General features: G+C 35.1%; 2 protein-coding genes and 1 long non-coding RNA gene across 6 annotated transcripts in view; 2 read left to right on the forward strand and 1 right to left on the reverse strand.

Annotated features, from left to right (window-relative positions):
* The first annotated feature begins 6,027 nt into the window (after positions 1–6,027).
* LOC133172651 (uncharacterized) lies at positions 6,028–7,350 on the forward strand. The gene is made up of 3 exons (XR_009718953.1): positions 6,028–6,096; positions 6,813–7,025; positions 7,125–7,350. It is a non-coding gene; the product is annotated as an uncharacterized LOC133172651 (long non-coding RNA).
* An 18,902-nt stretch (positions 7,351–26,252) lies between these two features.
* Positions 26,253–37,733, reverse strand: LOC133205034 (uncharacterized). The gene is made up of 3 exons (XM_061340777.1): positions 37,639–37,733; positions 27,242–27,543; positions 26,253–26,980 (listed from the first exon to the last, which is right to left on the reverse strand). The coding sequence occupies exons 1-3, from the start codon at positions 37,731–37,733 to the stop codon at positions 26,328–26,330; spliced, it is 1,050 nt and encodes a 349-aa protein (XP_061196761.1). The 3' UTR covers positions 26,253–26,327.
* Positions 37,734–40,275: 2,542 nt separating this feature from the next.
* The window catches only part of LOC133171947 (tripartite motif-containing protein 3-like), a 26,253-nt gene continuing 2,117 nt past the window's right edge, over positions 40,276–64,411 (forward strand). Inside the window, exons 1-5 of one of the 4 annotated variants that reach the window (XM_061306739.1) lie at positions 40,276–40,371; positions 41,827–41,933; positions 45,876–45,928; positions 57,147–57,254; positions 62,355–64,404. In XM_061306739.1, the coding sequence (XP_061162723.1) occupies positions 62,357–64,387 (2,031 nt within the window). In that variant the 5' untranslated portion in view covers positions 40,276–40,371; positions 41,827–41,933; positions 45,876–45,928; positions 57,147–57,254; positions 62,355–62,356 and the 3' untranslated portion in view covers positions 64,388–64,404. Of the gene's footprint in view, positions 40,372–41,826; positions 41,934–43,270; positions 43,288–44,289; positions 44,319–45,875; positions 45,929–57,146; positions 57,255–58,609; positions 58,676–62,354; positions 64,405–64,411 lie in introns of those variants that run through there. The other 3 variants (XM_061306740.1, XM_061306741.1, XM_061306742.1) reach the window with 3 other exon arrangements.

Consider the following 64,411-nt stretch of genomic DNA (forward strand, 5'->3'; position numbering starts at 1 on the left):
ATTCATTTCATGACTCAAGAGTCATGTTGATTACACTGGATTTAACTTTTCTTGATTCCTCACTTAAAAATGAATTTGCTCAAGTCAGACAAGCTTTTTAGGAAAGCTAATACTTGTATAAATTTTACTTTTGTGATATGACTTTATTGCCTGACGCCACGTGCGTCAGGCAGTATAAGGATCAATTTACTAAGCGATCATACTTCGTGAGATTGATTTTGTGCCAGCTGATTTACATCGGAATTTGTTACCTGCAATTTTAACAAATACGGTTTGCAGAAGAAAGAATCATATTACTGATGCAAAATAATGTTGTGTTTACTTTTGCATGCACCTGTTTATTCTCTTCGATTCTCTATAAGGACAATTGTCCGTATAATATTTTTTCTGCGTTTCTAAATTACTGGATCAGTCCATTTGTTTTCTACGAAAGGGTTGACACAATCATTTCGCGCCAAATGTCACAAGTAAACTTTTTCTTGGATTGTTCTATTGAATGGGTGTGATAACTTCTATGGAAATATATATTGTTTTTTAACATGATTCTTAATCTTCAGATTTTTTATTAACTGCAAATTTTCTCTAATTTTTTAAATAACACATTGTATTTGGGCAGGCAACACTAAAGCAGTGGATTTGCTGATTATTTTTACTATATTGTTTCCCGGTTATCCCATAAGTGGACTAGTCCAATCATAAACAAACTCCCTTCACCTGGTAAATGGGACATCCCTTCTTGATTCAGTCTGTTTTTCACCTTTCTTTCAGTATTATAAAATAGTGTACGTTACAAGATAAGCTTTTTAAAAAAGCTTAGAAAGTCAGCCAATAGCATATTATTCCATGCTTTGTGATGAACAAGGGCTGAAGGATTTCCTTTTAATACAGTGACAAGAGTGTAGGCCAGTACTACAGGCACTTGTTTCTGTAATAATTTTTTTAACTCGTAGTATAATAGTAACACAAGGTATCCAACTCCGAATTACACTGAGTACCTCCCTGCCTCAGAATCGCATTCATTTACAATTTCAGAGGACATGCACAGGCAAACTGTTGATACCTATGTCTTCTACGATAATTTATCTACACAACCATATATGGCATGCACGTCTTTATTTTCTTTTATCTCCGTAAACAACGTCAAAACTCTGCTCGGCGAGTGGAAAAGTCGAATTTAACCATGAAATGGTATGTGCTAATCCCGGGCAAAGATTTTGATTGGCTAAAAATCTGTTTCTAAAATTACATCATAAAAATATTGTAGTGTTTTTATGGAAAATGAGAGGTAAACAAATTTTTATTTATTCACTGCAATATTTAAACACTGGGATTGAATTTTCAAACCCACTCATTTTTTTTTAATTTTGCTCTCTACCTTGTGTTATTATTATTCTATGGATCAAAAATTTATTACAGAAACAAGTGCCTGTGGCCAGTACCCGTAGAGGAATTGGCTTCACTCCCGTAAGGTTCTAAGTAAAGAAGGAAGAAGACATCATGATCTGGACTGGTTTTCATTTCGTAAAAATAAAAAACCCATGGTATTATAGAAGAAATGAGAAAGGTCCTGAAATTGATTGAAAAGTAAAACTGTAAACGATTTTAAAACTGTACATGAAGATGTATTTTAAACTCATTCATAATATATGGTAAGACCATCATCGCAAGTGAGTTTCGTCCCGGAAGGGGGAGGGTATTAGTATCTTGTTTTGCTCTAGCTATAAAGTGTACAGGCCATTTACTTTGCGTCGTAGAGCAGCATTGAAGCATTTTCGTCTCAAACACTTCAAGACAACTTTCCTAGTTAAAACTGTTCGCAATTTACTTCGTCGTCGATAACGAACAGACCAATCTATAAATAGAGGCCGTCTCATCAACCTATCACTGACCAGAGAGTGTGCATGAAGAAGCATGCCCTCTAGTAAGATAGTATGAATTTGTTTAGAACGACTCGTCTAACTATTTTCCCAGAATTCCAATCTACGCAAGTTTCCTCCCAACGTAACTAGTCAGCCCCACTCCTCGGGTGGCTCGTACCTCACACACTAACCTTGGACGTAAACGGTGTTCTACCATTTTGCTGATACAGCCATGTGATCTTATTTGAAATTCCTCCAAATGTCATACCTTTGAAATCTGAGTTACTTTGTGGCACGCCCAACACTGTTTTTACTTCCAAAGACTACTAACATAAGGTTGAAATCAAAACCAATATACAAGGAAAAATTAGACAAGTTAAAAAAAAAACTTTTTGAAGAACTTTATGCAGAGCGAAATATAAAATGAGTTACAAGGCAGTTTCCGGCGGAGAAATGTATTGATTTGATGCATATTCCTCCACCAATCACATCCTAGGTTTGTATGGAGCGTAGCGGAGTAAGCCGAGGATTGCCGATTGAGTCAGCCCGTGGGCCAACTAATAAATGACCAAACAGTAGCATGTCTTAGATATTCTTTAACCTGTAATATTTAGTTATGACATTTGAGAAAGTCAATTGTACATCTTGTGTAATGAAGTATTGCAACTATGTCGCTCCTTGATGGCGGAAACATTTAGCACTTCTCTTGCTTATTCGTTTAATAGATATTTTTGAAAAACTGTTATTTGTCAAATGTATAAATTCCCAGTACCTTAAGAGTTAAATTAATTCCGCTTTCTTATGAGCAGATATGTTAGACAAAAAGCTCTCTGACTTCCCCAAATTTGGTTTTTATATCAACTTTGTTTTCAATAAAGAGAATCCCCAACCAACTGTTTTATATTTTAAAAAATGGCTTAATGATTCCCTTTATTGATAACACACTGAAGGCTATCTTTAAAAAAATTGTTGTCCCCCGCTTTCACTGAAATTGGGGGATATTAATTTGTGTCCGTCCGTCCGTCTGTATTTCTGTCTGTATGTAACACTTTCGTTTCCGCGCGATATCTCGAGAACGCTTTGAGCTTTCGCAATTAAATTTCGCAAAACAACTCCCTGTGGCCTAAGAAAGACCCCTATTGATTTTGAGGTCAAAAGGGCAAAGGTCAAGGTCATAAATTCATAAATTCTGTCTGTTTTAACACTTTTCGCGCGATATCTCGGGAATCCTTTGAACTTTTGCAATTAAATTTTACAAGACAACTTCCTGTGACCTTAGAAAAACCCCTATTGATTTTGAAGTCAAAAGGTAAAAGTTCAAGGTCGTCAACTCAGACATTCTGTCTGTGTGTAACATTTTCGTTTCCGGACGATATCTCAAGAAGCTTTTGAGCTTTTGCAATGAAATTTTATACTGTAACTCCCTATGGCCTCTCTCGCTCCTCTCAAAGTGCCCCGCCCTTTTTTTTAGTTATTGTATAAAAGTCGCTTGGCAATATTTTTAGCACAGGCGCATGTGGATAGTTATTACATATAATACAGGTAATCGGCGGAATTTATATTCTAATTACATCTATTAGAACTGTTTAGTAAAGGCTAAATGAGACATCATATGTATTGTGTAAAATTTTGACAATATCGAAAGTGAATATAAACATTATATGTGACCTAATGTTTGCATTTAATTTGATGTATAAACAAGTGCCTCTGTGGTATAGGGGTATGATTCTTGCTGAGCAAGTGAGAGGTCCCGGGTTCAAATCCGAGACGATCCCTTTTTTGGGGGGTGGGTGGGTTACTAAATGATAGTATTCAACATATGAAATAAAAAAGTTATGACGTCTGGCGTGTACAAACTCATAAAATCATTATTACAGTGTGATAAATATTCTATATAAAAAGAATCTTCTATACACATATTAAAGAATAAGCAATCAAATCTTTATATCCATTTTGGCATTTTTTATTTGCTTCTATATACCTATATACATTTAATAATTCTACAAATCCAGGGGGAGGGAGACCGAACCCCCCCCCCCCCCGAACTGCACATGCTCTTCTTTTTTCCCTAAGCGGGGGACACAAATTCTCTGAATTCGCTTGTTCATCCTGAGTCGGGAGAGAGCAAACGAACATTATTTTAAAATTGGCCTAATATAAAAACTCATTAAGAGATCATTGGCCTAACTTACTGAACAGTGCCAGATAATGAAATCGAAGCAGAATCAGACAGCACGTAAGATTTTATACTGGTATCCGTACTGCATTATCTTTTTTCGACAGTTTTACCATACTGGATCAAAAAGTGAGGGAGGGGGCAACTGATTTTTCAATGAAAATTTTCCATTTTAAATATACAGCAAGACTATTTTCGGAAAAGGGGGGGGGGGGCACTACGTGCCTGCTTAGCCTCTCCAAATTTTTAACCCTGTATATACTATCTTCTAATATGTACGGACCGTTCACGGTAGCTCATTCGGTAGAGCGCTCGCTCCGTGATCGGGAGGTCGTGATTCGAATCTCGGCCGCGACTGACCTAATTCCTTAAAAAATGGGTAGCAACTGTTCCTTCGCAATGCGCTCGGCACTTTGAAGTGAAAGTTGCGGGTCCTTCGGATGAGACCTTAAAAACCGAGGCCCCGTGTGCAGACGTTGGCACGATGAAGATCGCTCACTGCTCAATGACCCTGAGTGCCGAGTAAAGGTCAAAATTTGAAGCCCTTCATCGGTATATGGTGACGTCTCTATATGAGTGAAAAATTCTCGAATGGGACGTAAAACAACAAACAATCAATCTAATAAGTATGTCCGGATAGGGCCATTTGCAACAAAAGCTCAACAGCGCCTTCAGAAAAACACGCCGTCGCGCTAACACACAACACGCCGTCACGCTAACACATCATTGAACAACACGCTGTCACGCTAACACAATTTCGCACAACACGTCGTCGCGCTAACACACAACTCGCCGTCGCGCTATCACAAAGTTGTGTTAGCGAGTTGTGTGATAGCGCGACAGCGTGTTGTGTAAAGTTGCGTTAGCGCGACGGCGTGTTGTGTGACAGCTCGACGGCGTGTTGTGTTAAGTTGTGTTAGCACAACAGCGTGTTGTTTGGAGCGTGTTAGCGCGATGGCGTGTTACGTATAAGCGCGATGACGTTTTTTGTATAAGCGCAATGACGTGTTTTGTATACTTGTGTTAGCGTGATGGCGTGTTGTGTGTTAGCGCGATGGCGTGTTTTTCTGAACGCGCTGTTGAGATTTTGCAAATTGCCCTATCCGGATACCATAAATAAGTAATACATGTAATATGTGACAACATTTAAAATAGCACTGCACATAAATGATATAATAAAGCAGTGATTTGCACTACGGAGATTTAAAAGAAAAAAGAACGAGCTTCACACAGACAATTTTGAACAGCATTTAAAAGACCAAGGCCTAGTTACTTAAATTTACACTGCATTCTATCAACAAAAGACAGGTAAAATGCATCGGAATTTCACAGGTGGGTCGTATTTTTGTTGTATGTACACTTCTATGTTAATGTAAGTGACCATATTATATAACGAGAAAAGAACATATTTACCACGATAATTTTAAAATTAAAACTAAAGTTGTTTTACAAATGCAATGTTGATTTCATGATGATCAGATTAGCTATTATACCATGATAAACCACTACAAAAGAGCTGAGCCATTTTATAATACTGAGTATCTCTGCGATTTTCCTCGGGATGAGTTTTGTTCCCCGCTTCTGTTCGTCCGTCCATGATGTCTCTAAAATCGTTAAGCTTTTGCATTGGAATTTTAGATCATAATCACTATGTTCTTTAAAAAAAAAGAACTCTATACATTATGAGGTCAATAGGATAAAGGCCGGGGTAAGATGTTGATACATGTATTGTTATACGTTTTTCAAGGTTCTGTACACAGCAATGTTTACTTAGCCTTTCGTGTTCCAGATAATGGAGCTGTCATCAATATGACGGAGTACGAAGTGCTGTACGTTGCTGCATTTCACATTCAATCGGACCGAACTAGTTTTGCTTTCTCATCATTGAAAAACGAAAAAACATTCTTCGAGTCATGTCCCTCTTCTCTGGTTTTATACCCAGATACTACTGTACATTCCTTTGGGAAATCAGCAGAAGACTTTGTTGCTACTTCCTTGGACCAAGGAATTAATATCAAGGATTATTACTTCTTTCCAAACTTAAGATGTCTTCAAACATGGGTAATTGAAATATACGTATTTGTTGCTCAACGACTGAAATTCAGCTATACTGATTGAAGTCTGTCCACCATCGTTTTAATTTATCATGCTTCGATATTTTCCAAAAAAAAAAAAACAACAAAAAAACATTGGGTTAACCAAACTTGATAAAGAATCCCTATGTAGTTAACTTTCAAAACTGTTCAAATCATGTTTCCCACAACAAGGGTTCAAAGATATACCAGTATCTATATATGCCTCTGGATTAAGTTGAAGCCACAGTACAGTTTTAAAGTTTTACAGAGTAATATTCAATAAAGATCTCCAAAAGGTAAAAAAGCTTATTTTTATACATTGCTGCAAGATTATTACTTATGAAATATGCAAACATCCCCAGTGAATGCAGGTACATGTATACTGTTGTTCAAATAAAAAAAAAACAAAAAAAAAAAAAAAACAAAAACAAAACCTAATGATAATTAAAATAAAAATAAATGACATTTTCACTAACATTTTGACCTTTTTGCTCTTAAAATCATTGTGTGGGGAGACAAAGGGGAAAATCATTATTAGGGGCCAAGAAAGGACAAACATTGTTTAGGGCCACAAAAAAGGGCGTTACATTAATTTTCATTTGCTTGAAAATCCATTCAAGATATAAATTTTTACATGTCATTTGTAAGATTGTTGGCTATAATTATTCCATAGAAGTATGTTTTCAATTTCATCTTATTTAGGAAGAAGAAATTGCAGACAGCTCAGGAAAACTGGTGGATAAAGAAATGGTTATGTCAAGAATCATACTTAGTTTTCTACAAGAATCTAATAAATTTCGAACGTTTTCACTCCTCCGTCAAGATGTTTTATTCAGCGATGTATTTCTAATTTTCACTTTGGAAGGAACAGATTTTTCCCGGATGACCAATCTTATAAAAAAATCAGTTGCAATGGTATGAATTCAAAATAGATATACACAATGCAATATCATCTCAGTTTCTCTACTCTTACTTTAAAGGAGGATTTTGTTTTACTTGTATTTTTTTTATCAGCTTAACCTCTGCAATGACATGGTGACCTACATCCCAGACTCCGTTGCGACAATGGAGTTTTGTAAAAATGATGCCAAGATAAGATCGCTAAATAATGCTTGGCCAATCGATTCACCAATCAAAGATTGGGTGGATTATGAAGAAGAAAAATTATATTTTGAAAACGCTGATCTCCTTGACCAAAGTGAATCAAAGAATGGAATGGAGAAAATTGCTGTCTTGAAAATAGAAAGTAAGATTTCTGTCTTAAAAATAGAGTGGTGTTTGGGAGTGGAAAGGGATAAAAAAAAAAATAGAGCGATGCTTGGGAGTGGAAAGGGATAGGAAAAAAAATATAGAGAGATGTTTGAGAGTGGAAAGGAATAGAAAAAAAATAGAGAGATGTTTGAGAGTGGAAAGGAATAGAAAAAAATAGAGAGATGTTTGAGAGTGGAAAGGGATAGAAAAAAAATAGAGAGATGTTTGAGAGTGGAAAGTGATAGAAAAAATAGAGAGATGTTTGAGAGTGGAAAGGAATAGAACAAAAAAAAAAAAAAAATAGACAGATGTTTGAGAGTGAAAAGGGATAGAAAAAAAATAGACAGATGTTTGAGAGTGGAAAGGGATAGAAAAAAATAGAGTTGAGAGTGGAAAGGGATAGAAAAAAAAAATAAAGAGATGTTTGAGAGTGGAAAGGGATAGAAAAAAATAGAGAGATGTTTGAGAGTGGAAAGGGATAGAAAAAAATAGAGAAATGTTTGAGATGGAAATGGATAGAACAAAAAAAATTGAAGTGTTTGAGAGTGGAAAGGGATAGAAAAAAAATAGAGAGATGTTTAAGAGTGGAAAGGGATAGAAAAAAAAATAGAGAGATGTTTGAGAGTGGAAAGGAATAGAACAAAAAAATAGAGAGATGATTGAGAGTGGAAAGGGATAGAAAAATTAAGAAAAAGTGAATACTACTCATGCATTGCTCTTATTATTTCACATCTTTAAACAGAGACCTATTCAGAAGTATCCATAGTGCAAGACGGATCCATCGAAGCTTTGAAAAGACGGCCCCATGAAAGTGCATTTGATTCCTTTTTGATATACTTAGCAGCTATTCTTAAAATTGATGATATATCAAAACTTCAGAGACAGGACAACACTGGCTTTCAAAAATTGCGGCGAAGATTTGAACATTGTTGCTTAGAATTCAAATCAAAACAGCCATTCCATATGGAAATTGATCTACCGATGGCATTCCGTGCACCCAGTTTTACAGAAGCTGTACCTCAGAAACAGATGCTTCCACTGTCAACAGAAGTCATTGAGGATATTTACAAATCTACCTTTCAAAGTTCCGTCTCTGTGTTTCTATCAATTGCAAAACTTCTATCAGGAACAGACAAAATAATAATAACAGGAGCGTCTGCGGATGATTTTATAGTCAACAAGCTGCAAGAAACTATTCGAGAAAAGTGTGACTGTGAAATTATTCAGATTGAAAACCCTTCAACGTGTGCATTAAATGGTGCAGTGCTTCGGGGTATAGAATGTTTGAAAACAGGAAATCATGTACATGATGAAGGTTTCTATACTTTTTGCATGAATAAAGTCGATATTCTAAAATAATTCGCCTTTTTTCATTTCACTATCTTTAATTTTTTCCATGTGATTTTTTTTTCAGATTGGGAAATATTTTCATACTCTGTCACAAATTCCAGAAGTAACACTGGTCTCAAACATCTACGCAGGGGACTGAGTGGTAAAGATATTTAATTTTTCCAGGAGTTTTTAAACACTGTTATCCATAGGTTTGATTTACTGTGTTTTCGGTTTTGTGTTTTCATACATATACTGTATTGTCGAAATTTCATTCAGATAGCACTGAAATTATTATGTCTCAGAAGCTAAATACAATGTGTACCTTTGTTTAGAAATGAAACACGAACCATTTACCTCCCTATTGCTTGATTACCTATTTGGAAAGGTCGGAAGGAAAGTACTGACAATGTCTGCAGGTATGTTACCCTTACAAATGAGCCTGTGGTAGTAAACAAGAGTGTTATTTTGATTGCTTCTAATAATCTATACTTATAAATTAATAAATTTTGCAAATAAACTCCGAAACGGGTGCATCAGAGTTCTTACTCACTCCTCTAACAAAACGCTATATACAAGATGATGTCCGTAAACTATATTTAGATTTCACTCGCATAGTAAGTGTCGTACATTAAATTAAAAGTCTACTTTTATTTTTATAAACAGTCATGAAATAGCAAAAACGTGAGTACGGTGGCGTTTCCGGTTGGCGGATCTAAGTTACTGTCAGTTTAATGAAACTGACAACAAGCAATCGTTTATTTATTTCATAAAACGCCATCACTTTATTATTTAATCAAAACTTGATTTAAATGATATAAAAGAAATAAGTTGTGATAACCGATTAAAATGGGAAATGTGCAAATTATTTTCGTCATTCGCCGATCTTAATATTGACGGAAGCTTCTAGAACATCAGATAGCATCGAGTCCGATATTAAAAAGAAAAATGAGGCGATTATAGCTGCACGAAAATAATGAATGGTCATTGAAATAATGTTAATCATTGATAACACTATAAATTGTGAATATATTTATATATCGAAAGACTATTACATATATGTAGTAGGTTTTTCTAATAAATTTATCGGTAAAATTTGTAAATTTATCGGTAAAATTTGTATTTTCCTTACTGAGAGCATCGTGGCAACGAACCCGAAGTACAATTTGTACTTCGTAATAAACTTTCTTACATGAAAAGAGAAAAAAGAGAAAATTAATGAATAAGATATTGTTCAAATATAATTAAAGCTGTAAAATTTTGTGCTTTAATTAATAAATTTCAGTTTTTTTTCTGAATACAGTCTTTTATATCAAATACTCGGCCTATTCTAGGGCGTTAAGCAGCTAATTTTTTACACAGGTACATGTACTTGGGTCTTGGTATAATATAAATATGTGTGTACCGGGTACCTTATTGATATGTAAAAAAGGTAAAGTACATTTTTTGCATATCAATAAGGTACATACATATTTATAAACCAAGACCCAAGTACCTGTGAATTTTTACCCCCCCCCCCCATCAATCTATCAGTAAAATGTGCATACATGTGTATTCGCTCCTTTTATCCTTAGCGGAAATGAAATAAGAGCATCTGAAGTACAATATCCATAACATTATATAACAGGTTTCACAATAAACGTCAATTAAATGAAATTGTTATTTTTCAAGTTTTTACAAAAAGGGGGTGGGGTGGAGACGTACATTTACTTCCTGTGTGATTTTGAACAAAGTATTTCTTCCTTCTATAAGCCTGTAGGCTGTCAGTAGAAACTACAATATATTTTCTGTCGGTTGCGTTATAAATTCAATTCCCTGCGCTTGCGCGGGATTTCATCTAGTACTAAAAATATGAAGCGCAGCGATTTTCTTTCAAACGTTTACCTGATCAATACAGAGGGCTCATGGTTGGTGTGACTGGTAGGCAAGGGACCGGCCAGTCACACAAACCTCTGGCATTTCCAGGGGCCCTTATTTTTTACTGGACTTTTATAATTACAGTTATGCCAAAAAAATGAGATTGATTACTGTTCGTTATCTTTAACTTTTTCAGAGTCTGCTTCATACTATAATCACCTGCATATGGTGTTTTTATCTCCCAACTGATTCGATACTCAGTAGCATGTTCTGAGTACAATCAATCTTTAAACATAGATATGCTACTGACAATTAAGTTGATATTACAGGGTTTCAACTATCTTGTTTAAAGTCAGCATTTGACAAATTATATGGTCGTTATAATGATCTTGTTTGCAAATACAACCTGTCGTTGTTTCGTATTTTGACTTACATGTTCCCCACCAATTGTTAGGTCTTTGTTTTTATATAATTTTAAATACGGATTACTCCGTTTACCTGATCAATACAGAAGGCTCACGGCGAATGTGACCGACAGGGGATGCTCACTCCTAAGCACCTTATCCCATCTCTGGTGATTCCACGGTACGTGTTTTCCCTGTGGGGTGTGTGTGTGAGTATTTGTGTGATGGTGTTTGTATAATGTGTGAATTAAAATTGAAAAGCCCACCCCTTTTACCTAAGTGTAATACGTATTTTTTTTTAGGATTTTCGAAAAAAAAATATAGTATCCCTATCTCTATGTACTTCCCCGTTCACGATTCGTATTTTTACTGGATTTATTAAACTAATCACTGTTCCTTAATGCCTCACATTTTTTTGAATGCATGGATAGCTAGGTGAAAGTCCATTGTCAAGTATCTGTCATTTTTTTGATTAATCTTGCATTGACGATGTTTCTAAAGATGCATACTTCGAAATTTTCAAAATTGCCTCGGTTGCCATAGATACAGACGAATGAATTAACTAGTAACAGTTAGCTCTTTTCTTTCAGGAGTTAGAAAGTTGTTACATGTTTGTGACTGACAGTGTGTTCTTGAGTGTGCTTTGTCCATATTTTCATTGCATTGTTTTCAACTTCAGTACCGCGGCGTTTGGGGCAGTTCGGGGAGACATACGCTATTGCTTGCAATAACAGACGTTCTAGTTATGTCGCCCCGAAAAAAAAGTCGGGGCGACATATTGTTATTGTCCCACCTGTAACTTTGTCCTAGCATTTTCTCGCAGATGGCTTGGCCATTCTTTAGGAAACTTTACCAACTCCAGATGTGCAATCAATACTTTAAATATTCAAAATGGCCAGTGTTGCCATGGAAACATGAACTTTAATGTCACCTGACCAGTTATGTTTGTTATTTTGTCCGACAATGTTCTCGGTCATGGCTAGGTCAATCTTAATGAAACTTTAGTCATGATGATCACCATTTCTGGTTGTGCAGTCACCATTTAGAATATCAAAATGGCCATCGTTAATATGGAAACAGGCGAAGAGTCTTTAATTTCATTTTTCTAAGAACTTTACAGCAATAATTTTGATACTTTAATTCGTCGAGGTGAGCTAAAAAAAAACTGGAGGCGGTTGCACACAGTTCCATAGAAACGAAACGCATATATTTCCAGAGGTTGCTTGAACAATCTTGATGAAACTTTACAGAAATTATTATATGAATCTCTAGCTGTGCAGTCAAAATTCAATATTTTCTTAATACCTACCGTTGTCATGAAAACAGATGATTCGATACGCAAGAGCATGCTCTACGTATGTACAATTTCTAAAACGAGGTAAATTATTGACAAACAAGTTGATGAAACAAGAATATCAGCAGTCTCGTTTAAAGTCATCATTTCGTAAGTTCTATTGTCGATACAATGACCTTGTCAGCAAATACAATTTATCGTTGAGTCAAATGCTGACTGACGTTTTTCATACTAATTGTTAGACTATTATTTACACACTGAATTGTCGACGGATTTTTCCGTTATTTCCCGATCATGACAAGGAGCACATGGCGGGTGTGACCGGTCGGCAGGGGATGCTCACTCCTCCATGGCACCTGATTCCACCTCTGATGTTTTGGAGGTCCGTGTTTGCTCTGCTCATATTTTGTATTGTTTAATAGACTTTTGAGCTTGAATACTGTTCGTTATCTCCATAATTTCATGAAGAAAGAAAATTCTTTAATTTTTATCAGTAACGAATCAAGCAATCTTGAAACTTATAAAGATTCAATCTCTCCACTGTATCAAAATGGTTGTAAAAAATGGAATCTATTGCAGAAGGTCTATCGCTTCAGCCACTGGAACGATGTAATAGCATATTTGTTTTTGTTTCACTTTAGTTTTGTCTTCGAGTGTTCTCTTAGACGGCTCTTCATGAAACTTTAGTTACAGAAGAAAATCATTACCCCTAGTTGTGCAGTCAATAAGACCACGGAACATTAACTGGCAAGATTGGAAATATACAACTTACGTCATTTCCGTCTTTTACGATGATAGACAAAGAAATGGGCGGGAACAATTCGAGACGGACTTCTGAGAAAACATTGGATTGAAATTCTAGTTCAAAATTCATTTTCAATTCACCTGTGCTAATTCCATAAGCAAAGTGTTAATGTATGATCCAAAAGACAAATAATTTCAATTCCCAAATACATACTTTGAAATTAATGTATACTATATTAGAATTTTCTATGCAATATTTTTAAGGACATGCAATAGTTATAGATAGGGAATATATATATATATATAAAAGATCTTTCAGGGGACAGCCATTTGCTTCTGGAGAAAGGGGGGCTGGGGGCTGACATATTTTGTCGAATCAGATTATTTATATTTATGCCTTAACGTAACAGAATGTCTTTTATATTAATTTATTTTTTGCGAAATTTCCGTGGCATCCCCTTCTTCCGTTTTTCCCCTCAGCATATTCTCTTGCTGTTAATTTAGCAAAGCATTATCTATATAGGGACCGTCCCCCTTCTCATTCGTTGTTGTAGTGAGAGGTTCGAATCTCCCATGATACCAGTATCTATACCCCCCCCCCCCCGAAAAGATTTTCTTTTTTAGATTGAACTTTTACTACCGATTGCTTTTTTATTCGGAGATTTCTTATTTTGCTTTCCAGTGATCTCTGCCCCCCCCCCCCCCTTCAAACACACATTTGGACAATCTGATTAAAATCAGATCCTTTGATCCGCTCACATAGATCGCTACACAAGCGATCTATGTGAGCGGATCAAAGGATCTGATTTTAATCAGATTGACATTTGTATATCGACGCTTCACCCTGAGCTGGTCTAACTGCGCATATCGATATGATTAACTATGGATCAAAATTAAAATGGCTAAATACATTTTACATGAAGGTATTTTTTAAGAATGTAGAAGTGTATATGTGCATTGATTTCTCTCTCTCTCTCTCTCTCTCTCTCTCTCTCTCACTCACTGAAAAAAATATACATGCATGTAGAATACTGAATACGAGTCAAATTTAAACATTTGCAAATTGCTCAGAAAACAGATATATACAGTATCTTTAATTAGTCGGAACACTTCTAGTATACCGGTCCCTATAAATATGGCGCTAAAATAGGTGCCGCCGAAGGTGGTGTACAATATAATACGATCGCGTGAGCGATCGACAAAATCGATAAAAAAAGGCCACAAATCGCAAAATTGAGCCAAAAATCGTGATCCTTGTGAAAAATTGGGTTTAAAAAACTGGTTTTTAAACACAGTTTTTTAAATGAGAATTAAAAGGTTTCGCAAAATAACGTACTTGTTGAGTAGATAAAACTCCATTTTGCGTTGTTTAGGAATGTAGTCACATGATCAGTTTTTGACGTAATCTCATAAATATTCATGACGTGCGTCACTTGTGTTTTGACGTAATGAAGACTTGTGAAGAAGTAGCTGATAGGACTCAAAGTGAAATGCTACTAAAATTGCGAGATTTTTGTAAGAAATGCAGGGATTTAACAAGTGATAACTAATTATTAGTAATTGGTTGATTGTATTGTGCATCACCATTGATTTGAAAGAAAAAAATATTCTGAATATGGACATTAGGAGGTTAGGATATCGAGCTTAAGTAAACGGTAAGTCGCTTTTACCAATTACTTGCCAAAACTTAGCGCACAATATCGGGTATGTTTCAACATTAGACCAAGGCTAATTCATCCATGTTTCGCAAAACCTTCCTGTTCTTCCGGTTCTTTGTAAGCAAAAATTGCATATATACATGAATAAACCCAAAGTCGGATATAAGATGCGAACATGGGTGAATATAAAACAGTTACAATATCCGAGCTATATATACTCTAACCCTAATCCGTAGATCGCATACAATGCCATATTAAATTAACGGTTTGTTTAAGTTTTGCATGTTTCATGCTTTACTCCTATAAGATGGTATATCGGCACAGTTCGACATTAGGCTGATTCATGCAAGTTTTTGGTCACAAAAGGCACTTGGCAGTGCCTTTTGTAAGCAAAAATTACATGAATTAGCCCAAAGTCAGGAAGATTTAAGAGTGGATTTATAAAACAGTTCCAATCTTAAGACAAAATACCCTAACCCTAATCACTCGATCGAATGCGTTTTGTTGAAGCGAGGGGAAAATGGCGGTTTGTTTACATTCTGCATAGCAACGGCAAGGGAAATAACTGCTCATGCGCAATTCTGGGGACCGGCATACTAGAAATTTCCCAAAATGCATTAATTCTTTGAAAATCTTCTTCTCTGCTCCTGTGTATTAAATAAACTAACTAAGTGCAAAGTTATGATGAGCATGGTTGCCTCTTCAAGAACTATGAATTTCATGGCCTCTGGGTCGGGGCTCTATTGATTATATAGTGAAAATGCATTAATTCTTTGAAAATCTTCTCTGCTCTTGGGTATGCAATAAACTAACTAAGAACATACCTATGCTGAGCATGGCTGCCTTTTCAGAAATTGTGAATTTTATGGCCCCTGGGTCAAGGGCTCTGGTGTTAGAACGGGGCTCTATTGATTATATAGTGAAAATGCATAAATTCTTTCAAAATCTTCTTTTCTGTTCCTGAGTATTATTCAAACAAAGGAAGTGCATGGATATGATGGAAGAATGCCTCTTCCAAAATTGTGAAATTCATGGCCCCTGGGTAAGGGGTTCTGGTGAAGGGCGGGGGGGGGGGGGCTCTGTTGATTATATAGTGAAAATGCATAATTTCTTTCAAAATATTTTTTCTACTACTGGTTATAAAGCAAAGAAACAAGTGTATAGTTATGATGAGCAAGGGTGCTTCTTCCAGAATTGTGAGTTCATGGCCCCTGGGTCAGATGTTCTGGTGTAAGGTTGGGACTTTATTTATTTAATAACATAGTGAAAATGCGTTTCTTTGAAAATCTTCTATGCTTCTGGGCATATTTGAGGCAAACAGAGTAAAAGTTTTAATATGCAAAGGTATTTTTACCATAATTTTGAACACTTGGACCATTTAGTCAAGAGTTCTGGTCCTGGCCAGGGCTCTATTAACTTATATTCTGCTGAGCAAAGTTATTCCCCTTTACCATTCACCTGTGATAATTAATCACTGTAAACAATGTATTTGAAAGGTTAATAGAATACGAGAATTATGCAAGAATATTTATTGTATAATACAAAAAGTACTTTCGTAGTTTTAATGATCAGGTAGACTTGGATATAATAGATGAATAAAAATGAGACAAAAATAACTTATCTTTTTAAATGTTCTTCAAAGACCAAGAGAGGCCAATGTGAGAAGTAATAATATGGGATTAAAAAAAATAGACATTTTATTAATAGTCTGCATAGTAATAGTGATAAATGGGGGACAGGTTGCTAATAGACCAATTATTTTATTGATGCTAATCATACTATTTTTCTTGGTTGTGGGCTACAAAGCTTCATTTATCAGTTTATGGATCCTCTAAGTTGTTGTATTGTAGTCAGGTGACCGTTAAGGCCCTTGGGCCTCTTGTTTTTTTTTCTTCACTGAAAAATGTTTGACAAGTAAAATCGGGGGAAAAAAGGGGGGTCCAAACGAAAAAAAAACCTCTCTTTTAATTCCAAGATCTTTAATCAACCCCCTCTCCCTAAATAGAAATCAAATAGTCTTTCCCTTTTTATTTCTTTCAAAACACTGGGCAGAAAATTCTGATTTATATAAATTTATATAAATTAAAAAAAACTATTCCGAAGTTGAAATTATTTGTCTTCTGGATCAATCAGTAACACTGTGCTTACGAGCCTAGCTGGTCGCCTGCGTGGCGCAGTGGTTAGAGCGTTCGCTCTAGAGTCGCGGAGTAAGGAGTTGATCCTTACGTCGCGGGTTCGAATCCCACTGGGGACGTGGAGACCAGTCCTTCGGATGAGACCGTATAAACTGAGGTCCCGTGTCGCAGTAGGTGATGGCACGAAAAAGATCCCTCACTGCTCAATGGCCCTAAGTGCCGAGTATAGGTCAAAATTTGTAGCTCTCCACCGGCAAGTGGTCCATATGAGTGAAATTCTCGAGAGGGACGTTAAACAATAAACAAACAAACAAATAATCGAGCCTAGCAGAGGTGGATTGAAAATGAATCTCAATCTAGATATTCAGTCCAATGTTTACTCTGACGCGCTGTCGAATTGTACCCGCCCATTTCGAAGTCTGTCATCAAATGTTTTGATTCTAACAGATGGAAATGACATAAGCTGCATATTTCCAATCTTGGCAGTTAGTATTCCGCGGTCTTGTCTTAAATTTTCAAAATTTCCGATTTTTTGTATGATTTTTGCTTTATTTACACGTGCAATTTTCATTTATATTTAGATTATTAATATGTACAACAAAAATATTCTTAGATGGAACACTTCTGGACATAAAAGAGGGTGTGTGTGGTGTTGAAGTCAGCTGGGATCTTCGACACAAAGATTACACACTAGAGTCCTTAGACTTAGCAGTAAGCCACGATTTCATCGAATGTGCAGTACATATCGAGTTTCAGACATCTACTGACAAGTTGGTTAGCAGTATAACTAGCGAACCTGATGTTGAACTGTCGATGGTGTCATCAAAGATTGAAGATTTTCATCAGAAAGTCAGCTCCGATGTGTGGTATATGTGGATACTTGACAAATGTGATAATACCAGTGATGAAATCGTGAAATTTGCCACTTCAACTTCGAGTGATGCTGTAAAAAGATATGCAGTCAAATTGCTGATTTCAAGGAAGTTTGAACCCAGCTCTGTGACAAAGAGCATTTTAAGCACAAACGATACCACACTGATACACTCTTTCCTTTGGTTAGCTACTGTATCTCTCTTCAAAAAATACGAATCGTCTTATGCAGTGGAAGAAATTTGGCCGGGATACTATTGTGATGAAAGCAGAAAACGTTACTGTATTGTGTTTGTTTATTCCATAGACTTCGACAGAAGCCCACAAACATTTTGGGGAATTCCCATATACTACAGAAACGAAAATGCTGTGAGTATGGAAGCACGAGAAGTCATGATGTATGAGCAAAGACTTGCATCAACTCTGAAACATTTAAAAGACTTCCATATTGCTGATAGAGTACATGATTTATTTAATTGTCATTCAAAATTAATCATGATTTCTTGCTCTCGAATAAAATCTTCAGGGTATGCCAACAAAGCCCTTAAAGTAATCCTTGAACCATGCGTTGTGCTTTACTGCAGAATCAAAGGAATTATTCCAGTAGAGGAGGGATGTTTCCCGACAATCTGGAATGGTTACAAAGTGGATGTTAGAGAGGCTTTTTGTGTCTTTTCTGCGGACAAAAGATCGTTACGTATGGGAGATTCAATTCGAGCCAAAACTATGGAATCTTATGGGACTATCGGGGGATTTGTTGATCTTCCTCTAGGCGGAGTCGGGGTTATTACATGCGCTCACGTAGTTTGTCCCGCATCTGTCCTGTCAAATGCAACAACCACAGACAGTGATTGCATTGCGCATTACACAGAAGATCACTGCATAGAGGTAACTTGTCCTCCACAATCGAAAACATTAGGTACCGTTGAAAAGGTAGCATTTTACGTGAACAATAGTAATAACATCAGTGTGGATGCAGCGTTGATCAAGCTGAAGAGCAGGTACCCAGAAGATGGAAGATTTCGGGAGGTCACGGAAGAAGAGTTATCAAGAATAGGTTAGAGTGTATTTTCTTTTAAAAAATCTTTGTATTCAGAAAATATTGTATTGTTTGTATTTATCTTGATTTTTTTGCTTTCAGGATACAATTGCAATTTCCAACCAACTTTTCACACGGGAGAAATTGCCGCGGTTTCTTCTGAGAGTTGTCATTATACATTGATTAAAGTTGGTGCAGTATCTGGCATTACAAAAGGATTGCTGCAACTGAGTAGAGCTCATGCAAAAATCACTACAAAACTAGTAACAAAAGCACATTCTTCTTTAAGTTTTACAATGAACAACCAGTATGAAGTTCAGCCTGTGTTGGATGATTCGCTAGATATTAATGCACAGCATTTCGCCACCAGTGGAGATTCGGGTTCCCTTGTGTTTATGCAGATGCCCGATACAAGCGGTTTGAAATGCTGCGGGATGGTTGTGGCTACGACTTCACATGGTAGTTGTTTGATGACACCAATAGAGAACGTTCTTACTGACCTTGGATTGTCCGTGCAAAGTTTAAAAAGATTTCATTTACCCGAAGAAAGCTCGCCAAGACCACAGGACTCCAATCTAAGTCAAACAGAAAGAATTCTGATGTCCATAAAAGAAAAAGTAGACGTGATACCAAGCCTAAAGAAGAATGTAGACGCAATACCTAGACTGGAAAATAATGTCGAAAAAATAAATGACGAACTTCAAGATACAAAAGTCAGAGTTGGGGTTATAGAAAAACGTGTTACGGGATATCATTGCAATATCCTTTGATCTTTAATTTGAAAAAAAAAATGACTTACAATACTTTGAGACTGATGTATAATACTGTGTGACATAAACAATTAAAGTATACATGTAATATATGTTAACATTAACCAATAAAACCAATAGTCACATATAAAGCGGGTTTGCATCTAAAAAGAAGGAAAGAAACCATAGATGTTATTTGAAGAAATGTGTTTGTTTGTTTTACATTTCCAAAAGGTCCGTCACGGTAGTTCAGTCGGTAGAGTGCTTGCTCCGTGATCGAAGGTCGTGTGTTCGAGTGAAAATTGCGGGTCCTTCGGATGAGACCTTAAAACCCTGTGGAAATGGCACGATAAAGAACCCTCACTGCTCAATGGCCCTGACTGAGTGCCGAGGGTCTAAATTTGAAGCCCTTCACCGGTATATGGTGACGTCTCCTTATCCATATGAGTGAAAAATTCTCGAAGGGGACGTAAAACAACAACTAATCAAGAAATCAATCCAAATGGGCTCGGCAAATTATCCGAACACATTAGAAAAAAAGAGAATCCAGTAGAAATACCTTCCTCCCCCCCCCCCCCTCCCCCCAGCATTACAAAGTAGAGAAACTACAGAATAGCACAGTTTCAAAATCTCACGTTCACTCATGAAAACAAAGTAATTTAGGCAGATTAAGACACCTGGATTAATTCCGTGCTGTTGATTTTTTTTTAAAATCCAATTAATCCATACACATACAATCTGTCTCTATCTAACATTTATACATGAACATGTGTACGTCAGAAATCTTTTTTTCTGGGAAATATATAAATTAGAATTCAGAATGCAACCAATTTAATAATAATTATTATTTTTGCAATTTGACAAATGAAACAAAGGACAAATTGAAAAATTTTGTGTTCATTATACGATAACTTTTCGGGTTATACATGTACTTTCTTTGGGTGCCAATATCTATTTGAAATTTTATGATCATAAACTCGCGATCAAAGCGAAATTTTTAAAAAGTTTATCAATATAAACAATTCAGATTATTTGGCTCGTACGTTTAAATTTATGAAATTCAATAAATATTAGGTTGAGACTAAGTTCTTCAAGTGCTTAATCAAATATCATCATAGTTCTGTACAGCTATGTCCTTTGTTCCGATTACAATGTTGAGACCTGCAAGTGCCATGTTAACCTAAATCAACCCCCCCCCCCCTTCAAAAAAAAAAAAAAAAAAAAAAGAAAGAAAAAGAAAGGAAGAGAAATTACAAAAAATACATTATTAAATGTGCAGTGGTCTTCATTCTTTCATTCTCTGTATTCTCAGCTATAGGATTTGCCACTAAATAAATCCGAGATACTTAAGAATTCTTCCTCCGAAAGATGTCTGTCTTTTGCCAGGAAAAAATCTACAAAAACGTTAATACTTAATTGCAACTCTTTTATTAGATGAACAAAATCATTGACAGTGATAGTGAACTGCCGCCAGAACCTTGAGCGAAATCAAAGGACGGGGTGTACTGGTCTCTGTGGAGCTGCACTTATTCTGAATATGAAAAAAAAAAGAATTGATTAAATATAATGACCAACAATGCAAAGATAATAATTCATGATGTTCGTGACCAGGTGGCTTAATTTTCAGTTGTTATTCAAATGGGATGTTTTAGGCTTTTTTTTTTTATTTTTTTTTTTTATTTTTTTTTTTTTACATTCAATATTTCCATTCAAAAGGTCAACCACGTGGGTAGTCGGGAATCAAAAAATAAACAGCTGCATTTAAACCTACAATTTGAGAAGATAAAAATAATATATAGTTCAACTGTTCCTTTGTTTCTCTTTTAATTCATTTGAATGTCTACTGTTTTTTAACCTTTGGGTTTTCATTATTTAGCATCTGACATTAAACAACAGAGATTCTTCTTGGAACGTAGAAATCTTCATATTCTTTCAATTCTATGAGAGATTTCACTCTGAAAGAGAATCAATCTTCCGTGTCAAATACAATATTTATTAAATCTAATCATCCAAATACATGTAACTTCAAATCTGATACACTTATTGCTGGATTTTGAGGTCAATACGATGATTTAGACACCTGAGGAGTACAATATTCACCGAGCCCGAAGGGCGAGGTGAATATTGTATTTCGAAGGTGGCTAAATCATCGTATTGTCCGAAAAAACAGCAATAATTGTTTTATTATATGATTAAATGACACACACTCAGTAAGCAATCCATGCCATCTTACTTGTTCTCATCTACTGAAGTGCTAGCCGAACATGATGAGAGAAACGGGGTTAAAAAAAACAACATTTGTATTATTTTGAATTTTTAATTCTAGTTTAGGTGCAATATAGAAAAAAATAAATGTCAGGCACATATATATAGGATTGATTTTGAAAAAAGAGGCATTAAAAGGGGAAACAAATGACAACTTACCTGAAAACAAATCTTTGACTACCCCCCCCCCCCCCCCCCGAAAAAAGGAAAAGAATTCTCCCAACTCAAAAATTTTATTTGGTGGGATGTAAAGGTCCATAAACGAGGGGAGGGGGCTTTCATTGAAATTTTTTATCCTTAAAATTTAAATTAAAACTTTACATTCTCAAAAGGTGGGGAGAGGGTCAGACCTCCTGCAACCCCCCCCCCTCTCTCTCTCTCATCCAAGAATCTACATGTATGTGCTTTAATGTTATGTTCATATGAGTGGAAGTCAGGTGCACGTGAAATAACTTTCCAGAACTATTTGCATCAATTTGGATTTTCCCTATCTATTTTTGGTCCACTGTAGAATAAATAATTCCTTATATTGACCTGGAAGGTCACGTGCAGGTCAATATAACGTAGTATTTTTCTAACATTGTTGGATCTCAGCCAATCAGAGAGATGGGAATTATTCAATCATATAATAATTTATTTTATTCGCAGTTGATATAGTAGGTCTGTCCTGTTTGCACAACTGTCGGTCGTGGAGACCGGTCCTTTGGATGAGACCGTATATAAACCGATGTCCCGTGTCGCAGTAGATGTTGGCATGAAAAAGATCCCTCACTGCTCAGTGGCCCTGAGTGCCGAGCATAGGTCAAAATTTGCAGCTCTCCAACGGCAAGTGGTGGAGTCTCCATATGAGTGAAAAGTTCTCGAGAGGGAAGTTAAACAACAACAAGAACAAAAACAAACAAACAAACAAACAAACTTTGTCTTGCTCTTTGATTATAAAATATTAGAGTACATGTTTCAAAACTTTACTCATATTTAAGTATGTACTCAGTATGTGACTGAATTGTTAAACAAAAAAAGCACAAAAGAAGGATTTCAATTTATTTATCGAACACTGCATGTATCATCTTATTAAGTGTTATTAAGTGGCACGTTTTTAAGACGTGCCACTGTTTGCTCCGTTTCTGTTCCAATGGCTTTTATATTTACTGATCATGACTGCAGCTGCTTAACACTTTAACCTTTCATCCAAGTAGACTTTCCTTGTACTTTCGTTAGTTACAGTCAATCACTTTCCCTTTGGGTTCATTCATCTATGGCTTGTCCCCATTTTTCTTAATTTACAAAATCTGTCGAAAGGGAAATACTTTATTCCTAAGGCAAAGCATTTAACACAATAAAAGGATAGGAATTTAAGCATTCTGAAATTGCCTCAAATTAGAGAGTCAAAAAATGGTACATGATTATTTACTTGTCCTATACACACATGGCCGTAGGAAACGGGGGAGGGGCACGGGGGTATCCCCCTCCCAGTGATTTTGTCGATGTATAGAATACTATAGAAAACATAGCTTCTATATGCTTGTGCCCCTCAATAATAACGTCTGATGACCTTTTTTTTCGCTTGTCAAGGCATTTTGGTAGTTGATAGTGCCCCCCCCCCAACTGAAAATGTATGGTTGTGCCCCCTCAAAGTGAAATTGCTTCCTACTGGCCTGATACAGTTGGCCTCGTTGTCTTTTTCCGACATAAAAATTATGTTGTTTCGTTGCTATTACCTTGAATGCAACACATCCCAATTTGTTCATAGTACATGTATATCTATATAACAAACAATTAAGCATGTATATGCAAAAGGCGGGCGAATCTAGCGAGGAGAGTCTGGATCCACTTTTTTTCAGTGTGACATTTTTAGCTCACCTGAGCCGAAGGCTCAAGTGAGCTTATCTGATCGAAAGGATTTCTAGGTAAGTATGTGTTGACCTATAGGGACGATATTGGTTTCAGTCTTTCGGGCGCTGACTTTAGGCCACATGCGTGTAGTTTCTTGTTTTTCATGTATCGCTTTAGTTGTAAACTGTGTGTTCATATGACCCTACATCGGTATTTACAGATACATCCTTTGTATGAGGGTCCTTACCTGATGCCTGGGTAATGGCAAGGGGACATAAAACTTTAACTGACCTTATCACATTCTTTTCTAATCTGTAAACCTTCCTCCTGCATTTTTGGCATAACATGTCGCCAATGCACACAATTTTCCCGAGAAATAACTGCATCTACTCTGCATAGCGCAGTATCTCTCCCACTTGCACAACAGTACTATTACCCAGAGATGTACTTGAAAGACAAACGCAGCAATTTTTGCTCGGCATGATTTTTTTTTCGTGATACCTGCAGTATCGAGTAACACAAAATGAATGATTCGTGTCCTCGAACAGTGTACATACACTGTGGTATAGTTCCGGATGATTGCGTTTAGTTAAAGTGTATTTATGATCTGCATTTTTATAAATGTCTTTTATATCAACAGCAAACATACATTTAAGGAAGAAAATAGAAGTAAAATGCAAAAGCCTGTATAAAAAAGATTAAATTCGTGTTTATACAGGTGAAAATTTGAAAAAAATAAAAGTGTGCCAACAGACGGATTCGAACCAGGACACTAAAATGTTCAGAAGGAGAGTCTGCAATCTATCTTTTTGAGCTATACTAACTATACAAACACATCTGTCATAAATATAAACCAGTATGATAGAAATAGGTTTTCGCATTTTTTGTAGGTATTTTACGAATTTCGACCCTAGGGCAGGGGTGTCCCTAAAAAAATCTTGTTTTAAATTATTCCTTAGATCAAAATCTATCAAAATTTCATAATTTAAGTTAGGGGCAGGCCTGCCCTGAAGGACTTCTATGCCAAAATTCACGCAAAAATTAGTGCTTTCTCGGACAAAATACTGTTTTGATCAATTTTGGAGGTTAATTTCAAAGTTGCAAATAAAAAAAATTAGGTTCAAAATGCAAATTTGAAAACATACGATTGAAAACACCTAAAGAACATTGATTTTTAAAAGTGACTTTTTCCGGAAAATTGTTCTCTCCTATAGGTCAAATCTTTTGTTACAACGAATACATCCTTTGTCAGTTGTCTGTCGTTTTTTCACAATTTCATCTTGTCCAGAATTACTAAGCCAATTTCAACCAAACTTGGCACAGAGTATCCTTGGCTAAAGGGGATTCAAGTTTGTTCAAATAAAGAGCCACGCCCTCCTCCAAGGGGAAATAATTACGAAATAGCGAAAAATTAATGGCATCATTGAAAAATCTTCTTCTCAAGAACCAATGGCCCAGGGAAGATGAAACTCATGTGGAAACATTGTCAGGTAGTGTAGATGCAAATTTGTTCAAATCATGATCCCCCAGGGAAATGGTGGGGTCACAATGGACGATCAAAGTTTTACATAGGAATATATAGAAAATCTTTTAAAATCTTCTCAAGAACAGCAAAGCCATGATTGGTCATATTTATATGGAAGCATCCTCAGGTGGTGTACATTCAAGTTTTTGCAAATCATGACCCCCAGGGAAAGGGTGGGGTCACAATGGACGATCAAAGTTTTACATAGGCGTATATTGAAAAAATCTCTAAAAATCTTCTTCTCAAGAACAGCAAAGCTATGATTAGTCATATTTATATGGAAGCTTCCTCAGGTGGTGTAGATTCAAGTTTGTTCAAATCATGACCCCCCCCCCCCCGGGGGGTAGGGTGGAGCCACAATGAACGATCAAAGTTTAACATAGGAGTATATAGGAAAAATCTTCAAAAATCTTCTCAAGAACAGCAAAGCCATGATTTGTCATATTTATATGGAAGCATCCTCAGGTGGTGTAGTTGATTCAAATTTGTTCAAATCGTGACCCCCAGGGGTAGGGTGGGGCAACGATGGACGATCAAAATTTTACATAGGAATGATCAAAATTTTACATAGGGATATATAGGAAAAATCCTTAAAAATCTTCTTCTCAAGAACAGCAAAGCCATGGTTTGTCATATTTATATGGAAGCACGCTCAGATAGTGTAGATTCAAGTCTGTTCAAATCATGACCCCCAGGAGTAGGGTGAAAGTTCAAACTTGTAAGGAAAAAAGTCACAGTCAAAAAATAGCTATTACAAGCATCCTCGGGTGATGTAGATTCAAGTTTGTTCAAATCATATCCCCCCTCCCTTTTAGGGGTAGGTAGGGACCACTTATGCATTTAAGCTTTTCAAAACATTAAACTGATTTTACTTTTTTCCTAGCCACAGTGCTCAAGTGAGCGGTGTGACCCCTGCATGGACCTCTTGTTTGTATACTTCCCGATTCGGAAAAGCCCCCCCCCCCCCCAAGATACACTAAATGAAGACGTTTTTTTCTCTGTGGTAGCTACATCCACCCCATTCCAACACAAAATATTTTTAAAAACTTTTTACAGGTAAATAAAGTAACACATTGATATCCTTAATTAGCTCTTTATTGAAATATTTTATAGTTTTGCACATGTGTATGACCCTCAAGGATTTAGTTTAAATAAATAAATTTCATTTTAATTCAATTGCATATCTATGTACTTCAGCAGATAAAAATCAAAACAATAATATTCTAAACAGACAATTAAAATGAATTTGGTTCTGATGTCCCCATCATATCCATACTGGCTCCTTGGGTCCATTCGGTGCTCCGTCATTGAAATCGTACTCCTCTACTCCCATCAGCAGTCTCACTTCTTTCTGTTTAGCTATTTCGGGGAGTTCTTTTAGTTCTTTGATGTCCTCTCTTCCTGTGGGATGGTATTCGGGAAACGTGGAGACCCCCTGACTTGGCCAATGAGTGGTCATTAAAAGATGTTCATATGCCTCTCTTTTGATTTTAATATCGGATTGTTTAGCCCATTTCGCAGGCGTCATACAAACGAATATCACGTGACGCCATCTATCAGAATGAGGTCGACCCTCTACTGGTCTTGCATTGTCATGAACCAATCTAGAATCCCAGAGGACCATCCCTCCTCTGGGTACGGGCACTGTTGTCTCCGGACACCCGTGGTCTTTATACCAGTCAATTTCTTCTTTCGCTAGTTCATAATATTCAAATGAGCTTGACTGTCTGGCTGCCAGTGAAAAATTGTCATAAAATTCTTTGATCAGTTTGTGGGATCCCTTCAAGACTCGAAAACAGTGGTCACTGGACGAAGATTCCTCCAAATACACACCACTCTGATATGCATGAAGACCTTGTCTCTTTGCCCCTTGGTCCAAATGCAGAAATGTCTTTTTGGTTCTAAATTTTGGGCGATCTGGATAAAATATTGAAAGGTTTAAAATCATAACAACACTGCTAAAATAGATCCTTTGATATTATAATAATCGACGATATGAAGAAGTTTATTGTGTGTGTAGGGGGTAGGGGAAGGTGGCGGTGGAGACTGGCACTATTTTATCTATGTGCTAAGTTTTCATAATTTCTTTCCCCGTACTATGTACTCCTTTATTTTGTAAAATTCTTTTTAAAAACTGTATACTGAAACAGAGGATTGAAAAATAAAAATGACTGGTACCTGGCATCATTTCGGGCGGTGGAGATACTGCCACTCCGTCCACGCTGGACAGTAATTTTTCTGTCCCCCACAGCTCGGTGAACACGTGTTTGACTTTAAGGCGAACGGCCCATGATGCGTTGAAGTGACCAATCCTGTATGACTGTACCAGGGATTCAAAGCTACCGAACGTCTTATTGTTATCTTTGTATTGGTTGACCCAGTCTTTGAATTCGTTGCTGTATAGCTGACAGTCCTCCTCTGAGAGAACACCTTCTACCACAGAAAATCCTTGATCACCAAGCTCCGTTAAAATCCGATCCCTGAAAGATCCAGGATGCAACTCAGTCAACAAAATGTAAAGAAATAAACTGCACTTATTAGTGCTGATGAACATAAAGAATATTTATCATGTTACTGCAGTATTGGAACTAAACTGATATTCTCTGGTTTAAAGCGTCAAGGCCGTCGCCAAGGGGTGGTGCTTTGGTTGCGATCGCACCCCTTTTAGGCAATAAAATAAAATAGAATGACCATGAGTGCTGAGCTAAAGCACTTCACCAGGATATGGTGACGTCTCACACGAGTTAAACAATCTTCTTGCAAAGGACGAAAAACTACAACGACTTCGAGAATGCACAGAAACCACCAAAATGGTACCCCCCCCTTTTTTTTTTAAAGAATTGTGGCCTCTGTGAGGGGACACCCCTGGCAACGGTCCTGTATATGGATCCATTTCATCTGGGATTAGGATAATCTATACAGTACGAGTAAACAATTGTTTCTGATTTTGTAAGCAATACTAATATTTCAGATATTGGGTGTTATCGATACGTAATGTCACAGCAAAAATGTAACTTAAGTCCACAATTAACTACGGTATCTCCATGATTTGATACATACATTTATGCATGATCAGTGAAAGCTGAATTCTCGATAATTACAGCTATTTTTCCTTTTTAAAAACATGATTACAAGTGGAAAAATGTATTTTAAATAATATAAATTTTAAATATTTTAAATAATCTGTCGTCCTTAAAGGATGTGTATTGATATAGAAATTTTATGATTAGTTACCATGTACGGGTGTGCTTGAGCTGTCTTTACTAGCTATTGTATACCCGGCATAGACGATTAACTTCTCATTATCAAGTGAATTTTGGTGTAGTGTATAAAGACACAATAAAATCCCCCCCCCCCCCCCCCCAAGAAAAATAAATTAAAAATAAGCTGAAAAAAGATTAAAAAAACTAAATTAAATTAAAGAAAGAAACAAAACAAAATGATATCTCTTGTCTGGGATCTCTTTTTTAAAGGGGGGGGGGGGTGTTATAGAAACCTGAAATTCTTCTGAAAATGCTAAAATTATCGATCATAAAACAGAACAATAACAAAGTAATTAAATAATAATCACATATGCAATGCCATCTGTAGTCCGAGGTGACTTTTCTTGTGCAGTTTTTACAACGCAACCATGGAAATGTGAGAACAAAATAAATGACGTTTTCTGATAAAACACAACGTCATGACATAAAATTTGTTTTTTTATTTTAAATTTTCACTTGTTTTTAGTTTATGAATAATGACCTGTTATATATCATTTTAAAGAGGAGAATTTTTTTCTATCAGGATCACTAAACACCTCAAAATGTAAAATTTTTGATTTAAGGGTGGTTTTTGCTTGACGGTCGTCAATTTTATGCATGATCAATGAAAGCTAAATTCTCGATAATTACAGCTATTTTTTCTTTTTAAAAACATGATTACAAGTGGAAAAATGTATTCTAAATAATGAAAATAATAAATAAATCTGTCGTCCTTAAAGGATGTGTATTGATATAGAAATTTTATGATTAGTTACTATGTACGGGTGTGCTTGAGTTGTCTTTACTAGCTATTGTATACCCGGCATAGACGATTAACTTCTCACAATCAAGTGAATTCTGGTGTAGTGTAAGAATATTCAATATGGACGTTAAATATGCAACACCAGCTCAAGGTAGAAGGGTGGAGTTATCATGTTGTAAATTTTGAATTTACTAGGGGGAGGTAAATGCAAAATTTATAACATGATACCTCCATTTTAGATTTTTTTTTTAATTTTATGCTGCCGTAGTTATGAAATGTGAAGATAACGAACGGTAATCATGCTCAAAAGTCCAATTACTAGTAAATAATATAGAGCAACATGGACCTCTGAAAACAGAGGTTGGATCAGTTGTCATGGAGGAGTGAGCATCCTCTGTCGACCCATCACACATAAACAGCTTAAGTATAACACAGGGTATTCACACCACCTTTTGAAAATGGGGTCAGGGCCATCAAAATTGGGAAAATTAGCGATCTTTTGGGGAATTCGGGGAAAATCATCATACATCAAAATCACAAAACATAGGGTTTCTAGTGTTTGTTATCAACTCTTGATAAAGGATTATAAATAACAAATTAAGCTATTAGATACTTAACTATATATTCTTAAGGAAATGGCAATTGGGAAAATTAGCATATGGCATATAATTGGGGAAAAAATGTTCCTTTTTTGAATTAGAAATTGGGCCTTGAACTGCCCAAATATTAAAACTCGAGAGCCCTCACTACATATCTAGATACATGGCCGTAGGAACCTTGGGGGGGCGTGCCCCCCTCCCCCAATAATTTTGCCGATATATAGTTTACTATAGAAGACATAGCCACTATATGCTTGTGCCCCCTCAATAAAAACGTCTGATGACCTTTTTTTTTTTTTTTTTTTTTTGCTTGTCAAGGAATTTATGGTAGTTGATAGTGCCCCCTCAACTGAAAATGTATAGCTGTGCCCCCCCCCCCCCCAACTGAAATTGCTTCCTACGGGCCTGAAATATCTTCATACTCCAATACGACCATTCAACTCTTACTACACAGCGGCACTCCCAAATCGGGAGAAATTTGCGATTTAAATTATTTTACTGTCTCTCCATTTTTCAGTCATATTGCAGTCATATTGCATTTGTAAATTTTTCAGTGCATTTACCAAACACATTGTAGGTACTGTACACCTAAAAGTGTACACCTTTGCACATAATTACAGAAAAGCGTACATTTGTGTCTGGTGTAGACAAATCAAGCAAATCCTATATATCCCACAAACTTATATAAATTAACATGCGACTCAGTTTACAAATCTTTCATAATACATATATACATGCACAGAATATCTGAGTCCGACAAATGTGAAATGTTTATAATTTATGATACAATGGAATCAGAGACTTATATACTTAGTATATAGGTCCCTGATGGAATAATATAATTATACCGATGTTCATTAAGGACCGACGATACGTTCCTCAATAATATATAATTTTTTCCGTAAGATTTTGTCATTGAAGTATTACTACTTTAACATGTTTACTTGCAAAAAATTGAGGTACCTTACCAGGCATTTGTGCAAGATACCAGAGGATGTTTTTCCTATAAAATTCTTTTGGAAAAAACTTAATTAGCCAATAACACATGTTTTGGTGTTTCATTTAATAAAAAAACAATTAGAAACCAGTTTATAAATCAGAAGGTAATTAAAATTTTGAATATTTTCCACATAATTCGAAGATATACAAAACAGATATTTGAGGAACGTATCGTCTGACCTTAAAGCAATCACATAGGCGTCGGAACCGGGGGGGGGGGGGGGCTAAGCCCCCCCATTTTTTTTTCAAAGATAGGCATAATATAAGCATTGAAAATTGGAGCTTACCTTTTTCCGTTGGTTTAGCCCCCCCCCCCCCTTTCAATTAGCCACCCCACTTTCAATTTGCTTCCGACGCCTTTATTTCAGATACATGTAACTAATTCTCAAGCATAAATGCGTACAAGGAATACCTAGTAAAAGCTTTCATCTTATGATAATTAAATTTTATGTAAAATATATATATGCATATTTTTCACGCAAATCGTACAATGATAAATTAAAAATAAAAAGGAGTATAATCATACCTATCCATTCTATAAATCCTAGCGTCAATCTGATGGGTGTATGTATAACGTTAGGAGTAAGGTCGTTTTTATTTTATTTTGAAGAATGATGTCATCATATATAAATTTACATTCGGCTTAAATCTATTTTTAGATATGAGTACAGTTCTAGGAACAGCATAAATATTAATGAAACCTCGGAAGAATGCACTTTAAAGAATAATCACTGTGTAAATAATATCTTAAACATGATGTATCTGCTATATTATTCATCACTGAAAAAGCAACAATCGAAAGGATGTTGAAAAAAATAGAGTTATCTTTCCTTAGGCTTATAGAAAAAGTGGGGTACAAGTATCTGCGCGGCTGCTGACTAGCTTCCCTCCCATGTGTTTGTTTTTATTGCAGTTATTATGTAAAATAAGTGATAGGAATTCATTCTGAATTGTTTCAAACATTTGAAGGTATGTTTTCTCACTGACTAGGAAATCCGATATGCTAATATTATGATTCATTATAATTCCGAATTTTCTCAAATAGAAACTCACTGGAAAACCCCATTTTCATATTCATTATTTATGTATGAAATCAGTGACATCTGATAAAAGCATGTATTTCAAAATACAGTAGTGAATTTTGTTAAACGTACGTGAAATTTGAATTAACCAATCCGCAGTATTGAAACGGACTAATTTAATTAATGACTTTTCACTACATTAGCTGGCAATTGATTACATTGCATTGTAATGATCTTGTGAAATGCAAAGGTAAGAAAGGAAATACTTGAATTCTTTGATTATGTATTTTATTTGAGTTCAACAGCGGATTCAAAGACAGAATTTTGGCATATGTGCAGGTACAAGTAGTACAGCTACAACATAGTAATGTATATGCATATATATATGATGTACTGTATATATATACCTATAAAACAAGTCTTATGTTCATATAAAATATTTTGGGTATTCCCCTACTTGTATATCTTTTCTATCAATCAAGCAATTCTTTCCCTCTTATGTATATGTATATTGTATTTCGTGTATGATCATAATCATTATATACATTTTAACAATGTACTTTCTTTTTGCCCGATGAGGGCCCTTAATTGGTCAATAAACGAATTGAATTGAATTGAATTGTACAAGTCCATCTGAGATGATCTTCCATTTTATAATCCACATTGGTTGTATTTCCTGTTAAATTTTAGATAGTGAATGATAATATCAGGAACATACTATAGGAAACTACAGGGTTTAACTTTAATTTTCATGATTGAATCAGTTAGGCTACTCTCCATACTTTTACTAGCCCTGACAATAAAATCACTTTCCCTGACCATTTGCAAATTTACTTCTAATAACCTGTAAATTTTAATGAGATAGCTTTACCATATTTAATGAAGACATTGTCTCCCGAGCTAGTCTAGTTCAACCAGATGCTTTGCTGTCTCCATAAGTCTCCAATGAGCAGAGTCGAGACTGCTCATCGGAGATTAATGGAGACAGCTGGGTGTCTGGTTGACTGAGACTACTCTTGTGCATTTTTTGACAGACTATTTGATGCATCACCCAGTTGAGTTGGGTTTATCATTGAGTTATATAAGTCTTAAAATCAAGGGCCTGGCTTCGGGCCACCAACTTATAAAAATCTCAGCTCAAATCTCAACCTCAAATCTTCGATTTCTGCCTCAGCTGAGATTTTTCTAAAACACTGTGCCACCAACATTTCTGAGATTTATCTCACGTAAGCTGAGATTTGAGAAAAAACTTAAAATTTTTCTCGTTATATGCTTTTTTCTATTAATGCATGAATTTGTTGAATGAGTGATTGAATTTACCTTTCAGTCAGTTGTTTTGCAATACATGTATTTTGGCGTATAATCAAGAGAAAACACATTCTCCACTTCCTTCATCATTTATTTTCTGTTTCGAGTCCTTCAATGGAAAGGATTCCATTATGATCTTTGAGGCAATAAATATTAACCGAGTCCCCAAAAAATGTTCCCTATAGAAGAATAACACAAAAAAACATATCCAAATTTTATAGTCTTGCCTCGTCTGTTGACAATAACACACAAAAATATACACCGAGGCGTCACTTCTGCCATTGTGACGTTACATGCCGAAAGATTATAAAAAGTAGCCTTTCCATTTGGGAAAAGATAGTGACATTTGGTTGAAATTACGAAAAATATCATGCTTAACATTTTTCTAAATAAATTCAAGTAAGAGCTAATTATTAATTTATTGTCTTATATTTCATTCAGCATTGTTCAGTCAATCATTATTGTAAATCAGTTTAACTTGCCTGCTGTCCTGAAGTTTAATTTTCTTTCTTATATGACATTACATGTATTAGATTCCTCTGAACACAGATCCTGCTTTACTGAATTCAGACATTTTTTTAGCCATGCGTGTACATGTATTTGTTTATGTTTTGAATAGTCTTTTTGGGAATTTTCTTTTATTAGTGAAATTGGGAAAAACAGACACATTTTACTGTTGGGAATGGCGACATTGAATAATCCTCCTTCAACCCCTAAAAAAACCCTGAATCAGAACATGCAGTTTAATAAAATTAGATTATCCTGAATATTAATAAACTAATCAGAGAATATATTATTCGGTAGCCATTTATTAGAGTATTGGACTGGGACTTGTCTAATACAGCTATGGCTAAAAATAGCAATTGTTTCATGTGGGAAATTTTTTTTACAGAGCGATGGATGAGTTTACACTCAACACATAATAAAATTTCTTTGAAAAGTTTTTAGAATATTTACATCAAAGACTAAAATTTTTGTACTACTTTGTATTTTTGCCTATTTTTCTTTGTAATTTCGCTTTTTTTTGGTAACTTTGTTAATTTTTTAGCTCCCCTGGGGGTAATGTGGGGCCACAATAGAAAATCCAAGTTTGAAACTAGAAAAAATCTTTTTTCAAGAACCATTGGGCCTGAAATACTGAAACTTATGTAAAAGCATCCTGGGGAAGTGTAGATTCATAATTGTTCAAATCATGGCCTCCAGGGGTAGAGTGGGGCCACAATAGGGAATCAAAGTTTTACATTGAAACATGTAGGAAATTTTTTTTAAAATCTACTTCTTAAGAACCACTTGGCCAGAAAAAATGAAACTTAAGCTTCCTGGGGTAGTGTTAATTCTAAATTGTTCAAAACATGCCCCTCCCCCGTGGTAGTGTAGGGCCACAATGAGTATTACAAGGGGGAAATCTGGTGAAGAACAGCAAGGCCAAAGTTACTCAGGTGAGTGTTGAGGCCCATGGGCCTCTTGTTGATTTCTGTGAATGATTTGCCCATGGTTTCTAAAATTAAATATCTTTGTGAAATACTTTCAAAATGCTACTCCTCCTACAGTTTTGGTCTGTTTTCAATATAACTTGGCAGACAAGTAGAATACACTGAGATACATAATTCTGTTTTTAGGCCTTCTTTAAAAATTTTTTGGTTGCCCTCTCCCGACCGCCTGACTGAAAATGGCTTGACTCAAAGCTTTTTTTTTTACATTGCAGGACATGATATTTTTAGGTTACCTCAGAGTCACTCAGGTAACCTATTGCTATCTGTGTTCGTCCGTCATGATGTGGATGTGCGTAGTGCATAAACTTTTCACATTTTCAACATCTTCTCAAGAACCACTGGGCCAATTTCAACCAAACTTGCCACAAGGTATCCTTGGGTAACGTTGATTCAAGTTTCTTTAAACGAAGGGCCAAGCCTTTTTCCAAGGGGAGGTATAATTAAGAATTAGTGAAAAATTAATGGCATCTTTTAAAAATCTTCTTCTCAAGAACCACTGGGCCAAGGAAGATGAAACTTATATGGAAAAATCCTCAGATAGTGAAGATTCAAGTTTTTTCAACTCGTGAACCCTGGGGGTAGGGTGGGGTCACAATGGACGATCTAAGTTTTACGTAGGAATACATAGGAAAAATCTTTAAAAATCTTCTTCTCCAGAAAAACTGGGCCAAGAAAGATGAAACTTTTGTGCAAACATCCTCAGATAGTGTACCATATATACTCGCCTATAAGTCGTTTTTTTGGGAGTTAAATTTTGGTCCAAAACTCTATGTCTGACTTATAGGCGAGTCATAAAAAGATTAGTATTTTTCTGGTTGCGAAATGTAACATTTTTATAAAAATTTTCCACGATTATTGTTGAACAAGGTTTGCATATATTATATCATTTATGTATTCTAAAATAACACAAAGTACAAGTATTTACATATTTTGATTACTTTTTTTTCGTAAATGTGCATTTTCTATTTTTTGTAATGATTCAAAATTAAATATTGGTGTCCTTTCTGAAAATATTAATCGAAAACCAGTTTAAAACATCATAGCATTGATTTGAAATTGTCAACTGATTCTGGCAAAAAGTTGTACCGACTTATATGCGGGTCAATAGCAAATCCCTCCAAAATAACCTCAAAAATACAATCGACTTATAGGCGAACTGACTTATAGGCGAGTATATACGGTAGATTTAAGTTTGTTCAAATCATGATCCCTGGGGGTAGGGTGGGGTCACAATGGACAATCTAAGTTTTATGTAGGAATACATAGGAAAAATCTTTAAAAATCTTCTTCTCCAGAACCACTGGGCCAAGAAAGATGAAACTTATGTGCAAGCATCCTCAGGTAGTGTAGATTCAATTTTATTTAAATCATGACCCCCGGGGGTAGGGTGTGGCCAAAATGGACGATCAAAGTTTTACATAGGAATACATACGAAAAATCTTTAAAAATCTTCTTTTCCAGAACCACCGGGCCAAGAAAGATGAAACTTGTGTGCAAACATTCTCAGGTAGTGTAGATTCAAGTTTGTTCAAATCATGACTCCCTGGGGTAGGGTGGGGCCACAATGAATGATCAAAATTTTACATAGGAATACATTGGAAAAATCTTCTTATCCACTACTAGGCCAAGAAAGATGAAACTTATGTGGAAACATCTTCAGGTAGTGTAGATTCAAGTTAATTTTTTTAAATCATGATCCCTGGGGGTAGGGTAGGGCCACAATGGACAATGAATGTTTCACATTGGAATACATAGGAAAAATCTTGAAAAAATTTTTTTTTCTCAAAAACAGCAAAACCATGATTGGTTATATTTACATGGAAGCATCCTCAGATAGTATAGATTCAAGTATGTTCAAATCATGACTCTGGGGATAGAGTAGGGCCACAATGGATGATCAAAGATTTACACATGAATGCATATGAAAAATCTTGAACAATTCTCTTCTCAAGAATAGCAAAGCCATGATTTGTCTTATTTATATGCAAGCATCTTTGGGTAATGTTAATTCAAATTTGTTCATATCTTGACCCCCTGGGGTAGGGAGGGAGCACAACAGAATGAAAGCTTTTTAGTTAGGAATTTATAGGAAAGATCATTTAAAAATCTTCTCAAAAACAATAAAACCATGATAAGTCATTTTAGTACCCGGTATAATTTAATTTTGGTTGTAACACATCATTTGATTGGATAAAAATTGATTTATATTGTATAACCGGGGTTGGTTTTTTTTTTTTTTTTTTTTTTTTTTTTTGCAGCTTTCAATTTATATTTCATGGATCCTAGTTATGTATTGTTGTTTTATACTCAGGTGACCGTTAAGGCCCTTGGGCCTCTTGTTTTTTTCTTTTTATTCCTCTTATCCTGTCAACAAATATGTTGAAATCTTCTGGAAAAAAATTTTTCCCACCTACCTACTTACCCTATAATTTAACCCTGAGTCGGGACAGGGCAAACAAACATTATTTTAAAGATGGCCTCAGGTTTTGATTTTGATGAATGATGTTGCCATGGTTACTAAAATAGAAATTTCTGTAAAATTCTTTTAAAAGGCTACTCCTTGTACAGTTTTAGTCAGATTGCAATAAATTTGCCACAAAGAGACTAAACTGAGAACCATTATTCTATTTATAAAAATATTGGTGTTGCAAAGTTTTAAGTTTATGTGCCACTTTTCTCTTCCTTTGTTATAAGTACAAACCAGTAGAGCTACAGTCTGGTCAGAGACTTTTGGGCGTTTTTATATGACCTCCTAAATGCCAACGATGAAGTCATGAATTTGTGCATTTTGCTGTATTTTCTTAAGTTGCAGTTTCTTAATTAATTTTTAGTGGAATTTTCTTTCAGACAATAACTAGACCACATGCATTGTCCACAAAGATTTTAAGAAATGTGATATCACAAAGATTTAAACACAATTCACATATCTGAAAATTGAAGATTTCCTGAAATGGATAGTGAAACATCAATATAAACATTCAAAAGTTGGAGCTAGGTGAACTTTCATGACCAAATAACTTCCAGTTCTAGGTCACTGTGTGTTACAACATAGTGATATGGCGGGCAGTTTGTGTAATATTTCTTTTTGAATATTGGTCTCAAACGTAAATATAAGAAAAACATTGTTAAAAAGTTCATTGAGAAATTACCTTGATTGGTACATGATCACATCTAATGAGAAGTGTACCATTATCAAATCTACTGAGAAGTCACAGGATTTGATCATGTGATCATCCAAGTTCATTTTCCAATAAACTTTTTAACATTGTTGTTTATTTCTTAATTACCCAAGGCTTATGTAGGTAGACTGCTTGTCTATTGTAAAATAAATGTAATGCATGGCCTTTGTGATGCAGAAACATGATAGATTCAGATTTTATATGGTTTATATAAAGTTTTTTATCTGACAAGCTGTCAGTCTATTAGAATTAAGGTCTGTATTTGGCATACAGGCATGTACATGATCAGTATATTTGGAGGAAATTATTAATATTTTTTGTATAAATGAAGCATTGAATTTTTCCTATTTGAGGAAAAACTTGTTTTCAGTGACCCAACATTCCTGGTACCTTTGAGTTTGCTGATTTTATGCAAAAACAAAATAATACTGTATAACTGGTACATGTGTAACATTTTATAGAGGAAATCCTGTATAACCAGCTTGATTTTTGATTGGAAAACAAATTTTTCATGAAAGATATAAAAGTTTTATGAAATTTATTGAGTAGTTAAATGTGATTTAGGATAGTCAAATGAATTTGATTCATACTGACTGTATAATGGTTATTTTCTTTATCTTGGGGATATAGAAATAAGATGCAGAGTTTGGTAGGCATTTCCAGGTGTGACATCTTAATTACCTGATTTGGCAGGTAAGAGTAAAATATGTGATAATGGTCAGGTCTGATACATATCAATATTTCATGGCTAAGGTAATAACTATTCCAGAGAGGTATTAAATGTGCTAAACCTCATCTGTTATAGATCAGGGGCCCACCATAAAAAGATGTTTTATTACCTACTTAAAGCAAAAAATCAATTAACAGGTGATAGTGGGAGGGGCACCAATTGATAACCTGATACAAAGGTGTTTCTTGTCAATATATGCAGTGACATAACAAACTGAGAAAGTGCAGTTACACCATCTAGAATGTAATAAGACATATACAGCTTTCCCGAATACTAGAATATATACATGTATCATCATTACACTTGACATGGTATTTTGTGTTGTCAGAACTATGTCCATTTTTAAATATAAAACAGTGATGTCCCTTTTGTGTTTTTTAAATGCATTTTTGGGGTCTATTTATTAGTACAATTATTGTATTTCTGCTTTATTCTGATTTACATACAGTAGTATGAGATTCTTAGAGTTGTAATTCAGTGTAAAATTAAAGTCACAGTATTTTTTCAGCATAGTCCACTAAGTACTATGAAAAATATTTTCTTCATTCCACTAACTAATGTGAAACAACAAGTCTTTAAAATGAAAAAGAATACATGAAGAATTACTGAAAATGTATTGTACATGATATTTGGATAAAATTAAATAACCATATATTTATGAACTTATTAGGTACTTATTAGTCTCTTGCCAGTGAGACCAGAAGGGGACTGTAGGTTTCCTCCATGTCTGTCCATCTGTCTCTTGCACTGGGTTTTTCTACATGCTTGCAGATATTAACTGATTTCTACCATGATGATTTTTGGATAAAATTAACTAACCATATATTTATGACCTTTCAATGTACTAATATTAGTCCTATACTGGTGAAACTTTAAGGGGATCATAGGTTTCCTCCATGTCTGACCATCTGTCTGTCAGTGGGTCAGGCACTGGGTTTTCGACACTATTTTTTTTTTTTACATGCTTGCAGATATTGAGCTGATTTCTAACTTTATAAGTTAAAGTTTGCATTTTGTTCTACTTTTGACCAAATTACACCTTTTTAATTTTTAAAGGAAACCAGATTACATTTGCCTGTAGTTTTGATATGTTTATTAAGCAGTACTAGAGGCAGTTTGACACATCAGAATTACAAGTACAAAAGAAGAAATGTGTACCAGTGGTAGTTTCTTGACAAAGTAACCTATATGCTTAAAGAAATAAGTGCATTTGTAAGTTGGTATTATGGAATGGTATTCATATGACCTTTCTGACCAATGCTTTTGTGAGGTCAAGAACCATGAAATCAATACAGAATACAAGCCAGTGTCCTGTTTGGCAAGGCTGGGGGTCAGGTTAATCTGCCTGACCAGGTAAAGCTGTATACATTTTAAAGCTTGTTAACAAAGAGATAGATTATCTCTCATGCCATTTTAAACACATCTGTTACATGTATACATACCTTCTTTATTTTGTATTTATTAGGTATTTAGGGGATGTTTAAATGTTTTCTATAGCTAAAGTGTGCTGTTCCATTTCCTCTAATGACAATAGACTGCAAGACATGCAGTACCCTCTTATTTGTATCCTTGATCCTGAAGTATAAATTTTCCTTAAAAATCTATATGCACCACATTCTGAAGTGATCTGTTTTTGCATGCTGTATATTACGAAGCTCGATTGATTTTTTGTAAAAGAGAAGAGAGCAGGTCAAACTTGCATTTTCCTTCAATGCCGGCTTCAATCTCACCACATTTAGTGATCGATATTGCTGCATAGTTGTGATTCAGAACTTCCACAACTTTGCATTGTATGATCTGCAGTTTTAGGAATGATATCTTGTTCATAATATTGTCTGGTCATTTCATAAATAACAATGGTATTCTTCATGTTTCAGGTCATTGGGATTAAAGAGAAAGTAGACTGGGGAAGAAAATTGCATAACTTTGCTGAGGGCGTATTGACAGACAAACATCAGATCAACAGCTTTCAGGTTTGTATATATAGACCCTGAACAAACAGGCAACATGTTTACAATTTTGTAATATTTAGGGCACTTTGTCACCTCTCAGAGTGCAGTACGGAGCAGGTGTCTCATCTCCTGCTTTTGTCATATTTAACACTTGTTATTGATAATAACACTACAATATCAATACACCAGACACCCTCAATATTGCCATTGTAGGAGGGGAACACTGGTTGTTCTGATCAAGTGCTCTTTCTATTGTTATGTTGAAGAATCTAAGTCTTCTATGTGTAAAAGTTAAGCTTTTTATGTCTAAAGTGCAAAAATGATAAAACATTTCTTACTTCTGTATAAACTTAAAATTGCATGTCTGACAGCATTAAAACTTGTGGTAGACATTCTGGATATTCTATTTATCATGTTTTTGTTGGGGAAATAAATCAACTCTATACATCTGTCACTCACTTTGATTTCCCTCCTTGCAAACGTTTTATGGGTATTTAATTTTTCTGTGAAGAAATATGATATCTACCTTTAAAAATGTGTGTTTTTTAATAACTGCTGGATATAAACACAGACATCTCAGGTGTTAAAGAAAATATTAAAGCTTGAAATGTAATTTCCAGGTGAATATAGATTCTACCAAGATCAATCTACTTTACTGTCAAAAGTTATATCCAGGCCCAGACAAGTTATAGCAGGGTCAGGTCTATATGTTGGTCAGACTTACGAGACAACTTAGATTTCTGGCATGACAGAATTACCTTAACTGTATGAGTATTTGGTTTTCTTTTTATATAATTATGGCATATAGAGTCACAATACTAATTATTCAGTGGAGGGTATGGTGGATAGTACTGAATACATGTACAATAAAAACAGATATTGACTGAGATTCAAGCAGCTTATAATTTTTTGGACCCAAATAAAAATCTTGTCACCATGCAGCCATCATTTTGTCCTTCAGGGGCCCAACAAATTATATGCTTTACTGAGTCAACCTGTATAATATTGTATATAAATACTTCACAATATTGTCAAAATAAAAGATGAAATGTCACAAATCTTAGAAGGGCCAATAGGTGTCTTTTCAAGTTCATGTCTATCAAAGCAGTTCAATACATGTACTAGGTTGACAAGTTCATGTACATACAAATCCACATGATATATCAAAGACATGCCTATCTCTTTATGACCCGTGTTCAAGCGTGCAGAAAAGGGACATTTAAAATATATACATCCTGTATTTCATAGTGTATGCATAGAGAAACACAACTGTTTCTTATAATTGTATTTATGTGTCTGAACACGACAAGTGAGAAATCCTAAAAACCCTTTCAAATTGTCCTGGTGTGGCCATAGGGTTAACTTTAAAATAAAGGTAATTTCTCACACTTTCATGATAAAGAAATAGGCCAGGATTATGTATTTTATGAGCTGGGCTATATTAGTCATGTTGGTGTTTTCTTAATCTATTTTTAGCCTTGTGTCAGTTCAATGATTGCTTGTTGGTGGTGGCGTGAGGAATTGCAGAGCAGAGAACTTCCTCGCAAAAAATCAGAATAATCCAGCCATCAGCTGATTTCAAGGTAATGTAGAAAAAATGCTTGTTTTGTATAATGGAAAGGTAAACCTATGAGATATATTTATTGATGGTGTTAATGAAGCAATGACTTGTTTTATTCATGTTAAATATGCAAGGTCAAAGGTGAAAGCTTGAATTATGGTAATGTAATGACCTCTCAAAAAGGAAAGTGATAATTTCAGAATATTTTAATGAATCTGTTTTACAAAGCATGGTCATATTTATACAGTTAATTTTGTTTGTTGACTGTTTTGATTTAGTAGGTATTTGATGTGTTAAACCACAGGCCCTGTATTAATATTAATGTGTTTATAAGTGCTACTCTTTCATAGGGGATATGTTAACAACTTTATGAGAAAAGAATTTCTTAATCTGAGGCTAATAACAAGATTTAAGAATGTGCGAACTGCCTGAAGTTGTATTTCATGATCATAAATTTCTTCAGAGGTTTTTAATAATCATATAATCCCAGTGAGGAATCCCTTTGAAGGATTGTGAGTTTCTAGTGTTCAGTAAAGATTTTATTACTAACTTGGAACAAAGTGACCAAATAGAGCATTCCCTCTGGGGGCAGCAACACTATAAATAAATAAAGTCAGCTTCAGTGTCTGAAAATATGTTATAATTGAATGTAAAATGGACATTATCTTAAATAAACAGAACTTGATCTTTTGTTAAATATGTGGCTTAAGGGTTATTGTTAGGATCCATAGCAACACATGGTATGTGTGTTTATTGATTGTTAATATGTGATGTTTGGATATCACAAGGACACACCCATCTTGAGATAAGTCAGGTTTATATGTATCCAACCCCTTCCGAAGATACCTACATGTAGGAATACAAGGAATACACCTTTATGGGATCCATTGTATCTATTCATGCAGGCCCTCGGTACACACAGTATATTCACCTCATATATTATAGAACTTTTAGGGTTCAGTTCTGATGGTAGGTATCAATAGTTAGGACCCCCACCCCCCAAAAAACAACAAAAACAAAAAAATACATTCATGCAGAAGTTTCTAGTGATATATTTTGTACCATTGAAGCAGAAGAAATGTCAATCTCGTACAGTTTTCCTTAAACTCTAAATGTACACTATTCTTTTTCCTTCCTGCACACTCAGCAGTGTTCCGGACAGACCGGTACAGACTATAGCTGATCCTTAAACTGATCCTGAGTTTAGTTGCTTAGATGTAGCAGTGAGTCATACTTCCTCATATCTGTGTCTTTTGTTTCTTATTTAATGTTGATCATAATCGGAGCAGTGAATAGCAGGATATTGACATGCATGGCCATTATAAAACATCATATGCTCTGGACTATTTTTTATCCAGAAAGTCTTAAACACCGAGGTAAGGAGATCTGGGTTTGTCACTTCTTACAGTATGTATGTATACTACTAGCATTGGTTTGACTTTCAATTAGGCCAAACAAAAAAATATGTGTGGTTCCGGTTACACCTCCAAAAAAATTAGGGTAGGTAGGTAGGAATTTTTTTTTTTTCTTTTTTTTTTTTTTAACAAAATGATTTTCTTAATTTTTCTAAATAATACCTATCACTGCTTTGCAAATGACATTTAGATGTGATGTGATAATATACTAGTCAATATTGGTAGGGGGACAACTACATGCTAGCTTTCTTTGGATTTAACACTATTAAACACTTGCACTATGTTGTGCAAGGAGGCCGTCATTGCTGAAACTAAAACTTAAACCGGAGCCAATGATGGAAATTGGGGAAATTCCAGAAAAAAATATGAAAATTGCCAAAAAAATGTTTAGGGTCGGGGGTATAAAATAGGGAAGGTCGGGTAACCGGACCCACACATATTTTTTTATTTGGCCTTAAACAGGTTCATGAAGGAAGGATGGAGAGAGGTGAATTAAGTTTTGTAGAAATGAGCTTGTATGTGCTTTAACTGCAGAAACATAAGTACATGTAGTTTCTATCACTTGTGTTGCATAATAATTTGACTTGATATTCTGATAGCATGTTACATCACAATGACTGCAGACTTCATACCTATGCAAGTAAGAGTGACTTTGTCATCTTGGTTTTACCAAGATAAAGGGAGTTAACCCTTGACTCCACAGGACCTTGGTCATATGTCAATGTGTCAGTATGACAACAAAGGCTTAGAGGGTTGATCATAAAGATACAAACAGGTCTTTGTCATTTGTGTTTGATACACATAAGGATATCAAGTTTTAATTGGCAAGTCACTGAAGTCAGGACTATTTTACCTTGCTTTGTTATTGTGGTGAATTTTGACACCGAGGATATACTATTAGATTGTAAGGACACTGAATATTGAAATGTAAAGAACTGAAAAAAGATTTCATTAGTGTGTTGTATGGAATGTCACCTTTAGTAGATTTGAAGGTAACCTTGAAATGCTAGCTGCTCTGGAGTTTTCTTTGTCATTGTAACTATAAATGTTAGCATTAATTGTGAATGTTATCTGCACATGATGTGTCTGAACCTACATAAGTATTTATTTATCTGCTATGGATATATCATAATATTATTTTTCAGTAAGGACTTGTGTTCTAATAGGCTGTAAGTGTTTAAAATTTTTACTTTTATTACAATATGTCAAACACTTCACACCCATGAATTACAACAATTAATTCCTCAGTTATACCCATCAACTGTAAAAGGCTATATGTGTTCCTAGTCTGAAGTTTTCATTGAATGACTATAAAAATATGAATTTCCATCTTCCGAAACTTTCATAGTTAAATTATCAAAATTTAATGTTTGTTTAATAATTTTCTCTGCACATCAGTGACTTTTCGGGTAAAAACCTGTAGTATTAAAATGCGCTGATATTACTGTTGAATAAAAGAATAAGGAGCAACATTATGAATTTAAAACTTCCCATGTACATATATATGGGACTGCGAAAGATTCTGATTTATGACATTGTTGGGAATCCTGTGTCATTTAAATGATTTCTGAGAATGTCTTTCATTGAATTTGCAAAGAATTCTACATTTATTGCATCAAAATTTATTATTGTTTGGCAATGCAGCAAAACAGTGTAGTGTCATAGACTAATTGTAAATTATTGCACATTGATTTGTCACGTAATTCCTGTATTTGAATGACTCAAAACATTCTAGGGTTGCCATGCATCACACAGCAGAGTGAAATTAAATTCTTACTGTAGCATACACTGGTCAGATTGTGCCAGGGGCACTGGAAGTTAATGTAGATATTGAGTATATATATGTATGTATATATTTTTTAAACATGCACATACTCAATATTTACATGAATTTCCAGTGCCCTTGGATTGTGCAGTAAAAATCATACGTGATATGTGCCTTTGTCACTCTGATTGGTAGTAAGAGTGAGGTACAGTTGTATGGCAGCAGGTAAAATAAAATATTATACTTTCATGTAAATTAGTTAAATCTGATTCGTCGAGAAACATTTGTTAAAAAACACTATTACCCGCTGAATAATGAAGCCACGCCCACCAGCGTAGCAACAGTTAACATTGCTTGACGACGGGTGTTATTCCAAAAAATATTGACTGCGCAGAATTCATGCGCGCAAGATTCACTGTAATATGTATTTGTATAAAACATTCAGTATAATATAATAAATACTGCATGTAGTTGAGTGTAACATTGAAAATTTTCACCCCTCGAAAACCATTGTCAACCTCGGCTGCGCCTCGGTTGACAATGGTTTTCTTGGGGTGAAAATTTTCAATGTTACACTCAACTACATGCAGTATTTATATAATAGTTACCTGTAATATTAATCCCATAACCACTCAATAACGAATCGCACTCTTCACCTGAAAGCTCCTACAGGGCAAAAAGTCAACAAATTTAAAAAGATCAATTTGTTTATCAACAATCTAACAACAACACTCTTTAGAGTTATGTGCTTCTAGGGATTACTAAAATCCAACTCTATTTTCAGATATTAAAGATAACGAAATTTTCAGAAGATTAAGGACACACAACATTAAGGAGGTATGTATGCCTATCTAATAGTTACGATTTCATTATTTTGAAAGGAAACTGATTGTATTGGTTAATAGTGATAGAGAGATTTTGTGTTATGCTGATGGGGGATATATGAAGCATTTTATGGAATCTGTTACATAATAATTGTTACATAAGTAAACCCACAAACAATATTTGGCAAGAAGATAAACGGCAAATTCTTTTGAAATTGGACCTCCGCACAAAGATCTGGGTTATCTGTAAAATAGGTTTGATGGATCATTCTAAGGAAGAATTTCATCTGTTTGTTAGTTCTTCTTGTGTGTTTTTGGCTTCATTCACTCATATTACTATACATTTGAAATCTACCTGTCTATCTGTCTGTCTGTGCCTCCACATGACTTCACTGTATCTCTGTTCTTGATATAAGCAAGGGAAGGGCAGATCACACTGACAGATACATCTGTTTTGTACTTTCTATTAAATGAAGAATTGCAAAATTCTTTAGGGAACTACCAGGTATTAGAACAGCATCTCAGACTTTCTAGAATCTTAAGCAGTCATTATTTATAGATCTGCACATGCTGAACTTCTGGGAAACTCTTCAGATTTGAAATGTTTGGTGCCTGCTTGTATAAGTCAGTGGGTCGATTTCTTCAGGGAGCTGTCATTATGAGTTACTTTATGAGGGAGTTTTCATTAAGTTATGTGTTGCACTTGTTATATAATCAATAAGCACTCCCTGCACATGACTTCCAGTTGCGCAAGGGTCATCAGAGGTAAGCTAAACATTAAATTATCAGCTCTCAGTGTCAGCTCTGATCTAAGAATTCTTGGTATTATCAGCTGTATGTGTCAGCTATGATGGGCCATAACATGGCTTAATGAGTGCATTCTATTTAAAAAGAAATGCTTCTTGGTTATTTTTGTGTGAAAAGACGCCCTTCTAACTAAGTTTTAGGTGTATTGCAGGTCTGTGTTTTGTAATACCATTTGAACTGTATTCTATTAGATTACTTGAACTCTTGTGCAATATGGGTTGATATTTATCTCATTTGACCTTCAAGCATGTTTAAATTTACAGACCTCTCAATAGCTGTTATCATCCAAGTGATCAGTACTTCATTAATCTTTATGGCAGATAGGACTTCATCAAAGTCATGTTTAATAAGCAAAGATCATCAATCCTTTACTGAAACAATGATTTGGGTAGTGGCAGAGATAAGGCTAATGCTGAGTGGAGCAGTGGTTCAGTAGACACTGGATACAGTCATTGACGTGTACACCCCTCTGATCAGAAAAGAGGAGGCTGTATTTGATTTACTGAGCATGTACTAGGATTGCTGATGTCCATCAGAATGTCATTGCCCTATGATGAGGGCCTTTAATTTGTGCACTAAGTGTTCTAACATTTTAACCTTGATTTTAAGACTTGGAAAACATTGAGTTAAGCTTTTACCATTTTATATAAATAAGCAAATGACCTAAAATTCTCTCTTTTGATAATTAATTGTTATGACAGGAAAGGGGTGTATGGGGTGACCTTGTTGTCACTTATAATAAAAAATTTGGTATGGCCTTTTTGTTGAAGGAAGAACATTAAGAGGTGGGTTTCTTTTTGACAAAGTCAATGAAATGAAAGCTTACAAAAGCTTGTCATGACCTTGATAAACACATTAGAATGGTTTAAGGAAATGTAGCCCCATCAATCCTGAATCTGCCAAGAAGTTTTTGGCACAGTTTGGCCGTGAAGTCATTTCTGGCTATCACCTCTAAATGGACGACCTCCAAGCATAAATAAAAAATATTCAAGCAAAAAAAAGTGGAATGTGAGGTTAATTGATAGTGCAGAGATTTCATGTCAACATATACTGGTAGATATAGATAGAATGATTTCTGCCAAAGGTACCAAAAAATGACAGTAATATAATGACTGCAAAAGACATATTGCACATATTACACATGTATATTAAAAAATTTATTAAAGATTGGAAAGTGCATATTTTTCTGATGTATGTAAGTGTGAATATATTACATTCATATCACATTTATGATGTGTGTGATAGATCTTTTTAGCTCACCTAAAGCGAAGGCTCAAGTGAGCTTTCCTGATCAAAAAGTGTCCGGCATCCTTCGGTTGTTTGTAAACTTTTCACTCTTTTGACTTCTTCTCAAGAATCACTTGGCCAGTTTTAACCAAACTTGCCATAAAGTATCTTTGGGTGAAGGGTATTCAAGTTTGTTCAAATAAAGGGCAGTGCCCCCTTTCAAGTGGAGATAATTAAGAATAAGTGAAAATTTAATTGCATCTTTTAAAAATCTTCTTTTCAAGAATCACTGGGCCAGAAAAGACAAAACTTAAAGGGTTTTTATCACGTCTCAAAATTTTTTGATATTACAAAGTTTACATGTTATTAAAATCATATACAGTATTTAAAAATCTTTGCTAGAAATATAATATTTTTGATGTTTCAGCAATTCAAAGTTTGAATTTCTCAATATGCATATTTTGATCGCCGATGCTTACTGTGTATACAAAATGGCTCATTCGTTGTGTCTATTGAACCTGTTGGTAAATAAATAAGTGATAATTGGATAATTGACAGCTAGTCAGGTATAATTTGTGGCTTTAGGATGCACAAATGCGCACAAGAAAGGTTTTAGGAAGACTTTTTATCATATTTCCTTGACTTGGTCGAAAAGTGAACGGGACCCTTTTTTCTGCAAACGTGAGGGCTTTGTCTCCATTCAGAACATACGTATATGCCTGTTTCTGTACTATAAAATATTTTAAGGACATGGTACCTTTTTAAAATGGAAAAAATGCCCAACACTCATTTTTAAAGTCACACAGAATCTAGTACATGCTATTAGGAATGTTGTGAACTTTGTAATGGCGTACAGCGCCATTGAACAGTGTTGAAGAAATGTCATTTCTAGTACATGATATTCACTGGAACAGTTAGAATATTTATATACAGTTTATTAAAATAATGAAGACATTGAATTTAAAATTCTCATATTTATAAATATTTACGAAGTCCAACTTTAGTTATTCATTCTATTCAGTCAGAAGTCCCGAGTTGTCAATGGCTTCGTCTTCGGTGTCCTCTCCTATTGTCGGCATATTTTCTTGGTTATTTCTCTCTGCTAGATGTTCATACATAAAAGATTGACCGCGTCCATATAAACTTAAAGAAATTTCGTTGATGTCAAAATTTCCACCGACCTTATTGTGTAGTGTATATTATTTAACATCAAATTCTATTTGCCGCGTCCATATAAACTTAAAGAAATTTCGTTGATGTCAAAATTTCCACCGACCTTATTGTGTAGTGTATATTATTTAACATCAAATTCTATTTGATATATTTTTCTTATGATGAGCTTTATGAGTTCTAATTGACCATTGACACCTATGATGTTTCAGTACCACGTGACCCCTATCTAATTAGTGGAGATTTTTACTTTGAGAACTCTATATTATGGGCATTTTATCACCTAATTATGACTGTTTTCAAAGTTATTTCATAATTAAACAATAATTATATGTTTCAAGAATATAATGTGTTTCATTTTTAAAAAAATTAGATAAGTGATAAAAACCCTTTAATTGAAATCTTTATTACATAATGTAGATTCCAATTGTTTTAAAATCATGACCCCTGGGCCTAGGGCTAGGCCACCATATGGGATCAAAGTTTTGCATAAGAATACCAGTATAAAGGAAAAATATTTAAAAATCTTCTCAATAACAGAAAAACCATGATTATATATTTTTATATGGAAGCATCCCCAGGTAGTGTAGATTCAGTTTTGTTCAAATTATGACCCACAGGGCTAGGATGGGTTCACAACAGGCAATCAAAGTTTTACACAGGAATATATTGGAGAAAATCTTGAGAACAGCAGGGTCATGAATATTCATGTTTACTAGATGGAAGCATCCTCAGGTAGTGTAGATTCAAATTTGTTCAAATCATGACTTCTCGGGCTGGGGCAGGGCCACAATAGGCAATCAAAATTTTACATAGGAATGTATTGAAAAAAAATCTACAGAAATCTTCTGGAGAACAGCAAATCCATTTTAAGTCATATTAATGTGGACACATCCTCAGGTGGTGTAGATTCAAACTTAATGTTCAAATAAATACCCCCAGGGGTAGAAATGGGCTGCAATAGGAGATAAAAGTTTTTACATAGGAGTATGGGAAATGTCTTTAATTTTTTTGCTTTAATGAGCAACAAAGCAATGATAATGCATATTGATATGCAAGCAACCTCTACTAGTTTAGATTTAAGTTTGTTCAGGTCAGGCCCCTCGAGAATAGACTGAGACTTAGTAACAAAAGGGGATCAGAGTTTTACAAGGGAATGCATTGTACGGAATCTTTAAAAAGATCGAGTTGCAAGCTAGATCACAGTAAATCTTATTAATAAGCAAAACATAACTAAGATGTGTAGAGTAGATTTTTTTTTAAATTATGAGCTCTGGTGTTAGAGTTCAGCTTATATGAGAGATCCAGTTTTCAAATTTATAATGCATGTGTACAGGGAAAAAAAATCTCCAATAAAACAGCAGGACCATGTTGATCATATTGATATTGAAGCATCCCAATGTTGCATTGATTTAACTTTGAATAAATCCTAACTCATTTATGTCTGGATTCTAGGTAAAAATATTTATGAAATTAAAAAGGGAATTTTTAAAAAAAAAATCTGCTGGACCAGTGAGTTAGGTGAGCATTGTAGCCCATGGGCCTCTTGTTTTAAGTTTAACAAGTGAGGCAGTAGGAAATGTAAGAAGAACAGGATATGCTGCTTCCCAGATTGTAAAGATAATTAAAACATGGAGGAAATTACTGCAACAATAAAAGATGAAAGAGAAGATAGGCATAAGCTGCTAAGCCCTGATAAATGACTGGATGCCATGTCCATTGTAAAGCTTCTTTAATTACAGTCCCTGGTAATTTTTAGTACATAAAGTCCCTCCTTTCTTCCCAATGCCCTCATTATATCTCCCAACCCCAGTGAACAACAGCTCATAAACACACTGGATACCCATTAACAAGGCTTAACTGATGTCAGGAGAAACTGTCCTGGACATTTTACACTCCCTGCCTCTAAATAGTTTTTGTTCCACCCTTGAAGCATACTTAAATTTGTACTAAAAGGAGGTGGTTCTATTCATCAGTAAATTTATGCATGGAGCAGATTTCTGAAAGAGCAGTATTCTGGGCTCTATCAGATCAGTTCATCACACATAAAACAACCCGAGATCACAAGTAATTAAACTGCATAGATAAGATTTGACCTCCAGGCGTAAAGCCTCAAGACCATAACAAACCTGCAGGTATAAAAGTTTGGTGTTGGTGCTGCAGCACCAGTGCATTGAGATCACCAGTGTGGGATTTAATCATTTTGACAATTCATCAGTAGAAGATATTTGGTTAATTCACAACAGGCTGGGTTGGATAAGGGAAATTTCTTTGGCTTGAAGTTGCTGGTCATTATATTAATCAGGTAAATCAGAAACTGCTGATTTCATATTTTGTTGATGGTATTTTTTCTAAAATAAATGTAAGAAACTTATATAGAAATCTGTAGGATTTTTTTTAAAACAAAAATAAATACCAGTATTAAGCATATGAAATTGAATAGAGTGACTTCTCTGATGAAAGATTTTAAGAGAAGAAAAAAAAAAATCCTAGTCTGGATTTATAAGAAAGGCTGATGTTCAATGACACACAAGGGTAAAGAAATCTTGGAGGTCATAGCCAACCAAAGATGAGACTGTAAGATAAACATGTCTGGGTTTGAAAAGTGTACTTTTTACCCATTTTACCTTTAATCCTATTGCAATGGAATAAAATTGTCCCAATGGAACAAATATAATTTAAAATTCACAAACTCTTTTTTTAAGTTTAATCCAGGTAAATTCTGTTACAAAAAACATTCTGGTCATGATTGTGGAAAAATAATCTTTTATAATTAAGTTTCATTTTAAGTACAAAGGATTTTGGAAGTGCAAAAGAGGTAATTTTTGTGTTACTGAAGTTCTTGTACAAGTAGTACATATAAACTTAGAAGTTGATATTGAAATTCCACTGTAGATACCTGTATTAATTTTTGTTTATAGTAACATTCATGCATGACTTTTATCAAGTCAACATTAATTTCGTTTTTTTCCTTTCTGTTGATGTACTGTATTTTATCACGTGGTACGTGGTCTGTATTGATAAGTTCCATCACACATTGCTGATACCCCACAAAGGTAAATATTTACTGCAGGGGAAAAGGATTCAGTCAATCAAAATTTGCCTCATAATCATTCCATACCATTCAATGAAATATCGCTGTCTGTGATTTAAACATTAGTCAATTGATATTGTATCAATCGGTCTTAAGATTTCTATGATTTGGTTAAATAGCTTTATTTTATTGCAGGATAAGTTGTCGTAGATACATATCATACATTGCAGAGTTACACTATAAAGAATTACGTAATGAGAGTTATTTGTAAGCTATTGAAAAATTGTTAAGAATGTTCACAGAAATAGATAGGACCAGGAGAAATCAGGTAGAGGCTTGTGTGAGAACTAAAGCTTGATTTAAATTTAAGTGAAATGTCTATGGAATAGATCTTTGGAAGGTATGGGGAAGGCTTTTAGTAGTTGTATATACATTGTAAAGAATATGTTGCTTGCACATTGCAAAATGTATTGCAGATGTTAAACCATCCCATCATTTGGGCTTCAGTAAAAATTGATCAAAGATGACGCAATTGATGTTATCTAATGGTTAATAGAAGCCATGTTTATTTTAGACCCAAACAATCTGGCATTTGTGAATTTCACAAGTTGAAAATTTCAAAATGCTTGTTCTTAGTAATTTTCAAAAAATTGTATTTATATAATACTCATTAGACTGTGAGGATGATATGTTTAGAGGAAGATAATTTACAGGTTTTCAACAATTGCTATATGATAGGCAGGTGCAGGGAGGGGAGACAGATTTTAAGGCTTTCAGGGGCCAGGGTTAACAGCTTCCCTCAAGTTGGTGGATGATTTTTTTAACTTGATTTTCCTTCATAGAGAAATGAGAAGCTTTATGGAATAGCTGTAGATCATTACAGATGTAATTGATCATAGAGTTTTCACAAAAACATAGCACCACCTGCCTTCATTGAGATTATGAAGTACGTATACTAGTTCCACTGCAAGATGAAATTACCCAATTTATTAAATATTAATTATTTTTATGCTAGGACTGTGCATGATTTGAAGAGTTCAAATAAAGTTGTGTTCACATAATTCTGCCAATCAATTATTCCCTACTGACCAAACATTCATTATTTCTGTTTGTATAATTCTGCCAGAGATCTGTCGATATATTAAACATTTGTACAGTAAATAATATCACCTGTTGCAATTTTATATAGGTTATTTAATGTAGGCTATTCTTTGTCAGCAAATTTACTAATTGATTTCTTTTAAATAAATTTCAGTAATCAACAATGTATCAATATCAACCAAACATTGTAAAATATGGTACATAGAATTACATGTATGCACATTTGGTAAGGCCATTCCAAGTTTTTTCTCCGTTTAGAACCACTCATCTTTCGTAAACCTACCTACATATTGAATGCTTAAAATATACTTAATATGACATATTGTTGACAAATGTTTAAAGAAATTGACAAAATTCAAAGATTTTGACCAGAGTAATCAATTTCAGGACTCTTGATTTTGTTTGTTTTTCTGATATGGGAGGTCCAAAACCAAGGCGAACTCTTTAACATAGAAAAAACTTGGAATGGCCTAGAAAAAACTTGGAATGGCCTAATACTGAAATATTATGCTCCAGTTTCTGTGTTCCATTTATAATTTCTTACAAAAGTCAATTTTTTTTCTTGATTTTAAGCAAATTATAAATTTAAACAAATTTACAAATACACAATTAAAAAAATCTAGAGCAGGATTATGGATTCAGGTAGTAAACTTTAACAAACAGGAGCTTATAGGTAGACCTGGTCTCTTTCAAATGAATATTTAAAGGGCAATTCACTCATAAGGTAGAATTAGATATAATATTTAGTGTTTTTTTTTAAATTATAACAAGATTTTTAATGTTCATCGAACCATGTCAATGTACTTGTATTTTCCTCAGATGACAGAGGTAACTTCCATGTCAGAGAGAGGATATAGATAAAGACAATTTTATTAAATTATAATGTGTGGTGAGAAATGAACATGATGCAAATTATGATTACTTGAAGTTTTCGGGTTTCATAATATTAATTTGTATCCATGGTTGCTTTGATTCATCTTTGTCATTTTTGGGGAAAAGTGATTTGCAAAGCTTAATGGAAGTTAAGGCAGGCTCAGCAACGTTACATAACTGTTAATTAATATTGTTGATAAATCATTTGATTGTGATTTATGATATTCAATTAACTAAGGTAAAAATTGTTTTATCGTAACAGACTCTGATCATTAAGATTGAAATTATGACAAATTAGCCTCATCCTTTTTCCCTGAACAAATATCTGATGATTTATGGAAAATCAGTTTGTCAAACACTGGCCTGGAAAGGCATGTTCATCAGAAAGTTTCTCCTATGATGTCATAATTTGGTAATTTGCTGTGTTTAAAATTGCAGAGTGGATACAGTTTCTAAATATTGTGAGACTGTTGTGGTCTTTTGGTTATGTGTGGTTTGCAGACTGATTGCATCTTTTGCTTTGCCTTAAAAATGCATTTAAAGTCAAAACCCTAAAAATTGGGCAGGTTTTTAGCTCATCTGAACTGAAGGGTTGAGTGAGCTTTTATGATCAAAAAGTGTCTGTTGTCTGTCTGTCTGTTGTGTGTCATCATTTATATTTTCGTCTTCTTCCCAAGAACCATTTGGCCAATTTCAACCAAACTTGCCACAATTTAAAGCATATCCTGGAGTTTTTCACATGAAGGGCTATGCCCTCTTTCAAGGAAAGATTATTAAATTTGATGGCATCTTTTAAAAATTTTCTCAAGAACCACTGGGCCAGAAAGGATGAAACTTGAGTGAAAGCTTTATTATGTAGTGTATATGTAGCTTCAAATTTGTTGAAATCATTATCCATGGGGGTAGGGTGGGGCCACAACAGGGCAACAAAATTTTACTTAGAAATATATAGTGAATGTCTTTAATGATCGTCTTCTCGAGAAAAGCAAAGCCATGATTAGTTATTTTAATACAGAAGCATACTTATAGGTAGCAAAGATTCAAATTTGTTCCAATCAAGACCCCGGGGTTAGTTTGGGGCCACAACAGGGCATCAAAATTTTATATAGGAATATGAAGGAAATATCTTTAAAAATCCTCTTCTAAAGAACAGCAAAGCTATGATTAGTCATATTAATTCAGAAGCAATCTCAGGTAGTGTTGATTCAGGTTTGTTTAAATCTTGACCCCCAGGGCTAGGATGGGGCCACAACAGGGTATCAAAGTTTTATGCAGAAATATATAGGAAATACCTTTAAAAATCGTCAGGAAAGCCATGATTTGTCATATTAATACAGAAGCAATGTCAGGGAGTAAAGATTCAAGTTTGTTCAAATCATGATCCCTGGAGGTAGCTTAGGGCTACAACAGGAGATCAAAGTTTTACATAGGAATATATAGGAAATTTAAAAAAAAATCTTTTTCTTATGAACAGCAAAACTATGATTAGTCATATTAATATAGAAGCATCCTGATGTAGTGTAGATTCAAGTTTGTTCAAATCATGACCCCCTGGGGTAGGGCGGGCAACAATAGAAGATCAAACTTTTACAATAGAATATAAAGGAAAAATACCTAGCAAATATTCTTCTCAAGAACAGCATAGCAATGATGACAAGCATCTTGATGTAGTTTAAATTCAGATTTGTTCAAATCATCACCCCCAGGGATAGGATGGGACCACTTTTATATTTAAACTTTTTTCTGCATTTTTCTAGCAGAAGCCAAAGTGCTGAGGTGAGCAATGTGGCCATGGGCCTTTGATACGTAGGAGTGTTAGTAAATTTACACAGAGTTTGGGATACGTGTGACCAATTATGCTTTTGATGCTGCAGGTGACCTACATCTTTCCATCCAAAACGACACTCTGCATGCACTGAAACAGATTTTTTTTTCTCTCTAAATTATAAAAGGCCTAGTATAATGATGAATTCTTAGAGTGCATCTTTGTATGAAATCAAACTTTAAGCCTTGTGGTACTGTGCCTCCCTCATTGACAGGACTGTCAGGTGAGCTATAGGATTTTTGATTTCACTGTGTTCTCTGGAGTTTATCAAATGCAAGGTTCAAAGTGTAAAAAGATTTGGCACATTTTTTACCAGATGAAATTTTGTAGAGGAGTACATATTGCCTCAGATACTATATAAAATATGACAGGGCAGTAGCTGAATAAATCTGCTGTATGTCAAATTCAATTTGTTTGATTAACTATGATGTAGTGATTATAGAAACGTAAAAGATATATTTTATCATAGAGGGGTAAGTTTTTTTGCTGCATTGAGGAAGCTTCAGTGAGGAGCCTTATCTCTTAATGTGTGGGGTGGATAGTGAGATTTGGGATCCCACCTTTGATTGCAGACTTTAATGTGGCCATTTCTTTGCTTCAGTATGCACTGTTATTGATTTGATGCAGAAAAAAACCTTAAGAGTCAAGCAGATGTAAACCAATTCAAACAGCTGTTGTTAGGAAACATAACGTCTGGCACAACTCTCTAGTTCTGACCGTTATTGTCTGGCTTGTATATAAATGTCTCTTGGAAGAAAAGCGCACACTACAACCAGACATATTAATTACTGTTAATTTGTTGATTGTGACATCTTAGAAATGCCCTTGGGTTTGGCATACCATATTAACTTTTGGTTCAGATTCTTGGAGAATTTTCTGGATCTTTTCTTCAGAATTCTCATTGGAGGTTTTTTTTTTGCATGATCTCAGCCAATTTGCCCTTCCAAGGAATTACTTGTCAGTGTTCCTAGGGATTGCTACACAGGTTGCCAAGAATGATGGTCATTGATCCATCATATCTTACATCGAAGTTTTATCAACTTATTAGCTGATTTTTACATGAAAAATCAATTTGTCTTAATACCTTGTTATTTCCTCCACAAAGTATTCATTCATAGAGGAAACTAATTTTAAGAGTTTATCCATCTGTCCACAGAATTAATGACCAAACTAATAGAAATGACTTTTTTGTAGATTTGAGGCATGGAGACCAGACTGACTAAGGAATAGCCCAATGAGGCCCAATATTCAATGGACTCTAATCTACATCTGTTATAGGAAGTCACCTTGGGTTTCTGACAGGTAGATATTTATAAGCATGTTGCATGTTCATTGCTTATAATCTAATATATATCTAATACTGTTCACAAGTCATTGACTCTTCAAACTGAGGTGGAGGCTGAGCTGGTGTGATTTATGCACATAGTGTAATTTGGATCTATCTTTTTTCATGCTGTTTGAAGCAATTTGGGTTTTGCTCTGAATTTTCTGAGATTCTTTAACTACCATGTAGTTTAATCAAATTGGAAAAAAGTAAAAATGGAGAAAAATATGAACAATTTTCTGCACTTTTTATGTGTTATTGGTATGTTTTTTTATCTTGATATACAGTTTTGATAGGACTCTATACTGTTCTTTGACAAGTACATCTATCCTTATCTGCTGATCTCACAGCTTTTATGCTACATCCATTGTTTGATTCTCATGAAGCCAGGGAGAGCATAGAATTAGACATAGTTGACATTGATATACCAGTTATCCTAAATCCCCATTATAATTACTCAGAGAAGTAAGGCTAAAGAGCAGAATGCAATCCAATTCATAAGTGATATACATGATGTATTTTCTTGTGTCTGGCAAAGGTTTGTTTTGTAGGAAGGCATTTGCTCCATTCTGGAAAGAGTATCATTCTGAGCATCTCATCACAATTTTTTCCAATTAACTAATTTTCCTCTTAAGAGCTCTGGAAACACATTTCAGCAGTTTTTGCTTGTGTGCAGTTGGTGCTCAGTGTAGGAGGTCGAGAACGATTAGTGGTTTCTCCTGAATTGATTGAGGGGGAAACTATTGGTTTCAGAAGTGGCCTACAGGTTGAACTTTGCACTGCTTCACCCTGATGGCAATGCTTTTTTTTTTCATTCTTTCTAAAACTTTGAAATAATGAGCTCTGAAAAAGATTCAGAAAGCATAATTATGTTTTTTGCTCAGAAGTGGCTATTTTAAAGTTTTTTCTTGTATGATGACATTTTAAGGGTTGTTTATGACCTTGAACAGTTTAAATCTGATTGAAGCTATTTTTGTATATTTATAGACAAAATATATATAGAAGTTTGCTAGTAAGACAATTACAGTTCTAAGCAATACGCTGTCATCTTCTTTTCTTATAAGATTGAGATTTAACCATGAACAGAGGCTAATAAATTTATTTTATGTACCGGAGTGGTCTCCCAGACAAAATACATATTACATAAGATGTTCTCCGATTGTCATTACAATAATCGGTTTTATTTCTTACAAGTGCAGCGTGCAGTTACTATCTGTCTCTGTATACACATAGGAGGCTGTTTATGATAATGATGCAATGCATTGTTCCTGCCTCTATGAGTAATTATCCAGCTATGTGCAGATCTTCCTTTTTATTGTATTTGTTCATCACTCAGAGCATGGCTGACATGTTGCAGTGTTAGCCATATAAGGGGAAATTTGTCTTTTTCTGCCTCTCAGTAAGTTAAAATTTGATTTTTGTGAACTAAGTTAAGTGTGTTTAGATAATTCATACATTTCTTGGATGTGTGATTGATTGAGGGATCTGATCAGAGGAATCCGATTCTACTTACAGCTGCTAAGTCCTGCATTAATTAATACAATAATTCATAAACTATTACCACTAAATTATAGATTACCAGTGTGTTTTCACGCTGTTTGCTCAATTTATCATTTTTTATCAGTTTTGTTATTTGAGTGTATATGGATTTTAAAATCTAAAACCTCAGCCCACCTTAATTTGCACATTGTATATTATTTCACATGGACACCTCTGATACATTGTACATGTATAATTAGAATATGAATTAAATTTTTTCCTGTATAAAATAATGAGGATGGAAAGTGCTTTTACATTGTTGAACCCCTGCAGTGATGTATAAAGTTCATTTGCCCTGTTTGTCAACAGTTCGTCATATGACATATATCTGTCAATGCAGTGTTCTATCAGTATTCCTACATACATAGATAAATATAGGTACAAACAGGTGGTAATTTGAGGTGAATGACCAAGACTTTGACATCTTGGCACCTGTTAGCTGCTTGATGCAGCATAGTTTTGTACCTGCAGGGTATCAGTAGTGGACCTGGGTTCATTCCATGCTTATCTGGATCAGAGAAGGTCTTATCTGAAGGTGTTGGTTTCAGAGAAGGTCAGATACAGATTGTAAACAAGGTGGATGGTGTTAAATCAAAGCTGTTGTGAAATCTCCAGTCTTATATTGGCCTTCTTTGTCTGTGGCTAATTGTTGAAGTGTGTACAGAAAAGATCGTGTGTTTGTTGAGAGGGGACTGTAGGGCCATTTAACACCAAAATGATGATATCTATAGCAGAAATGGCACGGGAATTTATAATTAGGGGTATACAGGTATACAATAGAGGATGATATAATCCCAGTCTATTGCCATCCAGAATGATTGATAAAGTGTCCTAATACTGAAATTTTGTGGTGAACGGATTATAAATTCTGAATTCAGCTGTTTACATTGTTGACATTTGAGGGGGTCGGACTAACTCCCAATAAATAACACTGATTGGTGTAGGAGTATTGATTGTGCCAGGAGTTACCGGACAGAGAAGAAGTGAGATGGCTAGCAGTTACTGTAGGAACACATGATATTACGGACATGGGTGATATCTGAAGGAACACTTAATGTTACAGACATGGGTGATAACATTTTTGTGTGGGCATTTTGTGGAGTTTAGTCTTTTGTTGTAAGTTGCCTTTTGGTATTTGTTGTTAAACAGCATACTCTTGTCGTAATGAAAATTCACTTGAATTAGCTTCATTTTATTGAAGTTACTTGAACAACAGGAAGAACAGATGTTCATACAGCCTTGAAAAGTAAAAAAATTCTATCTACAAGATTTTACAAATCTTCCCTAACCATTTACTACTGATTTAGCATCAGAGGGAAAGTGCATTTAAGCTTTATGTGAGGCATGTACACTAATTGTTTTTTTTTTTTTTTTTTTAAATTTTAAGAGTATTCTTGTAGAGTGTTAGTAATTGCCAACATATATAAACCAGTACATGTCAAAATTTGTTTCCCTAAACAAGCTGAGACTTCCTGATATGTATATAAAAGTTTAAAATGTTCTGCTTTGTTTAAATTTCTCAGAATTGGTATAATCTATAAGTTGACATTAATAAAAAGTCACAGTTTAACAGGTTAGAATAACTTGTATTATTCTCATTAAATCTAGCTGCTTAGCATAGCAGTGACCACTTTGGATATTTTTTTAAAGATATAAAAGATAAGTGAATATAATTTTGCCAAATCCTACTGAAGAATGAAGAAATGTGGGTTTAATAAAAATATTTTAAAATCTAGGAAACCTCACCATTTCTTTTTGCATTTGCACTGAGTACAAAGAAGTATTTCCTATTTAGATTGTGGTATTTCAGTTGTACGGAGAGAACTATATCAGATATTGTGGATGATCTCCTGCTGTTATTAACTTTATGACAAGTACATGTAAATGAGAAATGATGTAAGGGTGATTAACTTTTGTACAGTAGAGCAGTGGCCAGTAATTAAGGTCTTCATTATCAGTCCTGTTAGCCTGCAACAGATGGTGGCAGGTGATAAGCCTGGACAGCTGATCTCCTGTTGGCAATCACGTTCACTAACCCTGCAGTCTACTCAAAGTAAACTCTGAATTTTCTTGGCATCAGCTTAAGCTTTAATATGATTACATTTAATAAGCAAGATGCAGTTTCCAGTTGGAATATTGCTTACTGGGTTAGTTTAGGTTAACAGATAGTTATTGTATTTGTAAAACAGGAATTCAGTCAAGTAATGTGCTTGTTTGAATGGCAGTTTTCATGCCTTTGAGTTGGAGGTGAAAGTCAATATCTTGTAGCATGTGAAGGGGTCAGCGGGAACTTGAGGATTTCTGGTAGAGGATATTGATTAGTGGCAATTAATGGAATGATGTGATAGTAGTTAATTATTGACAGAACATTTACAGTAGGTTTGTGTATTGGTCTCACATTATAGGTTTGGTCCCATCAATAATGCAGGGGATGGTAGCGTTACAAATGTGTATTGCATTATTCTGTGTTCTGGCACCTAGAAGAAGGCTAACAGAAAACTTTGGCTCAGTAGTCATGTATAATTCGGCTATAGACCCCATTCTGGTAGGTCTATTGAGGATAACCTCAGGGTGAGATCAATACTGACTAGAAGTATTGATGTTATAATCCAGAAATTGTCATATAGTAGGCAGATTGCATGTCTGTTAATTTGTTAAATGGTAAGTCCTTCTATAACTGTGTTGTAGAAACATTAAAAAAAAAACCTCTCACCAGAGACATAGATATTTTTCAATCTAAATATGTATGTATTTTGTGTCATCATAGTGTGGTACACATTAAGTCAAACTTCCTTGATGGTTACCAGAATGTTGCAATTTAAATATTTAAAATTTAAAAAAAAATAAAGATATGCCCTAGCTCAAGTAAAAAAAAAAAATCATTGATGATTGATAAAATCTGTTGAAATGCACATTCTTATCCTGAAAAAAAAAACTTGTAAATTGAGATGAGTTATCCTTCCTGAATGTTTTAAGTCTGTACAACTGCATTCCTCAGACAGGTAAAACACACTGAATACCTGGAGGTGTGGCAATGTTTCTCACCTGTGATCATTACAGGTAAGAAGATCCCATTGAAACAGAGTGATAAAGTATCAGAAATTGATCTCCTCAGTTAACCTATTCAGTCATCTGTGACTAACTGTAGCATTTGGATCAGTGACCTGATTACTGAGGCGTAAACTGTAAATAAATAAATGTCTGCACTGTGTGTCATTAGGCAGCGATAATGTACTGTTAGAGTGGAGTAGTTCATGTATACAACTCACTGTTACATAACTACTATGCTGATGTGAGAGGTTTCTTATGTTAGATGACTTGGTCAGGACAAATATAGTAGGATAACTGGTATTTATGTGTGGTTATGTGGGGTATCCTAATTATATTACATGATGTCAGGTTGGTTTCTTTTCCCATTGTTTATCATGCATATGTATACAAGGAAGTAAACTTAATGAATAAAAAAACATACAGATATTGAATATTTCATTGATAATGATCGATAGAAAGTAATATTTCATATCCTTAAATCTTTACAGATATGATGTCACAAACTCTGGTGGAGACAGTGTCCATAAATTATGAAGATTTTAACGACAGCTTCCTGACTTGTGGCACATGTCTTTGTATCTATGACGCAGTGGAACATTCACCCAAACTTCTGCCATGTTCCCATACCGTTTGTAAGAATTGCCTAGAGAGGATCGTTGAAGCACAAGTCCATGACACTGGCTATTTCCGATGTCCAATCTGTCGAGAACACATTGGCATTCCTCGAGGCGGTGTTGTAGCATTTCCTCCTAGTTACATTGTGAATCAGCTGTTAGATTTGATGCAGCAACAGCGTCGTGACGTCATACCCAAGTGCTCAACACATTCCAACCAGGAGCTGCTCTTCTGTGAGACCTGTGATTCCGTATTTTGTACCCAGTGTAGTGGGGGTCAGCATAACGGGGCAGGGGCTAGTCAACACACTGTGATTCCATTCTCCATTGCCATTAAAAGGATGTCGGAAATACTGCTGTATAAGGCGCATCTGTGTATCAAAAATCTTAACCATGCATATGACAATGTTTCTGCTGAAATGCAACTTTTAGAAAACTCTGTAGAAAAAACTGTAGAATCTATAAACAGATCATTCCAAGATATTATAGCCATGGTGGACAAACGAAGGCATGACTGCCTACAGTGGGTGCGCAAAATACGAGAAGACAAGCGCAAGATTTTGCGTGAACAGCTGGATTTGATCCAGGCTGAAAAAGACAGGGTACAGAGTGATTGTGATGGACTTCAGTTCCAAGTAGAGGTCCGAAACATTACAAAGAAAATTGGGGATCTCAATGAGAAGCTTGATGCAACAAATACTTTATCAGAACCACGAGAAAATTCTTTCATGAAATATGAGTTCAAGCACAATAGTTCAATGAGGGAAATTAGCAAGGCTTTGAATGAGTTTGGTAAAATTAACACTAGCACAACCTTCCCTGCTTTATGTTCAGCAAAAACAGGAGAGGCTATTACTCACCTCAAGTCCTCCATGATTATCAACACAGTGGATTACCATGGTAACCCCAGAACAAGTGGTTCTGACCCAGTTTGTACAGAAGTGCGTACAGAAAAGGGAGAACTTGTGGAATCAAAAGTTCGGGATAGAGATGATGGTTCATATGAAGTGCAGTATGTTCCACCAAGGCCAGGAAAGGTGAAAATTTTTGTCAGTATTTTTAACCGACCAATCAAAGGAAGTCCATATGCGGTTGATGTATCGGATCACATAAATCCAGTATGGAAGTTAGGATCTCGGGGAAAGGGTGAGGAGAATTTTGTTCAGCCGGTGAGAGTAGTGATGGACAGTGAAGAGACTCTGTTTGTTTCTGATACGGGTAACAGTAGAATCAAAGTCATTAGCAGTTCTGGTGAGGTCATCAGACATATTGGCCCTGTGGGCCTCGAGAATCAGGGAGGAACTGGTCTGGCCTTGACCCCAGAAGGCAATATAGCAGTTGTCAACTGGAGGACCAGGACTGTCTCCATAGTGACCAAAGAGGGCGAGCTAGTCAACAAATTCACTTGCTCCGATTTTCAGGAGCCAACTGAAATTGCCGTCAACAGTAGAGGGGAAATCATAGTAGCAGATCATGGTGCCAACAAAATGTTCATGTTTGATGCCAATGGTAAGCCCCTTACTACGTTTGGAGGGAAAGGAGAAAAAGATGGACAATTTAAGCTTATTTGTGCCATAGCTGTAGGCAAATGTGATGAAATACTAGTCGCTGACCACAGAATACAAATTTTTAGCAGAGATGGCAAATTTTCTCGCTCAATTCCAGACCAAAAGAAAGGGCAATACAGTGGCCTAGTGGTGGATGCTGGCGGTCACATTTTGGCCACAAAAATTGAAAAGGGAAAGAGTTTTGTGCAAGTCATGAACTCGAGTGGAAAGGTGATGTTCTGTATAGACAGCAACAGTGATCGATTGAAGCGCCCAAGTGGCCTGGCAACGTCACCAGATCACCATGTGTATGTCGTTGATCTTGGCAATGACTGTCTAAAGAAATATCGTTACAGATAGACAACCTCTTCTACAAGGTAATAA

Source organism: Saccostrea echinata, unplaced genomic scaffold, assembly GCF_033153115.1.
Source record: "Saccostrea echinata isolate AGI-Se365-2 ecotype Australia unplaced genomic scaffold, CSIRO_AGI_Sech_v1 ptg000054l, whole genome shotgun sequence".
Taxonomy (NCBI): Eukaryota; Metazoa; Mollusca; class Bivalvia; order Ostreida; family Ostreidae; genus Saccostrea; species Saccostrea echinata.

Excerpts from the sequence above, each read along its gene's own strand:
- LOC133205034 (XM_061340777.1), bottom strand. The coding sequence starts at position 37,733 with ATGAACTTGGATGATCACATGATCAAATCCTGTGACTTCTCAGTAGAT. Across the intron at positions 27,544-37,638 it reads GTGATCATGTACCAATCAAG|GGATCGGATTTTAACGGAGC; the intron begins GTAATTTCTCAA and ends TGGATCTTTCAG. Across the intron at positions 26,981-27,241 it reads ACCGCCCGAAATGATGCCAG|ATCGCCCAAAATTTAGAACC; the intron begins GTACCAGTCATT and ends TATTTTATCCAG.